At 43.0% G+C, this 72,089-nt stretch overlaps 1 protein-coding gene across 2 annotated transcripts; it reads right to left on the bottom strand.

Moving 5' to 3' along the window:
• Positions 1 to 35,764: 35,764 nt before the first annotated feature.
• On the bottom strand, positions 35,765 to 50,074 carry tmem38b (transmembrane protein 38B). 2 transcript variants are annotated; one of them, XM_084160469.1, is made up of 7 exons: positions 49,676 to 50,024; positions 46,237 to 46,262; positions 43,697 to 43,853; positions 39,106 to 39,290; positions 38,167 to 38,254; positions 37,693 to 37,810; positions 35,765 to 37,089 (listed from the first exon to the last, which is right to left on the bottom strand). In XM_084160469.1, the coding sequence occupies exons 3-7, from the start codon at positions 43,801 to 43,803 to the stop codon at positions 36,775 to 36,777; spliced, it is 813 nt and encodes a 270-aa protein (XP_084016595.1). In that variant the 5' UTR covers positions 43,804 to 43,853; positions 46,237 to 46,262; positions 49,676 to 50,024; the 3' UTR covers positions 35,765 to 36,774. The 2 variants fall into 2 exon arrangements, with proteins under 2 accessions (XP_084016595.1, XP_084016594.1); XM_084160468.1 differs by lacking the exon at positions 46,237 to 46,262 and having other exon boundaries at positions 49,676 to 50,074.
• Between the last annotated feature and the right edge of the window lie 22,015 nt (positions 50,075 to 72,089).

Genomic DNA, 72,089 nt, shown 5'->3' with positions numbered 1-72,089 from the left:
CTGCTTGGAGTTTGGCAAAAGGCACTTGAAGGACTTTCAAACCATGAGAAACAAGATTCTCTGGTCTGAGGAAACCAAGATTGAACTTGTTGGCCTGAATGCCAAGCGTCATGTCTGAAGAAAACCTGGCACCATCCCTACAGTGAAGCATGGTGGTGACAGCATCATGCTTGGTGTATGTTTTTCAGCGGCAGGGACTGGAAGACTAGTCAGGATTGAGGGAAAGATGAACGGAGCAAAGTACAGATACATCCTTGATGAAAACTTGCTCCAGAGCGCTTAGGACCTCAGACTGGGGTGAATGTTCACCTTTCAACAGGACAGCGACCCTAAGCACACAGCCAAGACAACGCAGGAGTGGCTTCGGGACAAGTCTCTGAATGTCCTTGAGTGGCCAGCCAGAGCCCAGACTTGAACCCGATCAAACATCTCTGGAGAGACCTGAAACGCAGGAGTGGCAGATATGTGCAGCGACGCTCCCCATCCAACCTGACAGAGCTTGAGAGGATCTGCAGAGAAGAATGGGAGAAACTCCCAAAATACAGGTGTGCCAAGCTTGTAGCGTCATACCCAAGTAGACTCGACACTGTAATCGCTGACAAAGGTACTTCAACAAAGTACTGAGTAAAGGGTCTGAATATTTATATAAATATGATATTTAAGTTTGTTATTTTAAATACATTTACATAAATAAATAAAAACTGTTTTTGCTTTGTCATTATGGGGTATTGTGTGAAGATTGATTTAATAATTTTTTGAATAAGGCTGTAGCGCAACAAAATGTGTAAAAAGTCAAGAGATCTGAATACTTTCCGAATGCACTGTATGTTGGCTCTAATTCAACCTGTCTTGTTTAATCTCATGAGAGTGTAAACCAGTAGCCAGGAAAAGGTTTTAGATTGAAGTTCATCATCATTATCGAGTAATCAAACAAAATATATACATGTATTTTACAGTTAATGAAGTTCTCAAACAAGGCAGTGCAAAACACATCTCTGCTTTCAAATCGGAATACATAATTAAAGACATTACCTCAGGAGATCTGCTGCGCTGCATCCCAAATGTTACCTTATTCAGGCCCATAGGCCTGTAGGGCTCTGTTCAAAAGTAGTGAACTATATAATCAAATCAAATCAAAGTGTATTGGTTGCATACACAGATCTGCAGATGTTATCACAGGTACAGTGAAATGCTTGTGTTTCTAGCAGTGCAGTAATAGCTAACAATAAAAAAGAACAATACAGAAAAATAAAAAATATCTGTTATATAGGATGAGCCATGACTAGAATACAGTATATACATATAAAGTGGGTGAAACAGTATGTAAAAAGTATTAAAGTGACCAGTGTTCAATGACTCTCTGTACATAGGGCAGCAGTCTCTAACGTGCAGGGTAGAGTACCGGGTGGTAGCCAACTAGTAACAGTGACTAAGGTTCAGGGCAGGGTACTGGGTGGAGGCCAGCTAGTGTTGACTGTTTAACAGTCTGATGGCCTGGAGATAGAAGCTGTTTCTTGGTCCCAGCTTTGATGCACCTGTTCGGTCTCCGCATTCTAGATGGTAGCGGGATGAGCTGGCCGTGGCTCAGGTGCCTTGATGATCTTGTTGGCCTTTCTGTGACACCGGGTGCTGTAGATGTCCTGGAGGGCAGGCAGTGTGCCCCCGGTGATGCGTTGGGCTGACCACACCACCCTATAGAGAATAGGTTGCCATTTGGGAGGTAGCTCGGTTTATGTGCAGCGAGCTTATTACAGCTATGATGATAATGAGCTACATCTTTGAAAGTGTGGGCGGACTCAGTATTTTGTTTTGTTGCCATTTATTTCTGATGGTGATGCATATTACAGAAGTAGTTCAAGACATAGTGATTATGGTCACATCTCTGGTGGGAAGAGAGAGAGTGAGTGAACGGGAGTTTAGTTTTATTTGTGTCCTTTCGCATATTAAATACCGCTCTATCCTAGAAATGAATCCCTGTAGATTTAGATAATCAGGTTAGATTTTTTAATTTAAATGACTTATGATTACATTATTTTTTACATTTTGATACAGTTCCTAGTGTTTGTGTTAGATGCTTGACAGACTTGCTGCCATGGGAATTTGATGGCGTTGTAATACGTATAAAAATGTCTGTGTTACCTCAAGAAGAACCAGATTCAACAAAATTGGAATAATCATCTTAATCGTCAAATTATTCACATCTCACTGTTGTTGACAATAGGTTAAATTTGGGATTTGGTATTCAGTATCTTTTTAACATTGACAGTTTGATATTTATTTGACACTTTCCTTGTAATCACAATGAAATAAGGTTATTACTGCTATTGCAGCAGCCATTTACGTTAAAAAAGACATGTATAGCACATCAAAGAAATTAGGCTTCTCTGAGGCACAGTGTATAAATTCAGTCAGGTCAGAGCACATCCCTCTGAACTCGAGCTCAATACATGCCTACAGATGCTGTATCTTAATATGATTACCCTGTTGTTGCAGGAATTTTCCTGCCCAATAGGAAAAGCTAACTTGTAGTGTTTTCAAAGTTCTAAAAGGCTTCTAAAGTTTATAATTTCCACATTAAAAGTTCAGACTTGATTAACCCTGATGAAAAATGTATTAACCCCTGCAAAAATGCCTGTTAATTATAATCCACATAATAATTCACATTTCCTGCAGTACTATTTTCTAACTGGGTTTATCAGTGACTGTGTTTCCTTAGAACCCAGATGTTACTACAGATGTAAAATGAAGAGAAAAGTCAAAAGCCACTTTACATTTATCTTGTCCGAATTACCAAGGCAATAAAGAATCTTTAACATTAACATCTGGCATGTTACTATTGTGTCTAGGGTCTCTAACACGAGCCAACTGGATTTATCAGTGACTGTGTTTACTTGGAACCCAGATATTACTACAGATGTAAGATTTACATTTGATCACTCTTTTGTTGCTACAAATTTTCCTGCATAGCAGGAAATGCAAATTTGTTGTGTATTTGAGTTATAATAAGGCTTCTAGAGTTTGTAATTTCCACTTTGAAATGTCATACTTGATTTGCTCTAACGAAACATGTATCAACCCCTACAAAAAATGTCCATTAATTATAATCCACATAATAATTCACAGATAGTCAAGCAGATCAGATGTTCAGTGAGGGAAAAAAGTATTTGATCCCCTGCTGATTTTGTACGTTTGCCCACTGACAAAGACATTATCAGTCTATAATTTTAATGGTAGGTTTATTTGAACAGTGAGAGACAGAATAACAACAAAAAAATCCAGAAAAACGCATGTCAAAAATGTTATAAATTGATTTGCATTTTAATGAGGGAAATAAGTATTTGACGTACAATGACTTAGTACTTGGTGGCAAAACCCTTGTTGGCAATCACAGATGTCAGACGTTTCTTGTAGTTGGCCACCAGGTTTGCACACATCTCAGGAGGGATTTTGTTCCACTCCTCTTTGCAGATCTTCTCCAAGTCATTAAGGTTTCGAGGCTGATGTTTGGCAACTCGAACCTTCAGCTCCCTCCACAGATTTTCTATGGGATTAAGGTCTGGAGACTGGCTAGGCCACTCCAGGACCTTAATGTGCTTCTTCTTGTGCCACTCCTTTGTTGCCTTGGCCGTGTGTTTTGGGTCATTGTCATGCTGGAATACCCATCCACGACCCATTTTCAATGCCCTGGCTGAGGGAAGGAGGTTCTCACCCAAGATTTGACGGCCCCGTCCATCGTCCCATAATAATTCACATTTCCTGTTGCTGCAGGATTATTTTCATGCTGTAGCAAACTGGCTCAAATTAAAATCCTACATATGTAGTACATCAAACAACTGATACCGGCCCCTGCTCTTTTGTTGTTAGTAACATCTTGTCTCTGAAGGCGAGAGGACTGAAGCGCATAATTCTGAAGGAGTATTTCAAGAGAGCCACACGTTGCCAATCTTGTTCTAGTGCACTCCCCACTGATTGCATGCAGCAGCGACTTTTTGGCTGCCAACCTAAGAGATAGACCGACAGACACATCCCATCTCAAATATGTCCCTTAGACCTTTTCTATGCTGTCAAATATGTTTTTCACTCAATGGCCTTTATCCCTCAGTAACCTCTTAGGGACGGATAATGTTCTTTTTTACAGAGACAGTCAGTTACCTTTTGGCCTTCTTTTGGTACAAACCAAACATGTAACATATAACATGTGGATAGAGGACTTTAATGTTGTCATGTGGGATGTTCCATGGCCTTGTGAGTTTCCTGGATGTCTTCCTGATGCACCACAGCTTGCTTTGTTGCTTTGTTGCATTGTTTGGATATGAACAATAGAGAAGCTATTTTCTACAGACTTCCATTTGTCATCCAAGAGTGACTGAATTCCTCTCATATGCAATTTGTTCTTCTGTTCATGAACTTTGGTTGGACTGTGAGGTAGCAACAGCATACCGTATGTTTTGCCTTAGCGCTGATATAGCACAGAGACCCAGTCAGGTGGAAGCACACGATTTCCTGTTTCCTGTTTGAGGTCGTGGTTAGGTTGGCCCTGTGATCTTTCAGTTGGTTGGAGGACATGCTGCTAAGCTGTTTAGATAGCAAGCAAGCCTTCTAGCTAAAACCTCCTTAAAAAGCTATGATTAACCCCCCCCCCCCCCCCCCCCCAAGTCACGGATCTAGATGAATCTGTTTTGAACTGAGTAACAGTAAGCATGCCCACCTGGCACTCACCCAAGCAGCTTATTGATGGCCAGATTTAACCCTCATTAATTTCACTGAGATTCCTTTGTCAAGCCAACATGTCACGCACATGTCATTTACATTATACAGCAAGGCTGATTTTAGTTGGTTGATCAAAAGTGTGAAACTGAAAAGCCCAGAAGTCAAGCAGATCAAATGTACTGTAGCTACTTCAAAAGAAGGTGTTTAATGTTTAATTGAGGTGTTAGAAGAATAATGCAAAAATACTAAATAAAATAAGTTAAGTGTTGATATATGGGCATTGCTGTCTCCTTATCAAACTGCTCCCAGAAGGACAGCATAATTTTTGTATAATAAATAATGCCAATATTCATGTGTGGTTTCTCCACTGCTGTCTGCTGTTCTGACAAGTTTGTCACTATTCGCACCTGGGAGACATGATCTGTGTCAGAGTACAGGTCTGTGTGTGTGTGTGTTTGTGTGTGTGTGTGTGTGTGTGTGTATGTGTGTGTGTGTGTGTGTGTGCGTGCGTGCCTGCCTGCCTGCCTGCCTGCCTGCCTGCCTGCCTGCCTGCCTGCCTGCCTGTCCATGTGCGTTCATGCCTGTGTCTGTGTGTGTCACTGCAGACTGCTGTCATCTCTTGTGCCAGAGCTTCTCATGTATCCTCTGGCTCTCTGGCAGACGCACACCACCATGTTACTCATTCCACCTATCACGCCAGGGTGGTTGAGGCCACTCCACGTTTTATCTCAGACCATCTCTCCTCTCTGAACAGAAAAACAACCTCAAGGTCTCCCTATTATTTTACACTACTATCTGTATGGATTCCCCCTTTCTTGTTTGTTCCTCAAAAGGATGAGCTGTTCATCCTCCTCTCCAAAAATCCCCTCTCCTCCCCAGGCCCTCAACAACAACTAATAACCTTGTGACTAGCTTAGTGCCACCCCATAATAACCTTGGTACTTGTGCGTAGCTGCCGCCACATTTCCTTCAGACATCTGCTACCTGGGAATCGTCCTTCTCGCTGCATGTCACTCCTGCATTTCATTATTTTGGGGAGTGCCGAGAGAGAGCGCGAGAGAGAGAGAGAGAGAGAGAGAGAGAGAGAGAGAGAGAGAGAGAGAGAGAGAGAGAGAGAGAGAGAGAGAGAGAGAACATTCCAACGCAAAAAAAGAAAGAGAGGGACAGACTCCCACTGTGATTGTCTTTCTTCTCAAGCAGGAAATGGCATGTCTCACGCTCCTGTCGCATGGAGAAATCAAAATGCAGGAACAAAGGAAGCGTGAAGGTTGAGGAGAGATGCATCAGAGGGACTCAGTAGATTTCCCTCAAGGGGGGAAAACAGAGCATAGATTAATTGAAAAACAAAAACAGGTGATTATAATAGAATTTAGAATTAGATTTTCAGGAGCTGGAGCTGGTCTGTGATGTTACTAGCCAACCACATATCTAATACAGCACAAAGAGGTCTTGTGGTGGCAACAGGAAAATTCTCTGTTCACATTGTTTCTGCCATAAAGCTCCACCTCAAAACAATCAGATTTCACACAAGATGGACAATGTTTTCCATTTAAACTGGATCTCTATGGATGTGGTTGATTTTCCAGCTATTCAGCAACTTGTGTACCTGATACTGTAGGCCTTCAGAGGCAGAGGGAAATACAGTATGTTGTTTGGTTCTTAGACTACAGAACTTCTCACAATTGGTATTCAACAAAGACATCAAATATTATCTGGCCACAATCTGAATAGAGAAAATTAGGGATTCAGAATATGATGCGTTTTGCAGCCTTGGGAAAAAGAGAGTGTCAATCAGCTATCAGTCAACAGATAACAAGGAAGTAGCCTCCAGTTCCTTTAACTGGACACATTAGTAATAGTCTAATAGAGGAGATATGAGAACCAACTGACCAAACATACATAGTTTACAGTCAGAATTATCTCTAAACATTTGATTTATATGGAGCCGTGTAGAGGCGAAGAGAAACAGTGATATTATTTGTATGAGATGTCATTCAAAACCGAAATGGAGTGACACTTCAATTAACTGGCCATCTTCTCAACTAAGAGATTCAAGCCATCACTATTTTCATTTCCATGGCTTAACCAATCATTTTTCCAATCTCGTGCTGTCATAATGCAGCATTCCTGTGGAGGTGGGGAGAGGAGAGACGACTTTCCCTCTCCTTCAGTCCCAGGCCAAAGATGGCTGTAAATGCTTTTTGTTTCCTCAGAACTCTTCTGTAGATTAATTTTTTTATTTTAGTTCTATGTAGGCTACTGTCTGTTTCCTCAATGTTGTTATTTGCCATATGAGGTATAATCATATTTTAGAAGAAAAATCCCCTCCTAATCTTGAAATAATACAGTGCTCTTCACAGAGGATAGTACATACACTGTACTGATGTAGTAGTATAAGAAGCAACCTTTGGGTGGTGTTTCATTAATATTGCATGTTCATCAAAAGATCCATGTCATTCATTTCTAGTGTATGGATCAGCTGAGTAAGAGAGTCCACCATGGTACCAGACAGGATGTCAGAGGAACATCTACCTATCAGAGCGCATAACCCTGATAACCCCATGGCCCTCCTGTCTTCTCACCAACACCTCAGTGGTCCTGTGTAAGTCAGTCTGAGGGAAAAATGATTTGATATTCCATCTGAAATCTGACTACTAATTCCATGGTGTAGGGCACTGTGGAAGATGAATTGATGGGCAGACTGCATGAAAAACAATCATACAGAGTAGCGTTGCTTTGAGTCAATATTACGCAAAGCTTCTGTAACCCAACATCTCTACTGATGTATTATCTTTACTGTCAAAGACAGCCAATCTCAAAGTGACAGTGTAAGGCATCCCATCCCTCCTCCTCTCATCCCCCTCTCCCCTCATCACTCCATCTCATTCAACAACAAACAATCTCCTCTACACCCAGGTAGCTGAGAGTCCCAAGATCAAACACCCCAAACACACAGAGACCCAATCTGCCTTTTTCTTTGTTCATTTAAATGTCAAAGTGTCATTCAACATGTCATGTGCAGACTGTAAGACTCATCCTGTTGAAATGGAGAAAACAAAACGTGCTCCCTCAACGGCCATAGTGTGGTACTGTGGTTCTTATTGTACTGTAGCTATAATCTATTGTTTATCTGTCATGGCCAAATAGTACAATACTGCTGCTGTGTGTGTACATGCATACGTATGTGTGTGAGAATTCAGTTGTAAAAGTGATGGCTATTATCACACAGCAGCTTTATGAACGCTGGGTGGGTGTAATGAATAACAGGTGTGATGTTGAAACTTGCTGTTGGACCTGATCTATTTTGACTGAACTGAAGAGGACAATGGTCTCTAATGCCCTGTCAAGCCCTCAGCAGGCAGTCCCTCCCACTAATTGATGCTGTACAAGTCATTCCCCCTAACTAACGCTGTAGCAATATGAGCCTGACTACACAGTCAGTAGAAGTCAGCTGGCAGTTGACAGTTTGTCGGATGTCTTTTACAGACATTACAGAATGTTCAGATAGAAAAGTGTCTGTAGGACAGATATGATTGTCTGTCAGATAGAACAGGGAATTGTGTCAGCTCTATTCATTCTATTTCTGTCTGCAATGTTCAGAACCCTGTTGTCTTGTCCGTTGTTTTCTTTTCCCCTTTGTTTTCCATCACAGAGGAAGGCACCACCTCACTACACAAGTTGAGATGTATAAAATTCCTTTATTGACTATTAATCCTTATGGAGCTATGAGCTTCATAATGTCCTTGACCTTGTCTTCCTAATGTAATGACCTGTGGCATTATACAGCCCTTTTAGAAGCTCTTAACACCAGGGGAGAAAGATAAACACGGCCCAGTGAACTCCTCCTCCATCATCTCTCTGTAATGCCAGTTACCTTGACGCTGTCAGATGTATCATCATAATGTCAGAAACCTGGCACCGACGAAGATGGCGGCCTCGCGACTAGCTCTTAGGAAACTTTGCGGTATTTTGTTTTTATGTATTATTTTTTACATTATTAGCTCAGAAAATGTTTTGTATCATTACATACAGCCGGGAAAAACGATTGGATATCAGAGCGGCTGTAACTCACCAGAACTACCAGCATTACGACCAGGAATACGACTTTCCCGAAGCAGATCCTTTGTTCGCTCTCACCAGGGCAATTGAACTGATTCCAGAGGCCGACCCAAAACGTCGCCGGTGGAGGAGAGGCACTCGGAGCGACCTGCTTGTTCGACTTAGGAGGCGCGCACACCACCCACCGCTTCCGAGTATATTACTCACAAATGTTCAGTCTTTGGATAACAAAGTTGACGAGCTCAGGGCAAGGGTTTCTTTCCAGAGAGACATCAGGGCCTGGAACATACTTTGTTTCACGGAAACATGGCTTTCTCAAGATATTCTGTCGAAATCGGTCCAGCCAGATGGGTTCTCAGTTCATCGCGCAGACAGAAATAAATATCTCTCCGGGAAGCAGAAGGGCGGAGGTGTGTGTTTCATGATTAACAACTCATGGTGTAATTGTAGTAACATACAGGAACTCAAGTCCTTTTGTTCACACGACCTAGAATACCTCACAATCAAATGCGGACCGTATTATCTCCCAAGATAATTTTCCTCGGTTATAGCCACAACCGTTTATATCCCCCCTCAAGCCGATACAACGACGGCCCTAAAATAACTTCACTGGACTTTATGCAAACTGGAAAACACATATCTTGAGGCTGCATTTATTGTAGGTGGGGATTTTAACAAAGGAAATTTGAGGACTAGGCTGCCGAAGTTCTATCAACATATCGACTGTTGTACTCGCGCGGCTAAAACCCTCGACCATTGCTATTCAAACTTCCGCGATGCTTACAAGGCCCTCCCTCGCGCTCCTTTCGGCAAATCTGACCACGACTCCATTTTGCTCCTCCCTTCCTATAGGCAGAAACTGAAACAGGAAGTACCCGTGCTAATGAATATTCAACGCTGGTCTGACCAATCGGAATCCACGCTTCAAGATTGTTTTGATCACGCGGACTGGGATATGTTCCGGGTAGCTTGCAAAAATAATTTAGACGAATACACTGAAACGGTGACTGAGTTTATCAGGAAGTGTATAGGAGATGCTGTGCCCACTGTGAGTATTAAAACCTACCCTAACCAGAAACCGTGGATAGATGGCAGCATTCACGCAAAACTGAAAGCGTGAACAACCGCATTTAACCATGGCAAGGTGACTGGGAATATGGCAGAATACAAACAGTGTAGCTATTTACTCCGCAAGGCAATCAAAGTGGAGTTGCAATTTAACGGCTCAGACATGATACGTATGTGGCAGGGTCTACAGACAATCACGTACTACAAAAGGAAAACCAGCCACGTCGTCGACACCAACGTCTTGCTTCCGGACAAGCTAAACACCTTCTTTGCCAGCTTTGAGGATAACACAGTGCCACCGACGCGACCCACTAACAAGGACTGTGGGCTCTCCTTCTCCGTGGCCGACGTGAGTAAGACATTTAAGCGTGTTAACCCTCGCAAGGCTGCCGGCCCAGACGGCATCCCTAGTCGCGTCCTCAGAGCATGTGCAGACCAGCTGGCTGGTGTGTTTACAGACATATTCAATCTCTCCCTATCCCAGTCTGCTGTCCCCACATGCTTCAAGATGGCCACCATTGTTCCTGTACTCAAGAAAGCAAAGGTAACTGAACTAAATGACTATCGCCCCGTAGCACTCACCTCTGTCATCATGAAGTGTTTTGAGAGACTAGTCAAGGATCATATCACCTCTACCTTACCTGTCTTCCTAGACCCACTTCAATTTGCTTACCGCCCCAATAGATCCACAAACGATGCAATCGCCATCATACTGCACACTGCCCTATCCCATCTGGACAAGAGGAATACCTATGTAAGAATGCTGTTCATTGACTATAGCTCAGCATTCAACACCATAGTACCCTCCAAGCTCATCATTAAGCTCGAGGCCCTGGGTCTGAACCCCGCCCTGTGCAACTGGGGCCTGGACTTCCTGACGGGCCGCACCCAGGTGGTGAAGGTAGGAAACAACATCTCCACTTCACTGATCCTCAACACTGGGGCCCCAAAAGGGTGCGTGCTCAGCCCACTCACTCCTGTACTCCCTGTTCACCCAAACTCAATCATCAAGTTTTCAGACAACACAACAGTAGTAGGCTTGATTACCAACATTGACGAGACAGCCTACAGGGAGGAGGTGAGGGTTCTGGGAGTGTGGTGTCAGGAAAATAACCTCTCACTCAACATCAACAAAACAATGGAGATGATCGTGGACTTCAGGAAACAGCAGAGGGTGCACCCCCCTATCCACATCGACGGGACCGCAGTGGAGAAGGTGGAAATCTTCAAGTTCCTTGGCGTACACATCACTGACAAACTGAAATGGTCCACCCACACAGACAGTGTGGTGAAGAAGGCGCAACAGAGGCTATTCAACCTCAGGAGGCTGAAGAAATTTGGCTTGGCACCTAAAACCCTCACAACCTTTTACAGATGCACAATTGAGAGTATCCTGTCGGGCTGTATCACTGCCTGTTATGGCAACTGCACTGCCCGCAACCACAGGGCTCTCCAGAGGGTGGTGAGGTCTGCCCAACACATTACCGGGGGCAAACTACCCGCCCTCCAGGACACCTACAGCACCCGATGTCACAGGAACGCCAAAAAGATCATCAAGGACATCAACCACCTGAGCCACTGCCTGTTCACCCCGCTATCATCCAGAAGGCGAGGTCAGTACAGGTGCATCAAAGCTGGGACCGCGAGACTGAAAAACAGCTTCTATCTCAAGGCCATCCGACTGTTAAATAGCTATCACTAGCACATTAGAGGTTGCTGCCTATAGACATAGACTATAAATCACTGGCCACTTTAAGAAATGGAACACTAGTCACTTTAATAATGTTTACATATCTTGCATTACTCATATTGTATTCTATAATATTCTACTGAAATTGTTAGATATTACTTGTTAGATATTACTGCACTGTCGGAGCTAGAAGCACAAGCATTTCGCTACACCCGCAATAACATCGGCTTAACACGTGTATAACACGTGTATGTGACAAATACAATTTTATTTTATTTTATTTTAATCATGAAGGGGATTTAAAGGGGAAGCTAGGGGGGACATACACCTCTCACACAACCCTCTGGTGTAAACAAACACAACGCCCTCTGATAGTGATGAGAATAAACGCCCAATCTGTGAAAAAGGGAGTTTTTTACGAGTACTTAAAAAATGTACAAATGTGACAATTTTATGAATTGTATGAGTAATTTGAGGACGATTATTTGAGAATGACAGTAATTGAGATTCACCGTCAAAGTATACTATGATTTCAAATAAGCAATGTTATTGTATTTTTCTCCTTCGTGTCTGTCAGACAGTGTCCTCAGTGGTTGAGACTCGGCAGCACCTCTCAGGTTCACAGAACAGTAAGATCTCTCTCTGCACCACCACATGTTCTGAGATTGACAGACGTTCTTCTCTCAGCGCTCGCTTCTGTTAGGACACCACGTGTTCTCTGGTCTACAGAGCTCTGAGTTCTCTCCTAGTACTCCTTTACACAGCACATGTTCCCAAGTTTACAGAGCAGTACTAAGATCTCATAGCTCTCCCTTCTGTTAGCACACCACATGTTCTCTGGTCTCTGACCAGTCAGCCCACATCCTTCCTGTTATTCTCTATTTTCTCCGCCAATCATGAATCACCATCTATTTAGTCGTCCTCACACAGTGTCGCTCTACTTAACACACCCTGTCAACATACAGTCTTGACTTACTTGACTGGACTTATTCCTTTTAACTCCTAGTGGAGCAATGGGCTTCTAGATTGAAGATACAGTGTATCCCCATTTTCCCATTGAAAAAACAACAACATTTTGAACAGTTCAAGTTCTCAAAGAGTGGATAGAGCTCTCTTTCTTTCTCTCTTCTCTCTCTCTCTCTCTCTCTCTCTCTCTCTCTCTCTCTCTCTCTCTCTCTCTCTCTCTCTCTCTCTCTCTCTCTCTCTCTCTCTCTCTCGCTCTCTCTCTCTCTCTCTCTCTCTCTCTCTCTCTCTCTCTCTCTCTGTCTCTCTCTGTTTTCTTGGTTTGGTTTTAGTGGGTTGTTCAGTTGGCTGTTTCCTGGTTAATGTATTCTCTACCTACCCTGTAGTGGCCTCTAGCCAGACAGGCTCTTGTGTAGTTCAACAATGGGGAGGAGGTCAATGCCTCTCCATTCTACCCCCTGGGCAGCACTCTCTCTCTCTCGTTTTCCCTCTCTCTTTCTCGCTGCTCTCTTTCTCGCTCTTTCTCCTCCTCTCTCTCTCTGCTCTCTCTCTCTTTCTCTCTATCCCTCTCTCTGTGTCCCTCCCTCCCTCCCCCTCTCCCCCCCCCCCCCCCCCCCCCCCCCCCCCCCCACCCCCCCTCTTTCTCTCCTGAGCAGGAGGGGACTGTGGAATGTTTCAGGTTGCACCCCAGTGAGTTGTGACTTCCTTTTCCTAAGAAACCCACAAATCAGAAACCCACTTCCAGTAGGCTACATTGGCAAATGCCTTGAACAGTAACTGTTGCTGACACCATGTGGAGAGAATCATCATGGGGACCTTATAATTAGATGTTTAGATGTTAAGAAATGTTACAAATATGTTTTCAATATTTGTATATTCTATGAATATGAATGTATGAATATTGTAAAATAGTACGGAAAACAAAAGCCACAAGGAACTCCTCATGTATCATAAATGATGCAATACTACTCCCACTGATTGAGTGTCAGATGCAAAGAAGAGACCAGCCCAGAATCATTTACAACAGTAAGCCGCTGGTTTCTGTTGTTGCGTCACCATGACATCATCAAGAGATATAACCTATCTCTCAAGCAGTGCCTCAATCATTGTATCATTGTATCATTAGATACTACATAGTAGAGTAGGTTTATCGCATTAGCCTATCTCCCTTCCATAGCTTTATCTGAGTATCTCCTCTCCTGTCCTCCTTCCGTTCCTTAGTATCTCTTTCTCTTCCATGTCCTTGTTGCTTTATCTGAGTATCTTCTCTCCTGTCCTTCCTGCTTCCTGGCTCTTCAGAGCCACAAGCTCCTCCACCCCACCCCACCCCACCCCAGGTCCAGTCAGGCCATCTAGTGGCGGTGGAGCTCCCCCTCCCCACCCATACACAGCTGAGGACAGCTACCACCTAGTGGCTGTGGAGCTCCCCCTCCCAGTCCCATGGTTAGCTAACGGCTGTGGCTGTGGAGCTCCCCCTCCCAATCCCATGGTTAGCTAACGGCTGTGGCTGTGGAGCTCCCCCTCCCAGTTCCATAGTTAGCTAACGGCTGTGGCTGTGGAGCTCCCCCTCCCAGTCCCATGGTTAGCTACCACCTAGTGGCTGTGGAGCTCCCCCTCCCAGTCCCATGGTTAGCTAACGGATGTGGAGCTCCCCCTCCCCACCCATACCCAGGCTGAGGACAGCTACCACCTAGTGGCTGTGGAGCTCCCCCTCCCAGTCCCATGGTTAGCTAACGGCTGTGGCTGTGGAGCTCCCCCTCCCAGTCCCATGGTTAGCTAACGGCTGTGGCTGTGGAGCTCCCCCTCCCAGTCCCATGGTTAGCTAACGGCTGTGGCTGTGGAGTCAGCAGAGGATGTGCCATCAGACCGTGATCGACCTCCTTCCACCACAGTGGCCATGATGAATGATTCATTCTCAGCCTTCTGCTGACTCATCCCTCCAAGCCTGTATCTCTTCTCTCCTCCCTTTCCATCTCTCCACCCCTGCATCTCTTTTCTCTCAGCTGCCTCAATATTTTCAAAGCAGCAGGAGCTAAATGGGTTTACCAATGCGGCCTTCCTCCTTCTGCTCTTTCTGTAACTAGAACCACCAACATCTATGCTGAATGAGAAAAGAAGTAAAGAGACCCACCTGCTCCTCTCAAGAAATCAGTAGTTGGTTGTAGTGTTTGAGGTATACACACGCTAGGGGATGCACGCGCACACACACAATGGGGCACGGATATGATTTTCTGTAAAAATGTTCAGGGAGCAGAGAGAACGTTTTAGTTATTGTCGTCCACCAACAGAGAGAAAACTAATGGTCATAGTAGATTAATTTCCTTCTGTATCTTCTTATCCGCAAATGTGTATTAGTATATGTATGTGTGTACGTGTGTGTCCTTCAAATCCAGGACTCCAGTTATTATGGACATTGTAAATTCCGTGCCAGGCTTTAGATTGAGCGGAGGGGATTACTCATCTGCTGCAGATATTGTGTTCCTCAGCGACGTTGGCTTTTCCTCTCTGACTTTAGAGGAAGGCTTTGTTGTTATGAATCTTTCTATTCATAGGAAGAGGAAGGAAAGGTGCTTCTGATTCTGCTAAAGGTACTCACTCTTACCTCTTTTCCACAATCTCTCTCTCTCTCTCTCTCTCTCTCTCTCTCTCTCTCTCTAAAGGTACTTACTCTACCTCTCTCTCTCTCTCAAAGTTCTCTCGCTTTCTAAAGGTACTCTCTCTCTCTTTCGCTTACTCTCTGCCACTGCTCCCCCCCCCCCTCTCTCTCTAACAGTACTCACTCTCTCAAACCGCTTTTCCACAGTGAAAAGGAATGACATCTAATACCTGAGGGCACTTCCTTATCTCCAGACTGTCAAAAACAGACATGCCCATCATTCACTGGAGGCTTTAGTCCACACAGCACAGCACAGCACAGGAAGTATCAGGATGCGTCCCAAATGGCACCCTATTCCCTATATAGTGCATAAATCTCGACCAGTGCAGTGCACTACTTCGGGAATAGGGTGCCATTTGGATCACAACCAAAGTCTCCTCTACCTCAGCCAATGGATAAAAGCCCTTCACTATTTCCCTAAATTGTAACTATGCAACCCCAACCTTTATTATTCAGTTTTTGTAGTTACCCCGTGCCCCAATGTGAGAATACCATTCATTTCAATTTTTTTAAGTAACCCTGAAATGCTTCCCAGTTTGAAAAATGCAACGAGTTCTGAGGGAGCTTTTACTAAGCAGGAAGTGCACAAGAGGACAAACGGTTGGATTATCTAGTGGAAAAATAAGATCATGCTCAGTAGATATGCTTACTGCATGTTTGGATGTCTGTGTAAAGTGTATTGCAGTTTTTTGTTGGTGTTATGTTGTGTATTATCCACGAACACAGTTTGGGGTATGATGCATTTTTCGTAATTACATACTCTTTTCCTCTTCTTCTTTTTTTCAGGACTTGTGATCCTACAAAAGTTGTCCATAAGCATATTTTCAGAAACTTGGTATGGATCATCTTCATTTCATCCAAAATTCAACCTTATCCAATTACTGTATTTCGTCATAACCATTTTCCATGTTTGTTTGTTAGTGTACAGTAAGAATAGCCTAATCCCAGGCACGGATATGTTTGTGTTTGCCGTGACAATGAATTAGCAAAACAGCATAAACATATCTGGGACTAGGCTACAGCACCTGAGAGCTGTAGAGCTCTTGAACGTCTGAAACGTCTGACATGACAAGGCCTTGGTCTGAGCGTCAGTGCTGCTAAACCACGAGGTACATTTGCAAACCCAAATAATCCTTGAGATGTCGCATCAGTGATGAATGGCCAGTGCTCTTTCCAATGCTCTCTTCCCAATGTATAAAGTAAAAAAGGCTGACCATTACAATGTTTCGCATGAACAGTATAATTCAAAATTAGACTATTCATAAGAATAGAACAATGAGTATTCAAAATATATTTCCAGGTGTTCCATAACCATCCACCTCCAGCTGTAATCTTCCTAATTGTCCCTGGTAACAGTGACTCTAGATTGTTCTGAGACAGTGCATTGAGGACCTGAGGTCTCCAGAGCATCATGGCTCAGATCCACTTTCATGACGCTCTGATTGCCTGCTTCATTAATTGTTGAGCTCAAAGACAGATGGATAGGGAATCCATCTCCTTCCCCCGAGACGATAGAAACTAGATCACTGAGAAGAAAAACCATTACTAAACATCTGCACCCCTAGTCATAGTTCGTCTATAAAAAGATAGTGGTTTTATGAGTATAATGAATTTACACGACTATATGACAGATTCATCTTTGAGATTATGGGATATGTTTTATTAGGAATCAATTTTGTCTCACTTCTCCAACTTATTCAATAAGGGGATCCAGACGTTTGTCCAACACAGACCAATCAATGGTCTCACTACCACTTTTCTCAGTTGTGGTTTCAAGCTGTTGCCCCATTATTTCTCCTCCTACTCTCTCCTTGTTCTGAATTCCTGGATTGACTTGACTTGAAGCATTCCAGAGGCGGGCTGGGGCTAAGGCTGAGGCTGGTCTGGTAAGCTGTAAAATGGGTGTAACAGATGGTTGCTGGAGCATGTCTGGTCTCTCTCTCTTACTCCCTCTCTGTCCTTACGCACAATGGATAGATCTGCTGTTCTCATGGTAACACTATCTGCCAAGTCTGAAGAATTAAATATTCTTCAGGACATGTGAGCTGCAGGCAGTGGTCTTTCTCTCTCTCTCTCTGTTCACTCATATTCTTTCTTCCCTCTCTTTAGTAGGCCTAGCTCCTCCACTACTCCCCAATGGCTTTCTTCTATCTCTCTTGTGAATAATTTTGAAGATTCAGGTACTTAAGTCCACAGAGGCAGAGGATTTATCCCAAGCATTTATTTTTAAGTGTTATCTAATCTTGCATCTGCCGTGCCATTGTTCTATCTCTCATTGTTCCCATTGTTACTTCAGAAGCTCATTTGACTTGGCTAAAACACCAGAACATGCTCCCAAGGCTAAACTGAATTGTCTTATCAGAAATGACAGTGATAGTTTCACAACCAAGAACAATATATCTGGGAAGCTGGCACTGAATTGATAGCAACACCACTGAGGATTCTAGCCTGGGTATTCCCAATGCTACACTCCAAGAAACTAGAACCATAGAGGATTCTTCGGCTTGTCCCCATAGAGGAACCCTTTCTCCTCCACAAAGAACCCTTTTTAGGTTAGTTTTCTGCAGGCAGCAGAATTGTGTGTGAGTGTGAGGCTTCTCAAGATTAAACAAAGACTGTGTATTACACACACACACACACACATACACACACACACGCGCACACACACACACACGTAAGATATTAGACTGGAAGACGCTCATGGTGCATCAAAAAACAGTCAGCTGCTGTCCTTTGTGTTGTGCTGCAGACACACATTCTGAATGTACAGACACAGAGTGGACATCTGTGGTTCTTCCAGTGGTAGGAGGAGACCCATTTTGATCTAAATTAAAACATCACACACACTTACGCACGTGCGCACGCAAGCACGTATGCACGCACGCACGCACACACACACACATACACTGACACATGTACAAACACACAAGCACGCACACACACACACACACACACATACACGCACGCACGCACGCACATACACACACACACACACGCACACGCACACGCACACGCACACACACACACACACACACAACCACCCTGCCACTGCCAGTCAAAGGAAATGTAAATGAGCTTTGCAATTTATGGGTGTTAACAAGCAGTCTGTGTCCAGCCCCAGTCCCAGGCTCAGCCTTGTGTATGCATGTGTATATAGTGAAGGTGAGCTCTGCATTGCTCCCTTTCTCTCTCCGTTTCATGTGAAGGCATTGTTGTAAATGGAATGAGTCTGGTTGTATTTCTGTATTACTGCGGGATAAAGTATCAGTGCTGGTAATCTCCTCTTGGATTAATGGCTTCTTCTTTATCTGCTGTGGCTGCTCTGCTCTGATGTCTGGCCCGGGCCTGGGTCTCCTACTGGAATACTAATGACAGATCCTCTACCGCTCCTGTCCCTCCGTCCGAAGGGAGAGGGAGAGAGGGGGAGTGGAGAGAGGGGGAGAGGGGCTGGTGGGACGCACACTGACCCTGTCGCATTAAAGAGAGGGAGAGAGAGAGAGAGAAGAAGAGGGGAGAGGGAGGGACTGGTGGGACGCACCCCAGACCCTGTTGCCTGCCTTTGTGAGGTAGAGAGAAAGAGAGCGGGAGAGAGAGAGGGGAGGAGAGAGACAGAGAAACAGAGATAAAGAGATGAGGGAGAGACGGGGGGGTCGCACAGGTGGGACTCACCCACCTCCCGGACCCTGTCGCTTGCCTTTATGAGGTGGGGAGAGATGCTGTCCCTGTCACCTGCTTTGCATACAGGAGGAGGAAATGAGGGGAAGGGAGGGGTGACTGTGATACGTGTTCCCCCAGGGAGAGAGTGAGAGAGAGTGAGAAAGAGGGAGGGAGGGAGAGAGAGAGAGAGAGAGAGAGAGAGAGAGAGAGAGAGAGAGAGAGAGAGAGAGAGAGAGAGAGAGAGATAGAGAGAGGGGACAAAGGGAAAGACAGACAGACACGGAGAGGGAAATAATCTCAATGTCACTTCTGAGAAGCAGCACAGACAAATCATCTACATAGAAAATACTGCACTGTGCTGTGAACATTTTCCTCAGACATGGTGTTGAATGTTTCCCTCATAGTTCTGCTGCTCCTATAAGGTCCAGTCTAGTCCAGTTTACTTCTACTGTAATGGCTTTGTAGGACTTGATGAAAAGGACATAGAATGAGCGTGTCACATTGGAAAACATCCACCATCTGCTTCCCCAAAGTAAAAGGAGTGGAGAAAGGGGTGAGGAGGGAGGGGGCGGGGGGCAGAGGCACATGGTGTACCTACCAAGTTCATCTGAATAGATCCGATGTGTCCTTCAGACGCTACAGTGAGGGGAAAATGTTTTTGATCCCCTGCTGATTTTGTACGTTTGCCTACTGACAAAGAAATGATCAGTCTATAACTTTAATGGTAGGTTTATTTGAAAAGTGAGAGACAGAATAACAACAAAATAATCCAGAAAAACGCATGTCAAAAATGTTATAAATTGATTTGCATTTTAATGAGGGAAATAAGTATTTGAGCCCTCTGCAAAACATGACTTAGTACTTGAGATCATTGACAAGATCCTCCCGTGTAGTTCTGGGCTGATTCCTCACTGTTCTCATGATCATTGCAACTCCACGAGGTGAGATCTTGCATGGAGCCCCAGGCCGAGGGAGATAGACAGTTCTTTTGTGTTTCTTCCATTTGCGAATAATCACACCAACTGTTGTCACCTTCTCATCAAGCTGCTTGCCGATGGTCTTGTAGCCCATTCCAGCCTTGTGTAGGTCTACAATTTTGTCCCTGACATCCTTGGAGAGCTCTTTGGTCTTGGCCATGGTGGAGAGTTTGGAATCTGATTGATTGCTTCTGTGGACAGGTGTCTTTTATACAGGTAACAAACTGAGATTAGGAGCACTCCCTTTAAGAGTGTGCTCCTAATCTCAGCTCGTTACCTGTATAAAAGACACCTGGGAGTCAGAAATCTTTCTGATTGAGAGGGGGTCAAATACTTATTTCCCTCATTAAAATGCAAAATCAATTTATAACATTTTTGACATTTTTCTGGATTTTTTTGTTGTTATTCTGTCTCTCACTGTTCAAATAAACCTACCATTAAAATTATAGACTGATCATTTCTTTGTCAGTGGGCAAATGTACAAAATCAGCAGGGGATCAAATACTTTTTTCCCTCACTGTACCTGCTATGTCGTGTGTGTACCATGTGATCATAACATAAAGCGAGAGATCTTCAAAGAGACTGATACCTTCAGTTAGCTAGATAAACCAAGTATGGAGGAAATGATTAACCTTACACCAAAGAAGCTCCAAAACACAGTTAGAAACAGCTCAGAACATTTAGTTAGGTCCATGGATGCTGCTGCTTCTGTGATCCTCAATCTAAAATATTTATCTCCCAAATGTAATTACAAGAGTCCCCTGTAGCTCAGTTGGTAGAGCATGGCGCTTGCAACGCCAGGGTTATGGGTTCGTTTCCCACGGGGGCCAGTATGAAAAAATGTATGCACTCACTAACTGTAAGTCGCTCTGGATAAGAGTGTCTGCTAAATGACTAAAATGTAAGAGAACATTTTGTAGTTAGTTGCAGTTGGTACTTGGACCTTGCTTACTCCCCAGTCTAAAGAGCAAGCTCCAAGACCAAGCTCAATTTTTCACATTCTCCTTGCAGCTGTTGCTTCTATACAAGTCCGATCTTGAATAGCCTGGGCTCAGAGCCTCAGACAGCGGGTTGCTTTGGCATTCAGTTCAATGGTGCAGCTCTCTCTCTCTCTCTCTCTCTCTCTCTCTCTCTCTCTCTCTCTCTCTCTCTCTCTCTCTTCTCTTGCTCTCCCTTTCTTTCTCTCTCCCTCTTTCTCTCTCTCAAATTAAAATTAAAATTGCTTTATTGGCACGACAAACAATGCGTAAATATTACCAAAGCACTAATGTATACAATATACAGTGTAATTACAAATATACTGAACAGAAATATAAACGCAACATGTAAAGTGTTGGTCCCATGTTTCATGAGCTGAAATAAAAGATCCCAGAAATGTTCCATATGCACAAAAAGCTTATTTCTCTCATATTTTGTGCAGAAAATTGTTTACATCCCTGTTAGTGAGCATTTCTCCTTTTCCAAGATAATCCATCCACCTGACAGGTGTGGCATATCAAGAAGCTGATTAAACAGCATGATCATTACACAGGTGCACCTTGTGCTGGGGACTATAAAAGGCCACTCTAAAATTTGCAGTTTTGTTGCGCAACACAATGCCACAGTTGCCACAGAATTGAATGTTCATTTCTCTACCATTTCTCATCCAACGTCGTTTTGGAGAATTTGGCAGTACGTCCAACCGGCCTCACAACCACAGACCATGTGCAACCACAACAGCCCAGGACCTCTACTTCCGGCTTCTTTATCTGAAGGATCGTCTGAGACAACCCACCCGGACAGCTGATGAAATTGAGGAGTATTTCTGTCTGTGATAAAGCCCTATTGTGGGGGAAAACGTATTCTGATTGGCTGGGCCTGGCTCCCCAGTGGGTGGGCCTATGCCTTCCCAGGCCCACCCATGGCTGCGCCCCTGCCCAGTCATGTGAAATCCATAGATTAGAGCCAAATACATTTATTTCAATTGACTGATTTCCTTATATGAACTGTCACTCAATAAAATCATTGAAATTGTTGCATGTTGCGTTTATATTTTTGTTCAGTATAAATACAATTAATAATAATAAAATAAATAGTAATAATAACAAAATAATATAAATAACAACAATAGAATGACAACAATGGTTAGTAATAGAAAAATAGGATAAATAATGGGGACAAAATGGAAGTTTGTAATTTCCACTTTGAAATTTCAGACTTGATTTTCCGTACACCGGATAGGTGCAGTGAAATGTATTGTTTTACAAGGTCAGCCATAGCAGTACGCACCCCTGGAGCAAATTAGGGTTAAGTGCCTTGCTCAAGGGCACATCAACAGATTTTCCAACTTATTCGAACCAGCGACTAAACATGAAAAATAACAGGCTACTATTATTACTACTAAATGAATGCTAACACCACTGTTATTTACACCACAACTATCCCTACTATTACCATTACCACTAGCTATCATTTCCAATATTTCTACCTGCTATTACTACAATTATCATCACCACTAAATTAGTGATACCACTATAACCATTAGCATTACTACTACTACTACTACTACCACCACTACCACTATTAAACTACTACCATTACCACTACCCCTACTACCTTTACGACTACCATTTGGAATAATAATCACGGCAATAATAACAATAACGACAATAATAACAATAATAATAACAGCAAGTGTTACTTCTTATTGATACATATTTAGTTACTCAGTGTCCCTCAAGCCATGGCAGGCAAATACATATTTGGCTGCAAGAGGAGCTGTTGCTCCTTCGCCCTTGAGTATTTAAGAATTTTCCTCTGGGTTTAATAATAAAAAATGTGAAATAAATTGAGGAATTTCTTAGAAAAATGACTCTTGCTGAATAATCTTTTTTGCAATAGAGGAGGAAGTGCGTCTCTCTCTACCTCCCCTGTCATGCAGTGACCACATACACGCTCCTCTTTGGCTAACCAATTATTCTCCCTTTTTCTATAGCCAATTGGTGGTCACTAGGACTGACAGAGTACAGATAGTCTGCCAATTTGTATTCTCTTTTTAGTGCCAAATAGCAATTTAGTTTATTCTGTGTTTTTGTTTCATTTTCCCAATTCCTCAAACAGGAGGTTTTAATATAACAATCTGCTTGATTTCCCTGTGTGTTTGGATAATAGGGCTCTTTACAGCTGATATAGTGGACTCTTTTCAGGGTTCAGCTCTTGGGTTTCCAGTGCTTTGAGTTGTAGGGATGCTTTGGGGCTACATTTTAAAATGGTGCCAAAATGTAAGTGTCCTTTTCTTTATATAACAAATTAGAGGGAATCTTTATAGTTCCGCTCTGCACACATCTGGTACTTTCTTTTTTACATTTAGGATAATTCTGCAGAATTCTGTATGCAGATTTTCTATTGGGGTTTTCTCCCAATGCTTATAATCGTAATTGCAGGTTGGACCCCAAACCTCGCTTCCATATAGTGCAATTGGTAAAATTACACTATTGAATATGTTGCACCACAATTGGATTAGAATGTTTATTTGGGAGAATTTTGTTTTTAGAGTAAAATGCTTTACGGCCTTTTCATTTTATTGCGTTCACTGCCAGACCAAAGCTACAGATTTTTTGTCCCAGGTAGTTGTATCATTGGGCTTGTTCAACCATGGTTTTTCCTAATTTGAAGGAGTGTCTGCTGCTCTGATTCCTGTCCTTTTTCTGGAAAATCACAACTTTGGTTTTATGAAAGTTGATGTTGATTGCCAAGTTGGTGCTGTATTCCCATAGAATGGCAGGTTGCTCCTGTAGATCTTGCTCTGTTGGTGACAGCAGGACATGGTCAATTTGACCTCGTCTTTGAGTCCAGGTTCTGCAGATCGGTCTAACATTGAACAGGTTTAGACTTAAACTGCACCCTTGACTCACCCCCCTCCCTTGTTAAACTGTTATTTTGTGTAGTTTAATACTACATTTGCTATTAGAGTAAATGGATTCAATGATGACGTATACTTTACTCCCAACGGCGCTTTGGAGGGTTGTGTAATAATCAATCCAAATGGAATAAAAAGCATTGTTAAAATCAACATAACATGCAAATGCTTTCCCTCTGTGTGGTCTGTTCTGTGTTTGGGTAGAGAGACAAAAACAATTATTTTGCTGAGAGCGTTGTGTGAGGAAGGTCTGTAATCGGTCATTGAGAACACAGTTTTCCCATGTTACTGGCAACAAAAACTCCCCTATAATTATTAGGGTCTAATTTGTCACCTTTTTTATATTGGCGTTATGAGCCACTGGTTCCAAATATCAGGGAAGCAGTCACTCCAAAACCAGGTTAAAGTGTTTTAATAAGGCATCCTGCCGTGCAGGATTACTGTGTTGACACATTTAATTATTGATGCAGTCAGGGCCACATGCCTTTCCAGGTTTAAGGCTTTGTATTTTCTTCAAAAGTGCAGTGTGTAATTTTGTAGTCAATTGGGTTTTGGTCGATTTTTTAATTGTGTGTTGTAGGGAGATGAGTTTTTCTTGGATATTTCTTTGGTTTAAAGTAAGGTCTTTTGATGGTATTATTCCATAGTGATTTAAGATCATTTCCAAATGTTGCCATTTTGAATGGCTAGACCATTCCATTTCTCCCAGAAATGGTTTCCATCAATGGAGTCTTCAATCGCTTTTAGAGAAATTTTCCAAATGCTTTCATTTCTTGTCAAATAATGCAGGTACTAAGGTCCCAGGCCACCACACAGACAAGGTTTTCAAAATGTTGTTTCCTTTATATTTGGTTCAATGAATTCAGGGTGAACACATACATACACAAGAACAGTCCAACAGTTCATCCTGGTAGAAGCCACGTAGTTGCACTGTGTTATTTTGAGTCAATTTGGGGGTTGGCCACTGCCGCACGGTTGCTGGACTCTATTGCACGCCACTCCAGTACAGGCCACATATAGGGGTAAAACAGAGCAGGAGTAAGGAAGGGCTCATTCTCACAAAGCAACTCACTTCGGAAAGTAGTTTTTCCCATATCTGGGAAATAGCGTGCATTGCGTCAGCCGTCATCTGAGCATTGTAGCGCCATCGGTTCGGCTCCAGTCCACCCACTTGGACCAGAAAGTAGCAACAGTGGCAGTAGTCGTAACGGCAGTCGAAACATTGACGGTATTCGTAAAATCAGAAGCAGTGGCAGCAGTCTGTCCCCAGTAGTAGCAGTCCCAGAAATGAGCTCTGAGCTCTCCTTTTGAGCAGTGTAGTGGCTCGTTAGGGTGAATCAATACAGGTGTGCCAGTTCAGGGAAACGTCCAACTCCAAGGAGACCAGCTAAGGGGGCGGGGACTAAATTAATAAATAAAGTGAAACACACAAAGGGAGAGAGGGGTGGACTCAAAGCCCGGTGAGATGGCGGAAGCAGAAGTGTCATTTGAAGCTGAAACCACGTCGAGTACAGTTAGTGAGAAAGATGAGTGGACAACAGTGATGTCCAAGAATGGAACAAAAAGGGCTAAAATTGTTGTGGAAAATGAGTCTGATGAATCGTTGCTTGATGGAGTACGTTTTTGGGATAAGGATGTTTATTTGGGAAACCCTTTTGAAGTCACGAGGATGGTTAAGAAGGCATTGGGAAAAGTGGATGCAGTCAAGGAGTGGTATGGGGTTGATATCGTGTGTATCTAAAGAACAGAAAGAGCGTGCATTGTGGCCCGCGAAATCATCGACACACGAAGTGGACGGCTTTGAGTTTCGAAGCACGGCGCCAGTAAAAGGTGTTTACTCTGGCATCCCGTTGGACATTGATAATCAATATCTTAGGCAAAAAATTCCAGGAGTAATTAATGCACGTCGCTTGACCCGTATGGAGAATGGGGAAAAATAAGCAATGTTTATCTGTATTATTGATGTTTGAGTATTTACCACCCTATGTAATGTTGGGATATATAAGATACACCGTAAGAGCGTTCGTGCAAAACCTGATGCAATGCAAGAAGTGTAAAAAGGTTGGCCATGTGTCAAGTGTTTGCAGACGGAAGGAATATGTTATTGAAGCAACTGTGGTGGGGATCATCTTTCCGAATTCCCTGAGTGCCCTGTTAGGGTGAAAGAGGTTGAGGTGTCAAGGATCAGGGCTGTACAGCAAATCTCCTATGTGGAGGCGGTGAAGAGAGTTGAAGGGGCAAGAGGCCACAGTTCTGAAGAAGATATGGCGGTGGATGCACCACAACCAGATGCAAATGTTATACGTCAATCAAGTGATTGTGAAGAAGGTGGATTTTGTAGTATTTATAGCCACAGTTATTAATTGTACTGCACATGTGTCCAAGAAGCTGGACATCATTATATCTGCAGCCGAGAAGTTTTTGGGACTCAAAGACTAAACGGCAGAAGCAGTGCAAGGACTACTGTCGCCAGGAAATGTCCCGCCATCATAGGATCCTTCTGAGCCTGTGTAGGGACCTGATTAAAACAAAAAAGCAGGCTGGTTTAGTTTAATTGTTGTTTTTTACCCCCCTTTATTATCCACCTGTACAGTAGGTGGCAGAATGCACATATAATTGTTGTGAACACCATTATACCAAAGAAGAAGAAGAAGAAGAAGGGAGAGAGGAACAGCAAACCAACAAAAACATGCACAGGCAAGCATAAAGCACACAGTTAATAAATAAACACCTATTCACTAAATAAGGGCTGGTTCTCTAAAAAGCGAATAATAGCTAACTGGCACTTCCATCTTACGTTTTGTTTGTGTTCTTTCAAAGTGTCACAATATTAATTGCCAAACGTCTGTATCTTGTGGCTGGTAATGTTTTAATATATATATATATATATATATATATATATATATATATATATATATATATATATATATATATATTTTAAGAGTTTACATTCGGCATTAAACAATTTCTCTTTTTGAGGTTTCCAATTAGAATTGTTGTTTCTTTTGCATATATTTGCCTTTGTGGCTGCCTTATGATAGATCTCATGTATTTCTTTCACTGACACATTTTTCTCAGGGAGGTTTGGGCTAAATGTACTCGAAAGGAAGTCATTTATACAGGTTGTAATTCCTGGGGAGTGCAATGCTGTGTTGAAGTGTGTTGCGCTGTCAGGGGCCCATCTGTGTGTTTTATTTAGGTTAATCAGTGTACAGGGCTCTGTTTGTGTGGTTTGCGCTCTCTCTCTCTCTCTCTCTCTCTCTCTCTCTCTCTCTCTCTCTCTGAAAAAAGGCAGTGTGCATCACTGCTGCTCTGTCATGATGGCCTGATGTGACACCACTGCGCTGAAAGCCTTGAACCCTGTCTTCTCTCTCTCTCTGGCTCATTGTCACGCTCTCTCTCACTCTACCAACCCATATTGTTAGTATGGATCTGGCTACAGCTTGGTAACATCAACCATGTTGGTGCTTTCTATTCCTTTTGAGCCTGACAGAAGATGAACATGGGAATATCTCTCTCTCTCCCCCCACATCTTTCTACTTGTGCTCTTTGTCCTGTATATCATGTATTGTACTGCTTAAGGGGCTTGGTTACTGGACTGTAGATTTAGACAGGGTCTTTATGCTCACGTCTTCTGTAGGTTTACGGACAGAAGAGAAAAGCTCCTCCGTATGATCACTACTAAGCCTTTCACTGTCCGCTGTCAGGCCAGCTGATGGATGACAATCACAATGTAAGGAACACCACCATACCATACAAGAGTTTTCACAGGTGCAGAAACAGCATACAGCATTTGCCAGAGACCATCCATTTGTGATACAAATCTTGGATTCCATTTATGTCCTTCACTTTTGAAAAAAACAACATCTTAGCTCAAGATTAAATAAAGATGTGGTGGATCTATGTACAGTAACAGTGTACGTGTGTAGCCTCTGTCTGGAGAAGGAGAAACACAGAATCTGGATCTTTGTCTGACCCTGGCTGCATAGCTGGTCGCTGGTTGTTGGTGGGGGCGTGTGTGTGTGTGTGTGTGTGTGTGTGTGTGTGTGTGCGTGGCTGAAGGCTCTTTGTGTTGTTTTGATGGACTCTGCCTGCCTTTGTTAGGGACGTGCCGCTCTGTGGCTGTGCTGTGGGCAGCTACCATTCCCTCTGAGGGAGAGGCTGGGGTCCCCAGCCGTCTAGCCCCCAGCCACTTTGTTCCCCTCCCCTAAAGGCCTGCAGCTGCCTCTCTGCTTGCCTGTCTGCTCTCCTCTCCTCCAGCCAGATAAGGATGGACACCCTACACCCCCCTGTGGACGATACCTGTACCTGCACACCCTTCTATGATGATGGTTTGTTTACTGAGGACACTAAATCAAATTAAGTCAAATCAAATTGTATTTGTCTCATACACGTGTTTAGCAGATGTTATTGAGGGTGTAACGAAATGCTTGTGCTTCTAGCTCCGAGAGTGCAGTAATATCTAACAAGTAATATCTAACAATTTCACAATATATACCCAATACACACAAATCTAAGTAAGGAATGGAAATAAGAATATATACATATATGGACGAGCAATGACAGAGCGGCATGGACTAAGATACAGAAGAATTGTATAGAATACAGTATATATACAGTACCAGTCAAGTTTGGACACACCTACTCATTCAAGGGTTTTTCTTTATTTTTACTATTTTCTACATTGTAGAATAATAGTGAAGACATCAAAACTATGAAATAACACATATGGAATCATGTAGTAACCCAAAAAGTGTTAAACAAATCAAAATATATTTTATATTTGAGATTCTTCAAATAGCCACCCTTTGCCTTGATGACAGCTTTTCACACTCTTGGCATTCTCTCAACCTGCTTCACCTGGAATGCTTTTCCAACAGTCTTGAAGGAGTTCCCACATATGCTGAGCACTTGGCTGCTTTTCCTTCACTCTGCCGTCCGACTCATCCCAAACCATCTCAATTGGGTTGAGGTCGGGGGATTGTGGAGGCCAGGTCATCTGATGCAGCACTCCATCATTCTCCTTCTTGGTCAAATAGCCCTTACACAGCCTGGAGGTGTGTTGGGTCATTGTCCTGCTGAAAAACAAATGATAGTCCCATTAAGCCCAAACCAGATGGGATGGCGTATCCATGCAGAATGCTGTGGTAGCCATGCTGGTTAAGTGTGCCTTGAATTCTAAATAAATCACAGACAGTGTCACCAGCAAAGCACCCCCACACCATAACACCTCCTCCTCCATGCTTTACGGTGGGAACTACACACGTGGAGATAATCCGTTCACCCACACCGCGTCTCACAAAGACACAGCGGTTGGAACCAAAAATCTCCAATTTGGACTCCAAACCAAAGGACATATTTCCACCGGTCTAATGTCCATTGCTCGTGTTTCTTGGCCCAAGCAGGTCTAGTGGTGGTTTCTTTGCAGCAATTCGACCATGAAGGCCTGATTCACACAGTCCCCTCTGAACAGTTGATGTTGAGATCTGTCTGTGACTTGAACTCTGTGAAGCATTTATTTGGGCTGCAATTTCTGAGCCTGGGAACTCTAATGAACTTATCCTCTGCAGCAGAGGTAACTCTGGGTCTTCCATTCCTGTGGTAGTCCTCATGAGAGCCAGTTTCATCATAGCGCTTGATGGTTTTTGCAACTGCTCTTGAAGAAACGTTCAAAGTTCTTGAAATGTTCCGTATTGACTGACCTTCATGTCTTAAAGTAATGATGGACGGTCGTTTCTCTTTGCTTATTTGAGCTGTTCTTGCCATAATATGGACTTGGTCTTTTACCAAATAGGGCTATCTTCTGTATACCCCCCCTACCTTGTCACAACACAACTGATTGGCTCAAATTGGCCACAAACTAACTTTTAAGAAGGCACACCTGTTAATTTAAATGCATTCCAGGTGACTACCTCATGAAGCTGGTTGAGAGAATGCCAAGAGTGTGCAAAGCTGTCATCAAGGCAAAGGGTGGCTATTGTATATGAGATGAGTATTGCAAGATATGTAAACATTATTAAAGTGACTAGTGTTCCGTTTCTTAAAGTGGCCAGAAATTTCTAGTCTTTGTCTATAGGCAGCAGCCTCTAATGTGCAAGTGATGGCTATTTAACAGTCTGATGGCCTTGAGATAGAAGCTGTTTTTCAGTCTCTCGGTCCCAGCTTTGATGCACCTGTACGGACCTCGCCTTCTGGATGATAGCGGGGTGAACAGGCAGTGGCTCGGGTGGTTGATATTCTTGATGATCTTTTTGGCCTTCCTGTGACATCGGGTGTTGTAGGTGACCTGGAGGGTGGGTAGTTTGCCCCCGGTAATGCGTTGGGATGACCGCACCACCCTCTGGAGAGCCCTCCGATTGCGGGTGGTGCAGTTGCCGTACCAGGCGCTGATACATCCCGACAGGATGCTCTCAATTGTGCATCTGTAAAAGTTTGTGAGGGTTTTAGGTGCCAAGCCACTAGTGGTGGTGATAGTGTCTCTCCAGTCTGAGGCATCTTATTCCCTAAATAGTGAAATACTTTTGACCAGCGAAATTGCACTCTATTCCCACTATCATGCATTGCTTTTGACCAGAGCTCTAGTGAAAAGGAGTGCGCTATGTTAGGTTGCCATTTTCGATGCATTCTACTGATTGTCTGTTACAGTCGGTTGGGATTTGAATGTGAATCATTCAGTGTGGATTTCCAAGTGGGTTAGAATACATTAGAATATGCATCCAGTCTGCACTGCCCACATTAAAAAGAATATAGTATACTATGGTATAAATACTGTAGTATTACTATATTTATATACTCTAGTATTCACTGTGGTGTTTTTGCTGACTTTACTGTAGTATTTACTGTAGTGTTTATGTGGACATTACTGTAGTATTTACTATAGTGTTTTTGTGACCATTACTGTAGTATCTACTACAGTGTTTGTTATCTTTGACATAGAAGTGGGGGCTTTCTCCTTGAGAGAATCTACGGGAGAAATATTGAAAGAGCACATTTTCTATAATTTGTAAGTAAGTAGGACTGGGGTCTAAAGTATTGGTACAGAGATGATACTTTCTCTAATCTGTATGGAACATAATGGTCTATACTTGTCATGTAGGTTTCTCATTCATGGTTGGCAAGAATGTGGATATGGGGGAGGGGAATGGGCGGAGTATATGCAAATTTTATTTTATTTATTAGCATATCCATACAGTGTGTAGTATACTATACTACAGTGTACTGCAGTTTACTACAGAGTACTACATAATTCTATAGTAAGTACTGTCGTTTTCTATAGTAAATTATAATATTTTACACCATTGGGGATACTACAGTGTGTAATATAGTATTTTAAAGTATACTACACAATTCTATAGTAAGCAGTACACGATCGAGGGATACTACAGTGTGTAGTATAGTATTCTACAGTATACTACAAAATTCTATAGTAAGCACTACACGATCAAGGGATAATACAGTGTTCTCCTTGCCTCAAATATACAGTATGTACTTATTTAAATACTGATTTAATTAAAAAGTCATTTCAGATTGCATACACTGAACAAAAATATAAACGCAACATGCAACAATTTCAAAGATTTTACTGTTACAGTTCATATAAGGAAATCAGTCAATTGAAATAAATTCATTAGGCCCTAATCTATGGATTTCACATGACTGGGAATACAGATATGCATCTGTTGGTCACAGATACCTTAAAAAAGGTAGGGGCGTAGATCAGAAAACAAGTTAGTATCTGGTGTGACCACCATTTGCCTCATGCAGCGCGACACTTCTCCTTTGCATGGAGTTGAGCAGGCTGTTGATTGTGGCCTGTGGAATGTTGTCCCACTCTTCAATGGCTGTGCGAAGTTGCTGGATATTGGCGGGAACTGGAACACGCTATCGTAAACGTCGTTCCAGAGTATCCCAAACATGCTTAATGGGTGACATGTCTGGTGAGTATACAGGCCAGGGAAGAACTGGGACATTTTCAGCTTCCAGGAATTGTGTGCAGATCCTTGTGACATGGGGCCGTGCATTATCATGCTGAAACATGAGGTGATGGCGTGGATGAATGGCAAGACAATTGGCCTCAGAATCTCCTCACGGTATCTCTGTGCATTCAAATTGCCATCGATAAAATGCAATTGTCTTCGTTGTCTGTAGTTTATGCCTGCCCATACCATAACCCCACCGCCACCATGGGGCACTCTGTTCACAACGTTGACATCAGCAAACCGTTCGCCCACATGACGCCATACACGCTGTCTGCCATCTGCCCGGTACAGTTGAAACGTACAGTGGAAACTGGGATTCATCCGTGAAGATCACACTTCTCCATCATGCTAGTGACCATCGAAGGTGAGCATTTGTCCACTGAAGTCGGTTACAACGCCGAACTGCAGTCAGGTCAAATGCCTGGTAAAGAGGACTAGCATGCAGATGAGCTTCCCTGAGACGGTTTCTGACAGTTTGTGCAGAAATTATTTGGTTGTGCAAACCCAGAGTTTTATCAGCCTTTGACCGCTGCGCCAATTGGGAGGCTGCGTTTATATTTTTGTTAAATATATTTATCTAGTTTTTTCAGTAATCACGGGCCTGATTCAATATGTATTGCTGAAATTCAGCATTACACCGTAAACTCTGCATATGTCGGCTCAATTGGAAATTATCTTTAAATTGTTACCACCTAATCTGTAATGCTTCTGCAATACAGATTGAATAGAGCCCCTCACCACTCAAAAACAGACAAGCAGAAGCAGTAGCTGTTGACATGGTGTTGCGATACAGTAAGTCGATTTAACCCTATAGAAATAACCTCCAGGTAATTGCTGGTGTCAATATATCATATTCCCTGATAGCTAAACCCTCCTCTCCCTGACCCTGGTTGCATCCCAAAGAGCACCCTATTCCCTACATAGTGCACTACTTTTGACCAGAGCCGTATGGGGAATAGTGTGCCATTTGGGACACAATCCCTGTATTTAACTTTGCTGCCATTCCAGCCTAATCTCCTCTCTCCTGTGTGTTTGACACAGAGAGACAACCTGACAGTCCTAACGCACAACATGCCATGTCCTTTGCTTATCCCATGCCCCCTGCCCGGCCCTCTCGCTGGGGGCCACGCAACCGGAGTGTGTTTGTGTGCCATTAAAGGCCCTCATTAAGGAATTGTCTGGAAGCCTTCGCTTTGCTAGGAGTGGAGCTGTCATCCACTTGCATCATACTAGAGAGAGAGAGATACAGAGAGAGAGAGGGAAATGTGACTTTGACTTCCCAGGACTCAGAGTTCACCCTGAGAGTCACATACACACTGAGCATGAACGCAAGCACTAGCAGAAGTGGTCATAAACACACACACACACACACACTGAGAGATGGCACTCTAATTGACATGCAGAGGTGGTGGCACCTCTGTGGACCGTGAGCATTACATACAGATATCTGCTATCTGCTACAAGACTCCTTTACGACTAGAGTTTGAACACCACCTCTGTTCGTAATTTGTATTCCTGTGGGACTCCTTTCCAAACTCTTAGAGGTTATTTTGTGAACTTGAAGGATTTCAGGATTTCAGGATTTATTTTCCTAAGGTTGTGAAAGTGGGTGAGGTTCAATCAAGTTCTGATGCTACAATGATGCAATGTTTCACTCTTTGTCTTACGGATAGAAGAAAGGTTACATCTGTGAGTTCCATTAGGGCAAATACAACCAATAGACAGAGACACATATAAGGGCAGCATTATTGCACACTGCTTAAAGATCCACTCTCAAAGTTTGGTATAATTTCAGCCAGTAGTTTTGAAAGTGGTGCTCATGAGCCAAAAGTGGTCCCTGTTTTTTGTGTGCCACGTCACCAAATTGTGTACTACATAATCAATTTCGTATGATATGTTACATCCTGCAACAACAAAACAATACATACAGTACCAGTCAGAAGTTTGGACACACCTACTCATTCAAGGGTTTTTCTAAAATGTTTTACTGTTTTCTACATTGTAGAATAATAGTGAAGACATCAAAACTATGAAATAACACATATGGAATCATGTAGTAACCAAAAAAGTGTTAAACAAATGAAAATATATTTTATATTTGAGATTCTTCAAATAGACACCCTTTTCCTTGATGACAGCTTTGCATACTCTTGGCATTCTCTCAACCAGCTTCATGAGGTAGTCACCTGGAATGCATTTCAAATAACAGGTGTTTCTTCTTAAAAGTTAATTTGTGGAATTTATTTCCTTCTTAATGTGTTTGAGCCAGTTGTGTTGTGACAAGGTAGGGGGGGGGTATACAGAAGATAGCCCTATTTGGTAAAAGACCAAGTCCAAATTATGGCAAGAACAGCTCAAATAAGCAAAGAGAAACAAGAGTATGTCATTACTTTAAGACATGAAGGTCAGTCAATACTGAACATTTCAAGAACTTTGAAAGTTTCTTCAAGTGAAGTCGCAAAAACCATAAAGTGCTATGATGAAACTGGCTCTCATGGAATGGAAGACCCAGAGTTACCTCTGCTGCAGAGGATAAGTTCATTAGAGTTACCAGCCTCAGAAATTGCAGCCCAAATAGATGCTTCACAGAGTTCAAGTAACAGACACATCTCAACATCAACTGTTCAGAGGACTGTGTGAATCAGGCCTTCGTGGTCGAATTGCTGCAAAGAAACCACTTCTAAAGGACACCAATAATAAGAAGAGACCTGTTTGGGCCAAGAAACACGAGCAATGGACGTTAGACCGGTGGAAATTTGTCCTTTTGTCTGGAGTCCAAATTGGAGATTTGCATCTCAGTGCTAGAGGCGTCACTACAGACCCTGTTTCGATTTCAGGCTGTATCACAATCTGGCCGTGATTGGGAGTCCCATAAGGCAGCGCACAATTGGCCCAGCGTTGTCCGTGTTTGGCTGGGGTAGGCTGTCATTGTAAATAAGAATTTGTTCTTAACTGGTTTGCTGAGGTTAAAAAAAAGGTTAAATATAAAAAAAAAAGTAACAAATATCTGCATGTGTAGTTCCCACCGTAAAGCATGGAGGAGATGGTGTGGGGATGCTTTGCTAGTGACACTGTCTGTGATTTATTTAGAATTCAAGGCACACTTAACCAGCATGGCTACCACAGTATTCTGCAGCGATACGCCATACCATCTAGTTTGCGCTTAGTGGGACTATCATTTGTTTTTCAACAGGACAATGACCTAACACACCTCCAGGCTGTGTAAGGGCTATTTTACCAAGAATTAGAGTGATGGAGTGCTGCATCAGATGACCTGGCCTCCACAATCCCCCGACCTCAACCCAATTGAGATGGTTTGGGATGAGTCAGACGGTAGAGTGAAGGAAAAGCAGCCAACAAGTGCTCAGCATATGTGGGAACTCCTTCAAGATTGTTGGAAAAGCATTCCAGGTGAAGCTGGTTGAGAGAATGCCAACAGTGTGCAAAGCTGTCATCAAGACAAAAGGGTGGCTATTTGAAGAATCTCAAATATATTTTGATTTGTTTAACACTTTGTTTACTACATCATTCCATATGTGTTATTTCATAGTGTTGATGTCTTCACTATTATTCCACAATGTAAAAAACTGTAAAAATAAAGAAAAACCCTTGAATGAGTAGGTGTGTCAAAACTTTTGTCTGGTACTGTATATTTCATTTTTTTGCTATTCTTATATGTTATGAATTTGTTGTGCTAAAGATCCTGGAGTGCATCTTAAATTAAAAGAAATACACCTCATTTCCATTGTGAAATAAAAGCAGGCTGAGATATTGATGTGTGTATTTCTTCAGCTAAATCTGACCTTTCCTTTGCCTTGTGTAATGTATCTTGCCCTGGACATGACCACAGCTAACAATAATAAGAGAAATAGACCCATTGTTACAGGTGAGAACATAATTGAAGAAATACATTACCGGTATGTCAAATAGAACTCATAACTGACTCAACAGAGCATGGAGACGCTGTATCTGAAAACATTTCTCCAATCTGAACATCTTTGTATGAACTTAAAGGTTATGAACTAAAGGTTTTATCATACAAATGTTTTCAAATGTCCAAGTGTTTGCATTTCGGTTGTTACTGTATAAGGATTACAAGGACTCAGATTAAAGTGCATGTGATCATTTACTATTGAAGCATTCAATAGACTTTAAAGCATTCACAAAAGAGTAAGTGTAGCAAAAAGTATTCCATTTAGAAATGTGTAATTCAAGTGCATTTCCTTGAGTATAAATAGAGTAGAACATCTGAGTAATAATTATATAAACTCTCTGTATGTAAAATCTTAAAACATTTCATAGTAGGAAATACAGGTCAATAAAACAGAATATTTGTGGCTGACAGTCATGGATCAGCATCATGGACAGTATTCTTCACCAAAATCCCTTAGCAAAAGATTCATCAACGCATAATTAGAAAAGGATTATCAAGTTTCAATATAAATAGTAAAATATAGATACATTTACTGTATAATATATTAAAATCAGCATAGATTATATTTGCACTCATTCAGCCGGTCCCCAATTTCCTCCCACTTGGCCATAACTTGAGTTGCAACATTTTTGGAACGTTCAATAATTTCCCTGGCTTTTCAGAAATCCTGGTTGGAGGAGTCCAGATTTCCTGCTTATTCCTTGATTCCAGGAATCCTCCAACCGGGATTTCGGGAAAACCAGGGAATTTATTGAAAGTTGCAGGAATTTTGCAACCCTAGCCATAACCCTTTGATGTTTGAAGATCTGAAGGATCTGGATGTGTATATAAGTAGTGGTGAAGCTTTCACCATATTGCTTACACCTTACAGATGTACACACATCAAAGGGTTAGGACCAAGGGGGTGAGGTAGTGAGCAAATTGGAACCTATCACAGGATGACAGTGTCACGGGATAAGGAGGGTTGATTGTCCAAGCCAGGATAAGGAGGGCATTACGTCATAGAAATATAATTTATAGAATGGACATCCCCATTCAAGTCAATGTACTAACAATGGGTGGACTGGCGGCCATATTAAGTGTACCCATGAATTAACCAGTCAAATTGCAGTGTGCTACGTGGCTGTCCGTTCTATAGATTATATTTCTATACAGTACAGTACAGTATAAGGGCTATCAGTCTCTAGTCACTCTTCTTATTGCTCTCTGTTTCAGTGCTTTCCGGCTGCTCTTTGGCCTTCTTCGGGGAGCCCTTTCCCCTGTTGTGTGCAGCAGTCTTGGATGGGGAGCCTGGGGCTGCTACTTTCAGGCTCTCACATGCCTCTTTGATGCTCTTCTTTGTGGCTGTGGAGCTATCTGTGGACGGCTTTTTCACTACAAGGGTCTTGGTCTCGGTGGTATATGAGGATGGTGATGGCCCGGCGAAGAATGTGCTGTATACGACAGACTCGATTGGAGCGAAGGGTGAGGAAGAGGAGCCGGTCAGCATCATCCTTGTCTGAAAAGAAAGAGAGGGATGGAAGGATTTAGAGGAAAGGAGAGACAGGGTGGAGTGATGAGAATCCACTGACTACTACAGAATGACTAATGAGGAGGTAAACAGATGATTTATCAGATTACTTATCAGATGACTAATCAGATTAAATGCAACTTTAGTGAGTTGACCGGTAAACTCAAAATTAAACATTTGAGAGAGTTCTGAAAACCTGTGGTTAGATTTATTGAAGTCAAGAGCAGGAGACCTCAGTGTGAGAGGATTGAGAAAGAATGATGCAACAAGATGAAAATGAAACAAAAATCTCCTGCTGGGGCAACACTAAGACTAATGTTGAGTCATAGCTAATGATGAGGTAGGTCATTCAAATAACATGACGAACACTACTATTTAATGCTGTGAGAATGTTGCTTGACTTCCGTAAACATTATGTATTGGCTGTTTTCTCAGACCCAGATGAATAAGCATATTCCTGTGTTTAAAAAACACTTTCAGTGGAGATTGTCTATTGAGTATGCTTTTTGTAGTCCGTGTCTAGGCTTGATCTGGGTCCGATAAACATATGAGTCCTATAGGTTTAGGGTCAGGGTTAGGTCAGTGACTGACCTTGTTGACGACGGTGAAGACAGTGTAGAGCAGCATGAGGTGGTGTTTCTGGACAGGAAGGTACTGGTTCTGCTGCATGGCAAACAGCACCGCTCCAATCAGGGTGACCTTAGTGGGGCTGCACAAACACAAAGGTCAGCGGTCAACTTTGATGTCATGACAAGAAAGGAGAGTAACTTCACCATTGAGGTTCTGAACAGATTGTGAGTCACAGCAGGTAGGCATTCAGGATCTCTTTCTCTACCTCTCCCTCTTTTTCTCTCTCTCCTGCTATTTTTCTCTCCCTCTCTCTCCCTCTTCCGTGTCAGAATAGGGAGACACCACCAGACAGACTTATCACACAACAGATCAAAGTCAACACAGTCAGCCAGCCAGCGACAGATGTGTCACTCAGTGAGTCTCCAATTACATCACTCGGTTTCTGTGCACAACATCATACAGAGCCAAGTACGAGCACTGGTAGAGGAGACTTACTAGGTCATCTTGAGAAGCTCGTTGGTCTCTGGCTTCCAGACTCCTCGTACCAGCTGCTCAAAGTTACTGATCAGACCTCCTCCAGCACCTGAAGAGAAAGAGAGATGTAATTGTCCTGGGCTGCAATAGTAGCCTGTATAGCCTGATCCCAGATCTGTTTGTGCAATCTTGCCAGCTCCAGTGGTCTGTTTGGCATGACAACAACCATATGAGTTTGCTATACAGCACAAACAGATCTGGGACCAGGCTAGTAGCCTTATATTCTTTAGGTCCAGTAATTAGTCTAAAAGGTTTGTGGCTAAATAAATACTAAGAATGTAATGTGTGTAAAGGCATCTGGGCTGCTTGTTATTTACAGCTACACTATCATTTTCAGGATCATAATTAGTGTCAAGCTAACCTTTTGTAAAGACCAAAGCTCAGGACATTAACAACGACAATAGTAATGGGTTTGATATCCATTACATTCCTCAAACCTGTCTTATGAATGACTACCAACAAGGCTTTACTTTCCAAATTGATTTGCACACAACCTACCTCTGGGCAAAAACTGGTTGAATCAACGTTCTTTCGTTTGACAACTGAACCAAACGTAAATCAAAACTAGATGTTGAGTATACTTTATGAATGTGAGAGAGAGCGTTTTATGTATCTGTGTGTGTATATGGGCATATTTCACATGCTTGTCTGTATACACAAACAGTGGTACCTTAGCATAGTGTATGGTGGCCAGAGGTTGTCAGAATCTGTATGGTTATCAGACTGTATGCTTGTGTGGATTGCATTTACAATAGATGCTTGTCAGTATACAGTATATTATAAACAGTGGTAGCCTACTGTACCTTTAACCCATCCTATAGCGATCATCAACAGCAGTCCATTCTTGTACTTGTTGTTGTTGTGTGTGTGCGTGCATGTATGTGTGTACTGTAGGCCTACCTTTAGCCCATCCTATAGCGATCATCACCAGCAGGCCATCCTTGTACTTGCTGTGTGCCTGAGCCACACCCCCCAGGACCTTCCATGTGCGGGTCATCTCCTTCATGCCCGTCAGCACCAGACGCAAGGGGAAGAGGGCGGTACAGGAGTACACCACGTCCTGGGGGCAGTAGAACACCAGGTACCTAGAATACACACACACAGGGAAGGCAGGCAGGCACACACACGCACATATGCATCCAAGCCAGGACTCAAACAGAAATGTATGCACACACGCACACACACAGACCGGTAGACATTTGAGAATGAGCTCTGTTTACATTCAGTTTACTGTAGTAAATCCCAAGCTATACTGTCTGTTAACAGCAATCTTCTATTTGGACAGCAGAGGGCGGTATTTTACTCAATTCTTCCCACAACCACAACCCTGCAAATATACATTCAGGAAGTAGTGAACAGCAAAACGCCTTGTTCCTCCAATCCACATCCTTATAACGGAGATAAAAAATAAAAAGCTTTTCATCGAACACTTATGAAATCGTCTGTAGGGTATAATTTAGTCTGTAGGGTATGTGTTTGTTTTCTCAATGATGACATAAATAACAGTTTGACTTGAGTGTATTTGAATGATTACACATTCTAGCCTGGTCCCAGATCAGTTTGTGCCGTCTTGCCAAATCCCATGGTCAACATTGTCATGGTAAACATATACAGCACAAACAGATCTGGGACCAGAATTAACATGTTCTGCGACCCAGTTATACAGTAATTAATCTTCTCAGGCTGGAGCATGGCTAATGGTCTGACTAATTGGCTAATTGTCCATTCCTGTGTGGTGATTTACCAATTTATTTGCATATTCTGTTACACTAGCCCAAGTGTATGTCATCAGAACACCACTAGGCCTACTGAAATCCACAAGGTAACTGAAATTGAATAAGAAAATATAATAATCCAATCTGGATTTCGTGCCCACCACAGCACAGACAGCCTTAGTTAAAATGGTAAATGATCTTAGAGCCAACACAGATGCCAAACAGCTCTCTGTCTTTGTACTCTTAGATTTAAGTGCTACATTCGACACTGTTGACCATGATGTCCTTCTGGACAGGTGTGTTGGCCCTCTCCGGTCCAGTTCTAAATTGGTTTTATTTAACTGGTCGAGAGTTTGTCACCCTTGGGGAACATAACTCAGAGAAAATACATATCACATGTGGCGTTCCACAAGGTTTGATTTTGGGTCCAGTACTGTTCAGTTTATATACACTGCTCAAAAAAATAAAGGGAACACTTAAACAACACAATGTAACTCCAAGTCAATCACACTTCTGTGAAATCAAACTGTCCACTTAGGAAGCAACACTGATTGACAATACATTTCACATGCTGTTGTGCAAATGGAATAGACAACAGGTGGAAATTATAGGCAATTAGCAAGACACCCCCAATAAAAGGACTGGTTTTGCAGGTGGTGACCACAGACCACTTCTCAGTTCCTATGCTTCCTGGCTGATGTTTTGGTCACTTTTGAATGCTGGCGGTGCTTTCACTCTAGTGGTAGCATGAGACGGAGTCTACAACCCACACAAGTGGCTCAGGTAGTGCAGCTCATCCAGGATGGCACATCAATGCGAGCTGTGGCAAGAAGGTTTGCTGTGTCTGTCAGCGTAGTGTCCAGAGCATGGAGGCGCTACCAGGAGACAGGCCAGTACATCAGGAGACGTGGAGGAGGCCAACAACCCAGCAGCAAAACTGCTACCTCTGCCTTTGTGCAAGGAGGAGCACTGCCAGAGCCCTGCAAAATTACCTCCAGCAGGCCACAAATGTGCATGTGTCTGCTCAAATGGTCAGAAACAGACTCCATGAGGGTGGTATGAGGGCCCGACGTCCACAGGTGGGGGTTGTGCTTACAGCCCAACACCGTGCAGGACGTTTGGCATTTGCCAGAGAACACCAAGATTGGCAAATTTGCCACTGGCGCCCTGTGCTCTTCACAGATGAAAGCAGGTTAACACTGAGCACGTGACAGAGTCTGGAGATGCCGTGGAGAACATTCTGCTGCCTGCAACATCCTCCAGCATGACCGGTTTGGCGGTGGGTCAGTCATGGTGTGGGGTGGCATTTCTTTGGGGGGGCCGCACAGCCCTCCATGTGCTCGCCAGAGGTAGCCTGACTGCCATTAGGTACCGAGATGAGATCCTCAGACCCCTTGTGAGACCATATGCTGGTGCGGTTGGCCCTGGGTTCCTCCTAATGCAAGACAATGCTAGACCTCATGTGGCTGGAGTGTGTCAGCAGTTCCTGCAAGAGGAAGGCATTGATGCTATGGACTGGCACGCCCATTCCCCAGACCTGAATCCAATTGAGCACATCTGGGACATCATGACTCGCTCCATTCACCAACGCCACGTTGCACCACAGACTGTCCAGGAGTTGGCGGATGCTTTAGTCCAGGTCTGGGAGGAGATCCCTTAGGAGACCATCCGCCACCTCATCAGGAGCATGCCCAGGCGTTGTAGGGAGGTCATACAGGCACGTGGAGGCCACACACACTACTGAGCCTAATTTTGACTTGTTTTAAGGACATTACATCAAAGTTGGATCAGCCTGTAGTGTGGTTTTCCACTTTAATTTTGAGGGTGACTCCAAATCCAGACCTCCATGGGTTGATAAATTTGATTTCCATTGATAATTTGTGTGATTTTGTTGTCAGCACATTCAACTATGTAAAGAAAAAAGTATTTAATAAGATTATTTCATTCATTCAGATCTAGGATGTGTTATTTTAGTGTTCCCTTTATTTTTTTGAGCAGTGTATGTTACCCCTTGGCAGCATTATCAGAAAGCACAGCATTGATTTTCACTTCTATGCAGACGATACACAACTTTAAATTTCTGTGTCACCAGAGGATTTTAGCTCCACGGATAAATTATTAGACTGTATTAGTAATTTAAATACTTGGATGGCTCACAACCTCCTCCAGCTAAATCAAGACAAGACCGAGGTACTTATTGTTGGAGCCAAAGCACAGAGAGAGAATATAGCTGCACATTTTAATTCATGGGCAAAAAAGATAAAACACCAGGTAAAAAAACGTAGGTGTTATTTTAGATTCTGAACTAAATTTCAAATCACACATTAGGAATGTGAACAAAATAGCTTTTTACCACCTGAGGAACATTGCCAAGGTGTGGCCGTTTCTCTCTCAGGCTGATACAGAGAGACTCATCCATGCTTTTACTACAAGCAGGCTTGACTACTGTAATGATCTCCTGTCTGGTCTACCCAAGAAAGCCATTGGTCAACTGCAAAACATACAGAATGCTGCAGCACGGGTACTGACCAAGACCAGACGGAGAGCACACATTACACCGGTTTTCAGGTCTCTGCACTGGCTGCCTGTGAGTTTTATAATTCATTTTAAGATTCTTCAGTTGGTTTTTAAATCAATTCACGATTGTGCACCCCAATACATGTCAGACATGCTTTTAAGTTATGTACCCAGTAGGTCCCTCAGGTCCTCTGGCACTGACCTTTTAACTATCTCAAAGCCTAGGACCAAGAGGCATGGAGAGGCAGCCTTCAGTTGTTATGCCCCCAGCCTCTGGAATAGCCTGCCAGAGAACCTGAGGGGAGCCGAAACTGTGGACATATTTAAAAGAGATCTTAAAACACATATGTTTTGCTTTGCTTTTCCTTAGGGTGCTTTTTAGTTGTTCAGTTTGTGTCACTATTTAGTTTTTTTATCTTATGCTTGTTGTGTAGTAAATATTTCAGCTTTTATTTTCATAGTTTATTTCCTGTAAAACACATTGCGTTGCATTCCATGTCTGAAATGTGCTGTATAAATAAAGCTTGATTTGATTTGACAAAGACAGGTTCTTAAATGTCCATGTTTAAATAATGTATAGCACAGCTCAACAGTCAGTAAGCAAATGTTGGATATGCATGTTGGGTTCCCCCCAGCAGAGGGCACTAAAACACTACGGTATTGAAACGGAAGCATTGTGGATGTTTTTTAGTTTTTTAAATCTGGGAGTTTAATGGATGCTATTTTATTCAGTCTCACACCAGTTGCTCTGATTCATCAGACATCCCCATATTACCGGGCCAAAAATAGCACAATCATTAACATGAGTAGTTTCCAATGACCAACACGAATATGACTTCATCGGCCCTTTCGCCTGCTGTGTTGTGTATCCAGACTGAGAGCCTCATAGAGAATCTATGGTCCATTGGTTCAGGGTCCACTGACTGCAATCTACACTGTATTCTAGTGTGTATTCTAATGTCTTTCCCAGAGACACTGCATGTTGGGCTATGTTGTCCTGTGATTCCTCGCTCTCTCTCTCTCCCCCCCCCCATCTCTCTCTCCATATCTCTTCTATCCCACACTCCATCTCTCTCCTTGCCTCCCTCCTTCTCTCTCTCTCTCTCTCTCCCCCCCCTCCTCCACACACCAGATGACCGAGGCCATGAGGACATTGGTGCTGTTCGACAGAGGGGCTATGGGGGCCTCCCTCTCTTTCTCTGTCCCCTACCTCCCTTTCTCTCTCTCTCTCTCGCTCGGAAAGCTAATAGAGGACTCACCATATGACCGAGGCCATGAGAACGCTGGTGCTGTTGGACAGGAAGGCTATGGGGGCCTCAGCCATCATGAGACCAGAGAGAATGCCCCCTCCGAAGCAGTACAGCATGGAACTGAACCAGCAGGCAAACGGGCTCCTCCGCGCCACCTCCAGGGCTCCTGAAACCCAGCCACCAGCGGTTAGTTTAGTTGATCTAAAACTAAGTAAAGTAAAGTACAACATAGTATATAACACAATGTGTCCAGGGCAGTTTAAATATTAACTTCAGAAGATATAGAACTGAGAACCAGGTCAGCCCCAGGACTAGGATATGTGCTCATCTCGCCTACACACATTTTTCTACAGATATGAAAATCAGTTTTCTAGGACTTCAGAGTAAAGTGCAGAGTTAAGAGCTCAAACGTCGTTTGTTGGTTAGTGCTGGTATCTGCTCAATTAAGATAAGTGTATTGTCACCCCATATCCCAAGCCTTTCAGCATTGTGTTCCTTCACTCTCAGTCAGACTATAGACACTGCCTCAAAGGAAGTACTTCTAGATCAACTAGGATCAAGTATTAAGAAAGACTTCTATGTATTAGGGACAGACACAGGCAGTTGGGTCACTCAGGTCAGCCAAAAGGTCATTACACCACAAACAGTGTGGCAAGCAAGCTAATAAACCCAACCTATTCTGACAAATAAATGTTATGATCAATGGCTAAATATAGTATGCTCACATGGTGAAATGTTACTAGTCAAGTACAAGATCAAGTTGCTACCACTTGATCACCAAAGATGGAGCGGGTAAAAAAGTAAATGGCTTGAGTGGAGGGAGGTGGTGATTAACGATGGTGATGGAGTCTGCTGATGTGCAGGATCAAGTTCCTACCACTCCAGTCCACCATGTGAGCATAGGACATACACAGCTGAGGCCCTTCTCAGAGCCAAATATAGCACTAAGGCTCTGGCCCTTCCTCGTCTTCATTTGCCAGTTCCCAAGTAGTCTACTTCCTGGTCTCAAGGTTAGCCCCACGCTAACCAAATCCTGTAGTGCCAGCCTGGTTAATCTGAGGGATTAAAGACAGATTAAAGACTCCTGGAGAGGCAGGCAAGGAAGCCTCCTGTCCTGAGCACAACTAGGAAGCCATGTTATTTAGAGTTCTATCTCCTGAACACAACTAAGGCTTCCTTTATAAGACTGCAGAGTAGGCCTATGGTAACTACATATGCTCTTCCCATTGTTTCAATAATTAAACGACAGTAGTGTTTATCCTGTTGTGTTTTCTCAAATAAATAATCTTTTTTTTCCGTATTTTGAGGGTTTTATTGACAGGATAAATTGGAAACAGTGGAGAGAGAGATCAAATCCATGCAGATCTTCTGTGGCAATGTGTGGTCTGGAGTTGGTAGCAACAATGCTACGCTACCCCTAGACAAAACTCCAACAGACAACCACACATCCAACAGTGGTTAGGGGAGAGAGGTTTTACATGAGGAACTACAACAGTATCTGCAGTGTAATTATTAATCACAGGGCATCTGGCGCACTCTGTATACATAACATCAATAAACATCACATGACATAGATCCACCAATACGGATTAGTGATTACCTGTTTCCAAGAGAGGGTGAGCTACAGTACACAGTTGACACACACACATACACACAAAGAAATACACACAAAGAAACACCAAATACACGTAAATAAACAACACACATACACACAAAACAAACACCAATGGTTCCTCACAACTCCAAATCTCAGGCGTCACCAAACAACCATTTGCACAACCATTCAGTAGCTGATGAAAATGTATTTTGTGCAACACAGTTCACTACAAATGGGTACTGTTGCGCAAAGCTGGCTGTCCATCTGAACACATACATACATCAGAACTGACAGCCTACATGGTCGCCAGTGTTTGCCGTTGGAGAAAGGTAGTTTATGTTGCAACTGAAGTCGTGGTTACAGCACATCAACAACGTCACTAATCAAAAGAACTGCCATCATGCAAACCATCAATTGAAAGCAGGTCGTAGTCAATTGACGGAAGGCTATAACAGTCTTAGTAACCTCTTAACAAGCTTAGTAAACAGTTATATCACTGTGATAGCAGGAGGAGAAGAGGTATAACCATGGCTCCTCCAGATCACTGACACAACAAAGCTTACCAGGTTGTTATGGTTAAATATTTCACCTACCTGGTTAAATATAGCCTGGTCCCAGATCTGTTTGTGCTCTCTTACCAACTCCTATGAGAGTTGTCACACCAAACAGTTGGCAAGTCCACACAAACAGATCTGGGACTAGGCTAGGTTAAATAAAGGTCATAAATAAATTAACAAAAACGCAGTAGCCATGCATCAGATCTGGGACAAAGCCTTCTGGATAGAAGATTTGTATCAACAGTGGATCCCTGAAGATGAGTTTACTCAGAGCCATATACTGTATACAGTCTATACATACTGTATGACTCTGGATGGATTACTATAGCAGGTGGATGGGATGGTTATGGTAATGACATGTAGTAATAAGTTGTACTTATGAAGTAATAACATACCTGTCTACTGGAAAACATACTGTAACCTGTAACATAACCAAAGGCACAACATTCATGAATATGCCTATACAAAGACTTCAATGATAATAGTACAGATAGTTAGTTTAATGACATGTATGTAAATGTGTACACAACATCTACTGCAGGTGTTAAAATGTAGCAGTGTTTAGAGAGAGGATTTCTTTCTTTTATGAGAACTGATCAGACAGCAGAGAAACAGAGTTGGTTATTTTGTCACAAAGGTCTGCAGCAGTGTGTTTTGCCACATACAGCAGCAGTGTGTGAAATTAGCTGTGATGAGCTTCCTGTAGTTTAAAAGCAGTTCATGCCTTGAGTGCTATAAAAGCAGCACAGACTAACAGCCAGCCAAGCAACAGAAATGAAGGAAGGCTGCTGCCACCCATTCAGCATAAGCAAACAAGAGAGGTTTTGTCAACTAATACGTTCCACTGCATATCTGTAATTATTGAAGCTTGAGAATGGGTGAACTGGTTATGCTAGGGATATTCATTGAGTGGGTTGTTGCTACTTTGCTGAGAGCCTAAAAGAATGTGTCCAAGATTTTGTTTTTGCTTCAAGAGTCCCCAGAGAAAACCTTAAATGTTTGAATTACGTCATGTAAAGTGTTGTGCTTCTCCTTGCATGAATCACAGTATTTGCCTGTTGAATATACAGTCCCAATAAAAGATAGGAAGTGTTTATAATGTTTCCCTTGTGACATTTTTGGGAACTCTTTACTTCTGCATTTGGACAGGTACAGTGTGACAAATTACACCCAAAAAAGGAATGCTTGCTAGAATCCAATCTCTCATCGCGCACTCAGTCATGACACCAGCCGAAACAGTAACCCTGCAGATAGGTTTAGCTTTTTAGGTTGTGCAGGTGACACTGTACACTTCACCATGACCACCATGCCTCGAGAGACCTTGGTTACTAGCAGATTTTGCATTCAGAGGGCATTTACAAGTCAAATCTGACCTCACTGTCAGGCTGCAGGCTGGCCTCCTTGGATAGTTATGTGTAAAGTAAAGACGAGAGAAACTGCACAGCTCTGCAGTCTGCCTTCTGGTGTTGTGCTGCTATGTAGTTAGTTGTGGTGAGTAGAGTTGGCCCCAGTCTGTGATATTTCACATGCTCTCTCTCCAAACAGGAAGGAACAGAGTGTGGTGTAATCCCTGTCTCTGAAGTGTGTTTGGACACTGCTTGAGATAACTCTGCTGTATAAATACAAGTGCTCATGAAAAATACTTACTTTTTTATAACTCTATAATAAACACTAAAGGGTAGAGGCCTAACTACCTATCAGTGGTGCTTTTCAAGAGGCTCTAAGTATACAATGTTCTAGTTATTTCCATTAAAACGTCTGAGTGCTTTGTGGGAATCATGACAAGATCCAGTGCTGTCTAAAAATAAAGGCCAGCCAGAACAGGATGGAAGACAGAGGGGAAAATAACAGGTTATTTTGGAACATTCCTTTCCTTTCTGGGGGAAAGATGAGTTGGAACTTGGAATCTAATAAGCTCCAGTGTTGTCTGTGGCTTGAGTTCTAGAATGGATCCCTGATATGGCTGTAGATTCCATTACTATGGCTTTCTGTGTTGTAGAAGCCATAATAATAGAGGCAAGGCTATGACCATATCGTGTCAAACACACACACACACACACATTCTCCACACACCCAGAGGAGGGGTTATATGAGGACCTTGGTATGTGTTGGGTGACCCTGTGATATTTTGGGAGGTTGACAGCAGAGGGAAACTGCATGAGGGCAACCCCCTCCATTACTCAATCCACCAATCACTCACACCCAGGAAGCCTGTTGGGGATATAGACTGTACCCCAATTGGCACCCTATTCCAAATTTAGTGCACTACATTTGACCAGAGCCCTATGGGCCCTGGTCAAAAGTAGTGCACTATATAGGGAATACGGTGCCATTTGGGATGCAGCCCATAGGCTATAGGATCAGCAGAGGCTGAGGTATTGACAGGCCAGAGGGAATGAGATGCCACAGAAGTCAGTGAAACCACACTGCTCTAACCCTGCTGTTTGTTTCAGACCTGGGTTCAAGTACTATTTGATATCATTTCAAATTCTTTATCTGGGCTTGATTGAGCTTGCCTGCCGCATTGGAACCAATAGAATAGTCACAAAAATACAACTATGCATCTGGCACTCCAGACAGACTACAGTAAATGCTTAAAATATTTTAAAAATATTTTGAATAGTATTTGAACTCAGGTCTGGTTTGTTTGGGGAAAAGGTCAACATTGAAGCTGTAAAAGTCCACCTGTCTCTAGACTGAGCCACTATAAGAGTGACATATAAACATAAAAGGTATTGGCATAGTATCAGGTAACCCGAAGTACAGTAGGCCTGTACTGTTGCTACTACCTATATCACAATGGATAGTGCCAGTGATAATGTGATGTTCTAAATGTTAAGATAATATCTCTATGACGTCAATACAGCCATGCCATTGACTAGTTTACTTTCATTGACCTTTAAGCTTATCGTAAACAACATTATCGTGATTCATGAAGAATACGCTACAGTAGTTGTTTGTGTTCTCTAAATTGCACATTCTGTGTTATTATCTACATTTGGTTCATGTTTTTCATCAGTGAGTCTTGAGGCAGTCTTGATGCCCAAACAGAACCAGAGAGGAGGCCCATTCAATTATTGATGGGTCTCTCTCGCCTCCCATCTCAAGCACTGAGTATCAAAATTCTTATAGCTGCAAGTCTCCTGTTACATACAGTTCAGGCTACAGTTTTTATCTTAAGTAATTAGTCCGCACGCCCTGATACAGCACAATACACTATCTCACTATGTTTGTGGGAGTGGGATTGTGTGTGTGTGTAACATTTATTTTGTCCACTATATGAACTTCCAGAGGCATGTTTAAAAACTTCAAGGGTGCAAAAGTGGTGTGACTTGACCTTATTAATTTCAACTGGGCAAATAGATCAACCATAAATAGATTTCGCTAGGACTGAAGCATAAATCTGTCACTTTGTAATATGAGGGATCTCAATTCTCAAACTAATCCCACATCGTTCAGCAGTAATCCATTCCCTAAGATTATTATGCCATCCAGCTGTGGCTATTTAGAAAAAGAAAACATGATGGTAGACTAAGTCAACATTCAACGTGGCCAAAAATGTAGAATTGTGTGGAATGTTCTCTCAAGTTTCACGTTCTCGCACGTTTAATCGAACGCGTACAGGATATACGTCCGGTGTCAAGGCTGAATTCTGTCATAAGGAAGCAAAAAGTGTAGCCTTCAAGCCTTGCCTTATTGTCATTAAAATATGGAAAGTAACGAAGCAAAACATGCAATAGGCTAGTAGATTAAGCTTTATAACAGTTTTAACTAGCCTACTGTAGTGAGCTAGACCTGTCAAATTCAACCAGCTACTGAATGTTCTTTGCTTACCTGGCTGTTCTCGCAGCGCCATCACTGAGACAATGTAGTGCGCCGTGTCAAAGTATGGAAACATGGACAGACCAGCCAGTCCATGGGACAGTTCGTCCAAATTCAGAACCCCAAACAAATTCATATTTCTGTTACTCTGGAATTCCTCGCTTTGAGTGTTCTCTAGTTCTAATCTTCGAGGTGTTTAAATAAGTGGCAGTCGTCCAACTCCGACCATCAGAGCGGTCGATTAGTGGTTTATCCCCAGTCTGTCGTGTCTGTCTTGCCTTCAGAGTTCAGAATAAAACAGCTGGATCTGACGAGCGCAAAATTGACAACAGCTGGTTGCCGGTCAGCAACAGCTCCCTATGGGCAAGGAATAGGCAATGCAATCCCATTGACATCAGGATGCGGAATTCCGGCTACGTCGGTGCGTCATTCATATGATGTGGCGGGTGGAGCGAGCGGAGCTCTCTGATTGGCAAGGAGTGGAAGGATAAACCAATCAGAGGTGTGTGTGTGGCTCGCGGGGTGATGCTATAGGACAGGTTCTCCCAGTACACTTATGCACGCGCGTGGACACACACAACACACATGCACACAGAGAGTTGCAACTATTTACATAATGGTAAATACATGAGCAGCAGGTAAGGTTATGCACAGGTTATTATCGTTGCAACTCTTTAGATTGTGCATAGGTAGCGTGTAACAACTGTGTAGCTGCACTTTGCATCAGTCATTACAGTATAAAATGTAACAATTTGTGTAGGTTACCTACTGTAGGCTAGCCTACCTGTATGTTTTATGTGTAGGTTTTATGTGTAGGCTTAGTTTGATGGAACAGTTCATGAACATGAACAAGAACATGCCTACTGTAGATCAAGTTGGGGGCTCAACCATAGACTTAGATAGACATCGCATCTTTGTATCTGTGAGAGCATGGGCAGCGCCATGGAGGCCATCTCCATTTTCAATAAATGTTATTCTGCTTCTACTACATCTATAAGTTGGCAAACCAACTGAAAGGGTGCATACTGCCACCTGGAGCGTGTTGTTGTTGAACAGGTATAAAGCCAAGGTTGGCGATCTGCTGCCACATGCAGTTATGGAATGTTTGCTCAGAAGTATAATTAATTGGCTGCAGGAAGAAGTTCAGGGGTGGGGGTACTGCTATGTTTATTTTTTTAAACATTTTCTGCCGCTACAGACGGCTATATCGTCTGTAGCGGCAGGTAGCTTAGTGGGTAAGAGCGTTGTGCCAGTAACCGAAAGGTCGCTGGTTCTAATCCCCGAGCCGACTAGGTGAAAAATCTGTCGATGTGCCCTTAAGCAAGGCACTTAACCCTAATTGCTCCTGTAAGTCGCTCTGGATAAGAGCGTCTGCTAAATGACTATAATGTAATGTAATGTAATCATTTAATACAGGACTAGTAAAGGCCCAGTGCACTACTTTTTTAAAAACGTTTAAAAAAAAAAAAAGATTTTTCAGGGGGTGCAGAAAGACGCATCAATCTCAGATAAAGCATCCGAGCGAGCGAAACAGCGCCCCTCTGTCTCAGTATATGTAGACCATGTATCTGATGCTGTCTGGACAGATACATGGACTAGATATAGTAAAACAGAGGGGCGCTGTTTCGCTCGCTCGGATGCTTTATCCTGTGAGATAGTTTCAGCAGAGAGGAAGAAGCGAAGCGAGGGGGCACCAATTTGTAAGTTGCTTTGGATAAGAGTGTCTGCTAAATGATGAAAATGTAAAATGTAAATATATTTTCTTTGGGGTGCTCCACGTGAGCAATGAACATGTGTCTGGTTTCTCTGTCCTGATAATGTTAAGGGAGCGTGTGTCTGGTTTCTCTGTCCTGATAATGTTGAGGGAGCGCGCACGCCTAAGTGCACATAGAAGTAGCCTACCTGGCCGGCTGCGCGCAAATATCCCCAAATGGGCACTTTCTATATCTGATTTCTGATTGTCTTAACTCACCACGTCCACCACTAATAAGTTGAGCTTCTCAGTCATTTATTCTTCACCTCACACAGCAAGTCAACGAAGTCTGTTTTTTTAACATTCATGGACGTATGTTTTTTTAACATCCATGTCGAATGATTATAGTTCCTCAAAGTATTTGAAAAATCTTTCCAACACTCTCCCGGTCTCGATAATCACGAAGCCTGATCTGATGATCCCATAGCCTATATCCAGTGTACACTTAATAAAATACCTGAACACTTTTCCCTTGCACAAAAACAGCTGTCTGTCCTGAGCTCACTGGCATTAGAAACACTGAGGGCCCGGAAAATGGCTAGATGATACAATGTTGCAAGTTCCCTAGTGACAGCTTTGGGTTGGACCCAGTTGATTGATTTGATACACTAGCTAGGTTTCCATCCAATTGGCAACAGATTTTAATGCCAATATTCTAGAATCTGCATAAAGAAAATATGCGCATTTTCCCACCAGAGGCGCAACTTTGGTTTGGGGGTAAAAAATCAGTGCGTAATGACATAGTGCACATACTGTAAAATTTACTTTTTCGAGTAAAAAATCTAAAGTTCAATGTGTTTCCATTATATTTTCAACTCTACCATAGTTTTGTCACAAAAACTGTTGCGTTAAATAGCAAATGTGCCTACTCTGGTCTTGGCACATGCGCTTTAGCCAACAGCTCACAGATACAGTGCGGGTAGGCTATCTACATGATGAGATTATTATGGATAAGAGTGAGACATTTTTTTTTTGTCAAATGGCAGTCAAGCATCGATCATCATGTCACCAGAATAAGACCCTCAATATTTATTGGAAAGCAGCATCAAACTCATCACCGTGCACTTACACCACCCTGTGAGGTTTATCATAACTTATTTCATCTGTAGCCTAATAAACTGCATGGTTTCCCGAGTCGTAGTCGGAGAACCACACACCATATCATTGCGTGACTCCAAATACTTTGATATGATGTTTATTATATACATATTTGCGAATAAAGGTGTTTCCACCGCCATTTCCTGCATAATTAATTTTACGAACACAAAAAGATCCCACCATGTCTAACAAACAAATTATCTGTCGGCATTTATAAAATGACACCGAGACTTCCTGTTTCCATCACAGCTGTCCTGATTTCTTTTTATACAATATGACTACTCGCATAAAAACTGTGGATGGAAACGTGGTTAATGTCGCACTTCACTAGCGATAGCTGAAAACAGATACTGTAGAAAAGGGGGCAGACAGGCGGAATAGAAATATGAATTCATTGAAAGAACCTGTCCTGAATTTTCATCAGGTTTTTATTTGTCAGCTTTAGGCCTATGTATTTTACGTAGTTGATGATGGAAGTTATAGGCTGTCATTATTGAAATGAAACTGTTCCCCAAAAAAATCATAACTGGCGTGCAGATCGGTAGGATAAATTGTAAGCTTCCCCAAACTTGAAACTCACGCATGCCGCCTACATCTTAGTCATTTAGCAGACGCTCTTATCCAGAACAATTAGGGTTGAATGCCTTGCTCAAGGGAACATCGAAAGATTTTTCACATAGTCGGCTCAGAGATTCGAACCAGCAACCTTTCCGTTATTGGCCCAACACTCTTAACCGCTAGGCTACCTGCCACCCTATGGTTTTATAATTACACCCATGAAAATAATTTGTGCACGATCAAGCGCATGCACACATAGGAGGTTCCATGAAAAAAACGTGCTCCCCAATGGAAATCAAATGCCTGTCCAACTGATTTGTTCTGGCGCGAGCCCTGGCGCTGCGCATGCTAAAACAGGCTTTTGTGCACTATAGTCATCTATTTCTATGGGCTCAACAAACCGAAATAATTGCCTCCAGAGGTCAGCATTGTATAGTTATGATTTATCTGTTCGTCAGTAAGTGGGAACGCCTGTGGGAACGATCCTGCCCAGTACCCACTGACTGTAATGCACAATAAAGACCAGTAGATGGAGACAACAGACCAGGTACTGGAGATTTCACAAGTCCATAAGGTAGTGGTGGCATTGGTGTTGACTTTATTTGACCAGAAACCTGATAAGTAGGCAGGATAATGTCATTTTCAATGTTTCCTTCGATAAACATACATGTACAGTCATTGTTACCGAAAGTGAAAGTGAAAAACATTTCACAAAGGATTATTTATAGGCCTATTAGAAGTTCTTGTCAGAACTCTAAGCAAATGTGCTTATTTTTACATGGTGGAAAGTCCTCTTATGGGTGATGCCACAGCACCGAAACTGTGAAGAATGTCTAATAAAGCCTTGAGGGCATAGGTTGGTAGTGCTGAGCCTGTACACAGTAAGATAAGAGTACAGTAACATTATGGAACATAGCCAGGTGATGAAGTGAGTCCTACAGTATAGCAATCACAGATCAGGTTACTGTGACAACAACCGTCTTTATGCTGGTTGTGAGAGAAGACTGAAAGATTCAAACCCCATCATCACACTGTAATAGTAACCCCCCTGTCCCCCAGTCCTGTGGCCCCCACACCATAGCTCCCCTGTTCCCACCCACCAGCTATCCTCACTATCACCCCTGTCTCTCAGCCCCCATGTGACTCTCCAGCCCCTCTCACTGTCACCCCTCAGTCCCCCCACCCAGCCCCCCTCCCCTGGACCCGGCTGTGATTCCCCAGTCTCATCAGTCCCTCGTGCCCCCACCCCTCTAGCCTCGTCCATTGCTGCTGTTTTTATCTTGATACCAAATCATTTCCGGGTAACAATTAATTACCTTACTGTATTGTCAAAAATAAACAAAAATAGCTTCTTAGCAAAGAGCAATTTCTCAAGCAAGAATTTTGCTAGGACTTTCTAGGAGTGGTCTTAGTGGGGAGGGAAAAACTGAAAACTAGCTGTTATTGTCAGAGGTTTGGAACTTTCTTTCTTATTGGTCTATGAACTAATGTCACCAGGCAGGCTAAAACACCATCCCACCAAAACAGGCTGACATTTCAGGCAGTCTTTTCAAACAGCTCTTACACTAAAAGGGCATTAACATAATTTTCACAATTTCAGAGTATTATTACAACCTCATAGTGTGGAAATACTGTATATATAAAACACAGGACAATCACGTTTTTGACTGCACTAGGCCTTTAAGTTTGCAAGATCAGGATGGTTCATGAAAGGCTACCACCCCTCCTCCAGCCCAGTCCCCCCATACCGTAGCTCCCCTGTTCCCACCCTATCCCTCTTCACTGTCACGCCTGTCACTGCTGTCCCTCAGTTCCCACCCCTCCAAACTGCCCGGACTCCCCTGGTCCTCCTCAGCCTCATCAATATTCTCCTCCTGGCCCATAGGGCTCTGGTCAAAAGTAGCACTACCCTGGTCAAAAGTAGTGCACTATGTAGTGAATAGGGTGCCATTTGGGATGTAGCCATGGCCTTTCATTCCTGGGATTTCCCGTCTCACAAAGGGCACAGAACTGCCTGGAATGTGTGTACCATTATGTCTGTGACTGTGAACCATGTCGCTGCTATGCAAATCCATTCAAACCTGCTTCCTGTTGTGAATATGGGGACGTATCAAGTTTATAATTAGTAGTGACAGCTTGGTCGCAGATCAGTTTTTCTCAATCAATGTTTGGCATGACAAAGACCATAGGAGTCTGCACAAACAGCTTTGGGACCTGGCTAGTAATGATAGTGGTAGAGGAGATAGAGTTTTGCATTACCCCCACAAAGATTTTGGTTTGTACCAAGGAAACTTCTCCCCGGAGTGAATTACTCAATGATCACCTCTAAGTCTGGCCATGAGCTGAGGAATGTATGTGCCTATATCCCTTACTGATGGACACCACAAAATGACAGTGCTCTGCTTTCTAAGTGTTGGATGTCAAGAACTCAGTGTTGGTGGTGCTCTCTCTAGTGTCTGTCATCCTCTCAAATCAAATAACATTTTATTTGTCACATGCTTCGTAAACAACAGGTGTGGACTAACAGTGAAACGCTTACTTACGGGTCCTTTTCGGCAATGCAGAGTTAAAGATAAAAAAAGATAAAATAGAAATACTGACATCAGGAATAAATACACAGTGAATAATGAATAACAATAATGAGTAAAAATAACACGGCTATATACAGGGAGTGCCAGTACGAGTCGATGTGCAGGGGTACAAGAAAATGTAGGTAGCTATGTACATGTAGGTACGGGTAAAGTGACTAGGCAACAGGATAGATAATAGACTGAGCAGTAGCAGCAGCGTATGTGGTGAGTGTGAAAGTTGTATGTGTGTGTGGGCGTATGTAGTGTGTGTGGGTGTGTGTGTGTGTGTGTGTGTGTGTGTTGGGGTGTCAGTGCAAGTACACTATATACAGTGCAATCGGAAAGTATTCAGACCCCTTGACCTTTTCCACATTTTGTTACGTTACAGCCTTAATCTAAAATGGATTAAATAGTTTTTTCCCCCCTCATCAATCTACACACAATACCCCATAATGACAAAGCAAAAACAGGTTTTTAGAAATGTTTGCAAATGTATTAAAAATACAAAACTGAAAAATAACATTTACATAAGTATTCAGACCCTTCACTCAGTACTTTGTTGAAGCACCTTTGGCAGCGATCACAGCGTCGAGTCTTCTTGGGTATGACGCTACAAGCTTGGCACACCTTTATTTGGGGAGTTTCTCCCATTCTTCTCTGCAGATCCTCTCAAGCTCTGTCAGGTTAGATGGGGAGCGTTGCTGCACAGCTATTTTCAGGTCTCTCCAGAGATGTTAGATCGGGTTCAAGTCCGGGCTCTGGCTGGGCCACTCAAGGACATACAGAGACTTGTCCCAAAGCCACTCCTGCGTTGTCTTGGCTGTGTGCTTAGGGTCGTTGTCCTGATGGAAGGTGAACCTTCGCCCCAGTCTGAGGTCCTGAGAGCTCTGGAGCAGGTTTTCATCAAGGATCTCTCTGTACTTTGCTCCGTTCATCTTTACCTCGATCCTGACTAGGATCCAAGTCTCTGGCGCTGAAAAACATCCCCACAACATGATGCTGCCACCACCATGCTGCATCATAGGGATGGTGGCAGGTTTCCTCCAGACATGACGCTTGACATTCAGGCCAAAGAGTTCAATCTTGGTTTCATCAGACCAGAGAATCTTGTTTCTCATGGTCTGAGAGTCCTTTAGGTGCCTTTTGGCAAACACCAAGCGGGCTGTCATGTGCCTTTTACTGAGGAGTGGCTTCCGTCTGGCCACTCTACCATAAAGACTTGATTGGTGGAGTGCTGCAGAGATGGTTGTCCTTCTGGAAGGCTCTCCCATCTCCACAGAGGAACTCTGGAGCTCTGTCAGAGTGACCATCGGGTTCTTGGTCACCTCCCTAACCAAGGCCCTTCTCCTCCGATTGCTCAGTTATACCGGGCGGCCAGCTCTAGGAAGAGTCTTGGTGGTTCCAAACTTTTTCCATTTAAGAATGATGGAGGCCACTGTGTTCTTGGGGACCTTCAATCCTGCAGAAATGTTTTGGTACCTTTCCCCAGATCTGTGCCTCGACACAATCCTGTCTCGGAGCTCTACGGACAATTCCTTGGACCTCATGGCTTGGTTTTTGCTCTGACATGCACTGTCAACTGTGGGACCTTATATAGACAGGTGTGTGCCTTTCCAAATCATGTACAATCAATTGAATTTACCACAGGTGGACTCCAATCAAGTTGTAGAAACATCTCAAGGATGATTAGCAGAAACAGGATGCAACTGAGCTCAATTTCGAGTCTCATAGCAAAGGGTCTGAATACTTATGTAAATAAAGTATTTCTGTTTTTTATTTTTAATACATTTGTAAAAACCTGTCTTTGTTTTGTCATTATGGGGTATTGTGTGTAGATTGATGAAAAATAATAATATTTCATCAATTTTAGAATAAGACTGTAACGTAACAAAATGTGGAAAAAGTTAAGGGGTGTGAATACTTTCCGAATGCAATGTATACAAAAGTATGTGAACACACCTTCAAATTAGTGGATTCGGCTATTTCATCCACACAGCCATGCATTTGAGCACACAGCCATGCAATCTCCATAGACACACATTGGCAGTAGAATGGCCCATACTGAAGAGCTCAGTGACTTTCAACCTGGCATCGTCATAGGATGCCACCTTTCCAACAAGTCAGGTGGTCAAATTTCTGCCCTGCTAGAGCAGCCCCGGTCAACTGTAAGTGCTGTTATTATGAAGTGGAAACATCTAGAAGCAACAACGGCTTAGCTGCGAAGTGGTAGGCCACACAAGCTCACAGAACGGGACCGCCGAGTGCTGAAGCGCGTAGCGCGTAAACATCGTCTGTCCTCGTTTGCAACACTCACTACCGAGTAAGTCAAGGTTAGTGATCACTGTTCTGATGTCCAGAAGCTGTTTTCGGTTATGTACAAAAAAGTTACGATCAGCATAAAAAACACACAAAATAGCAGTATTGGTCAGGTGTCCGTAAGACGGCTGCTATCCACTGCAGTGCCATCTTTACCGAGATGTGTTGCGGGACAATAAATAGTTAGCAGAATGCTGTTGGGTCTTCCAAACACTCCAGGATCTGAAATTAGAGAGGGAAACTGGAGATTTCTCTCTCTCAGTCTTCTCTCTCTCTCTCAAACCCCCTGAGTAGAAGAGAGAGTAAAGAGTGTCAGTCAGTTGTTAACCGTCAGTTCTTTACGGGAACTAAGGACAAAACATACATTCCTACACATACACAAAAGCCATAAACTCCTGAGTGACTGTTTTCCTCTGGATGTTTGTGGTATTAGCTGGATTGACCTCCATGGGCAGCAGCTGTGTCTGTTCCATCTTCCCATTCTCTTCCTCTGTGAGAACACTGTGTGAGTCAGGTCTGGTGATTCAGTGGCTGATCCCGCCACACCAGCAACCCCCTCCCCTCCTCTAAGAGTTACAATAGAGCAGTTATCATCACTGACACACACACACACACACACACACTCTTCGCTTATATTTCTCTGTCCATCTCCCCATATCTCTCTCTCTCTCTCTCTCTCTCTCTCTCTCTCTCTCTCTCTCTCTCTCTCTCTCTCTCTCTCTCTCTCTCTCTCTCTCTCTCTCTCTCTCTCTCTCTCTCTCTCTCTCTCTCTCTCTCTCTCTCTCTCTCTCTCTCTCTCTCTCTCTCTCTCTCTCTCTCTCTCTCTCTCTCTCTCTCTCTCTCTCTCTCTCTCTCTCTCTCTCTCTCTCAATTCAATTCAATTGAATTCAATTTGCTTTATTGACATGATGTAACAATGTACATATTGCCAAAGCTTACTTTGGATATTTACACTATTAACATAATTAAAATAATAATAATCAATATTGTCAACGGGACAACAGTAACAACAATAACCAAGGGTCAAAATAACCATTGAACAATAACAATGTAGAGGACATGGGCAGGTTGGTTGGTCTGTCAGACACTGTCCCTCATCTTATGGCAGTGTAGTGCGCTGCCAACCCACAGCTCTCTCTATCTCTATCTCTATCTCTCTCTCTCTCTCTCTCTCTCTCTCTCTCTCTCTCTCTCTCTCATTCTCGCTCTCTCTCTCGTCCTCTCTCTCTACCTCTCTCTCTCTCTCTTTCTCTCTCTCTCTCGCCCTCTCTCTCTCTCTCTCTCTCTCTCTCTCTCTCTATCGCTCTCTCTCTCTCTCTTGCGCTCTCTCAATTTTCAATTTAAGGACTTTATTGGCATGGGAAACGTATGTTAACATTGCCAAAGCAAGTGAAGTAGATAGTAAACAAAAGTGAAATAAACAATAAACATTAACAGTAAACATTACACTCAGAAGTTCCAAAATAATAAAGACATTTCAAATGTCATATTATGTATATATATAGTGTTGTAACAATGTGCAAATAGTTAAAGTACAAATGGGAAAATAAATAAACATAAATATGGGTTGTATTTACAATGGTGTTTGTTCTTCACTGGTTGCCCTTTTCTTGTGGCAACAGGTCACAAATCTTGCTGCTGTGATGGCACACTGTGGTATTTCACCCAGTAGATAAGGGAGTTGATCAAGATTGGGTTTGTTTTCAAATTCTTTGTTGATCTCTGTAATCTGAGGGAAATATGTGTCTCTAATATGGTTTTACATTTGGCAGGAGGTTAGGAAGTGAAGCTCAGTTTCCACCTCATTTTGTGGACAGTGTGCACATAGCCTGTCTTCTCTTGAGAGCTAGGTCTGCCTACGGCGGCCTTTCTCAATAGCAAGGCTATGCTCACTGAGTCTGTACATAGTCAAAGCTTTCCTTAAGTTTGAGTCAGTCACAGTGGTCAGGTATTCTTCCACTGTGTACTCTCTGTTTAGGGCCAAATAGCATTCTAGTTTGCTCTGTTCTTTTGTTAATTCTTTCCAATGTGTCAAGTAATTCTCTTTTTGTTTTCTCATGATTTGGTTTGGTCTAATTGTGTTGTTGTTGTTGTCCTGGGGCTCTGTGGGGTCTGTGTGTTTGAACAGAGCCCCAGGACCAGCTTGCTTAGGGGACTCTTCTCCAAGTTCATCTCTCTGTAGGTGATGGCTTTGTTATGGAAGGTTTGGGAATCGCTTCCTTTATGAGATCAATGCCATAGCTTCTCCATTTGCACAGTCAGAGGGCCTGTCCTCCGTTTGTTCCTGTCCTCCGTTTGTCTCTCTGTTGCATTTTATAGAGGGGTTTGAGCTTTCCTCTTCATCATGGGAAGGGAAGTGTTGTTATGTATGGTTGCATCTCAAATGGTACCCTATTCCAGAGCGTTATGGGCCCTGGTCAAAAGTAGTACACTATATAGGGAATAGGGTGCCATTTGGGATGCAACCTATGTTTCAGACACTCCTGTGTGTGTGTGTGTGCATGTGTACATGTGGAGGGGACGCAACTCAATATTAGGAAGGTGTTCCTAATGTTTAGTATATTCAGTGTATATTTCAGTGTATATTATTTTTTAAACACTTTTAACATAGGCGAGGCCCTGTTGTTACCTCATATACAAGTGATAATTCCTTGCATTACGCCTGGGAAGAAAACACTTACATTTGCTCAACTTGTCATTAGCTCAACCATTGGCTGAACTTACCCCAAGGGAAACATTTTGACTTTTAGCCCACACAGATGCACTTTCATGCAAGGTTTAGGACCTCATATTGAATCTTATAGAGACCCCAACTGATGTATAGAACAATCTTAAAATTTGGTTTAGATACAAGCATCATGAAACTTCTAACACAATAAATTAATTTGACTCTGTGAAAATCCGTTTCTTGGCCTTAACTAGCTTACGACTTTTTCCATGTGTTTTCTTCCTTCACAGACTCCATGAAATGATGTCCTCTTCTTAAATATTTTGTGTATGGTTTCCTAGAAACAAGGGTGGCTCAATTTACCCCTTTGGCTCAACTTACCCCACTCTCCCCTACAGCTCTCAATATTTCAGAAATATGTCTGTCTCGCTTGCAGTCTCAGCGCATGCTGCTTTCTCTGCCCAAAAATGGTCTCACAACTGTCTGCCATCGATAGACTATGTCTGTAAAGAATGCCTATGCTTAGTTTGCACTTCATAAAGCATCAATCTTATTTACATTTTAGCAGACGCTCTTATCCAGAGCGACATACAGGAGCAATTACGGTTAAGTGCCTTGCTCAAGAGCACATTGACAGATTTTTCACCTAGTCAGCTCGGGGATTAGAACCAGCAACCTTTCAGTTACTGGCACAACGCTCTTAACCACTAAGCTACCTGCCGCCCCATATGCCGCCTTATGCCCTTCCTATGGATGGGCTGGACTTGTCTAAAGGCTTTGGTTGATGTCATCACTGTGTGGATATCATATGAAATGTTGTGAAAAGCCGACATTGAGATGTCTATAATTACAGTATAGCTCCCAACACCATAATTTTGAAATACAATTTTGGCCACTTTATATTTTTTAAACCAATTTAAACTTCTAAAGGAGCTGGTCAGAGGAGCTGGTCAGATGTTTGACAAAAGCAGACTCTATAAAGCAATTACTGCACATCACAACATAAAGCACATGTTTTATAACTTGACATCTAAAGCCGTTTGCTGGAAGCGACTTTGAATAAGTGTATTAATTGTGAGCCAATGGTCACAAAACTCTTCCATTACAATTTTCAAATAAAATCCAATAACATTTTATTTGCCACATGCGCCGAATACAACAGGTATTACAGTGAAATGCGTCGATTAGAATGGGGGCGTGCTCAGTCCTCTTTTTTTCCTGTAGTCCACAATCATCTCCTTTGTCTTGATCATGTTGAGGGAGAGGTTGTTATCCTGGCACCACACGGCCAGGTCTCTGACCTCCTCCCTATAGGCTGTCTCATCGTTGTCGGTGATCAGGCCTACCACTGTTGTGTCGTCGGAAAACTTAATTATGATGTTGGAGTTGTGCCTGGCCATGCAGTCATGGGTGAACAGGGAGTACAGGAGGGGACTGAGCACGCACCCCTGAGGGGCCCCCATGTTGAGGATCAGCGTGGCAGATGTGTTGTTACCTACCCTTACCACCTGGGGGCGGCCTGTCAGGAAGTCCAGGATCCAGTTGCAGAGGGAGGTGTTTAGTCCCAGGATCCTTAGCTTAGTGAGGAGCTTTTAGGGCACTATGGTGTTGAATGCTGAGCTGTAGTAAATGAACAGCATTCTCACATAGGTGTTCCTTTTGTCCAGGTGGGAAAGGGCAGTGTGGAGTGCAATAGAGATTGCATCATCTGTGGATCTGTTGGGGCGGTATTCAAATTGGAGTGGGTCTAGGGTTTCTGGGATAATGGTGTTGATGTGAGCCATGACCAGCCTTTCAAAGCACTTCATGGCTACAGACGGGAGTGCTACGGGTCGGTAGTCATTTAGGCAGATTATTTTAGTGTCCTTGGGCACAGGGACTATGGTGGTCTGCTTGGTGAAAATGTCAGTGAAGACACTTGCCAGTTTGTCAGCACATGCTCGGAGTACACGTCCTGGTAATCCATCTGGCCCTGCGGCCTTGTGAATGTTGACCTGCTTAAAAGTCTTACTCACATCGGCTACGGAGAGCGTGATCACATAGTCATCCAGAACAGCTGATGCTCTCATGCATGCTTCAGTGTTACTTGCCTCGAAGCGAGCAAAGAAGTGATTTAGCTCGTCTGGTAGGTTTTGTCACTAGGCAGCTCGCGGCTGTGCTTCCCTTTGTAGTCTGTAATAGTTTTCAAGCCCTGCCACATCTGACGAGTGTCAGAGCCGGTGTAGTACGATTCAATCTTAGTCCTGTATTGACTCTTTGACTGTTTGATGGTTCGTCGGAGGGCATAGCGGGATTTCTCATAAGTGTCCGGGTTAGAGACCGCTCCTTGAAAGCGGCAGCTCTACCCTTTAGCTCAGTGCGGATGTTGCCTGTAATCCATGGCTTCTGGTTGGGGTATGTACGTACGGTCACTGTGGGGACGACGTCGTCAATGCACTTATTGATGAATCCAGTGACTGATGTGTTGTACTCCTCAATGCTATCTGAAGAATCCCGGAACATATTCCAGTCTGTGATAGCAAAACAAATGTTGTGCATTTGCTATCCATACTTTTCTACTAGATTAAAAAGAAATGCAGATAAATCACCTGTGCACTGCTATTGGCTGGTGTATACAGAGAACATGCAGCAACATTTCCTTTAAAAGTCTATGTATAGCTCCATACAGGTTGCTAATATGCATTGGATTGAATCCTGTCCAGTGAATGTCCTCCCCTCCATGTAGCATTCCCCCGTGAGAGCAGAGCTAACACACATCAGCATGCTGTTTACTTTACCCCATCAGCCTGCATGGTAACTCACACACATATTGTCATACAGACTCACTCTCCACACTAATCCATACAAAGAGCCGAGGTAAAAGGAGCCTGACCTCAACATATCTGAGACCATTTTGTGGCCAAGAGACCAAATATGACAAGCCATACTGGAGGTTAGGTTATAGTGATGGCACATTACTCATTGAGGCTATGAATAGCCTATCGTCACGCTGCTTTAACCATAGCTATGCAGAGGACTCATACAAAGGCCCCTTAGTTTCATTGTTAAATCTCTGTTTATATAAAAACACTACCCTTGTCCCTAATGATAAGGAGGTTGGGGGAGTTCAGGCTTGGCTAACCCTGTATGCCTCAACCAACCGGCACACACGCACACACACGCACACACACACACACACATACACACTCTTCCTCCCCCCAAAGAGCTGATTAATAATTAATCCTTGTTATTCCCAGCCATGTTCCTCTCATCTGATGAACTTGAATCGAATGGAAATTAGGACAATTGGTCTCAATCAGGCATTCAGCCAGCAGGTTCATTTGGTGTAGCAGCTTCCTACATTCCTAATGTAGAACTACTTAGAAGATGCAGTGCACACATTTGTATTATGTGTAGGTGATTTCTACAGGAACTGAACCCAAAACCTTTGCATGGCTAGTGTCTATATACTGCAGCATACGTTGAAGAGAGAAAGTTAGTACATCCTGCTGCTGTCATGACTGAGAGCCTGGCTGGGTTAGAGGGGATGTGTAGGTCACTCTATGACTCAGCATTGTTCCTCCACAGGAATGTCAGACTGTGGATGTCGGGGCTCGGGGCTGAGCCTCTGCGCTCTGATGAAAAAGCAGTCAACCCTTGTGACCTCGCCGCAGTCCTTCCATGCATGCATCCCGCCACCTAACTACACATGGATGTGTGTTTCACTCTCTCTGTGGTAACTCTCTCCTCCCCGGCCTCACACACTCCGACTAAGCCAAACCACACAGCTACGCATGGAGCACTTCAACTGATGTCAGATTAGGCCCTGCCATGGCAATTTTATTGTATTTAACTAGACAAGTTAGTTAAGAACAAACTCTTATTTACAATGACGACCTACCCCGATGACGCTGGGCCAATTGTGCGCCGCCCTATGGGACTCCCAATCACGCCTGGTTGTGATACAGGCTGAAATCGAACCAGGGTCTGTAGTGACGCCTGTAACACTGAGATGCAGTGCCTTAGACCGCTGCGCAACTCGGGGGCCACAAATGCGAGAGGATGCGTAAAAATAATAATTGACTGCATATTTATTTAACCTTTATTTAACCAGGAAGTCCACAATTCAAAATGGATTACATACATCTTGATAGCTGAGCTCCACTATACAGCACCAATAATTATTCTTGAAATCTCCTTGTAATTGCAATATTATATATATTTTTTATGTAAAATTAACGGGAATAACATGATAGGTAGCTAGCTCCAAAATACCCTACCAACAGCTATCCTTATATTCTTGTAATTGCAATGGTCAAAGCCATTACATGTAACGGTTGCTGGGAAGTGGGAGACATCTAGCTGGCGTGATTGTTGCTGTGATGTTGGAAGGAGATGTTTCCTTCTCCGGATGCAGAGGCTGTTTTCCGAGCGGAAGAGGGAAAGCTAGGAATGTTGCTGAGTGTTCCTGTGTGTCACCCCAAGGCTGCTGGGTAATTGTTGGCTCCAACCTTACTCTCGCGCACTCGCTTCCTCTCGCTCTGACTGTCCTTGTCTCACCATCTTGTCTCTCTCTCTCTCTCTCTCTCTCTCTCTCCCATTTCTCACTCTTTTTGTCAGACATATACTCACCCTCTCTAACCATCTTCTATTATTTTGGTAAACACCATGGAGCCAGTGGGGAGGCCTGGAAACGTCTCCAGGTCAAAGTGTAGTCTTTTCTGGTGCAGGCAGACCAGACCACAGGGGAGCGATGGAGGGCTGTTTGAGGGCTGACTCCTAATCACTCCCAGGCTCACTGCCTCCCAGCTAGGCCAGCTTAATAACACCACCACCCTGAGTCCTGGAGGTGACTGCTGTATAATAACTGGAGGGTGGGGAGGCTGTGAAAGCACTTCTTGGTAAGGCCATAAAATAACCACTAAGTCTATGTCGCCACCAGGTATGACAATGGTGTGTGAATAAAGAAGGGATGTCCTATATTATTGATGCTTACTGTATCTCATGCATAACATATCTCAACAAAGTTTGGTGACAGGAATGTTATTGCAGCATTCCCATGTACCATGTCTCCACCATGTGTGATAGTAGCCCATTAGGTATGACACTTTGTGGGGCTGATGCCCTCTCATTGTTCAGTCTCTACGTCACAAATGTTTATGACGGTATATGTAATTCTGTCAACATGGTTGGAGATCATATATGTGATGGCCATTGATCAGGGCTGGATTACCAAACGGGCACGCAGGGCACGTGCCCCGGGGCCCCCGACCTCCTGGGGGGCCCCAACCCAATTATTTTGGGTTGTGGACCCCCTGGACGTCTAGGGCCCCCCGGATAGCATATGATAGCAAAATGTGTAGAATTGCAGGAAATTAGCCTGTAAAAATGACAAAATTCTCTCTCAGCCTCATGGCCAAATGTGTAGAATTGCAAGAAATTAGCTATAAAACTACAACATTTTCTCATAGCCTCATGACAAAATTTGTAGAATAGCATTATAAAACTGGAGGGCCTCCTGGAGGTCGGTGCACCTGGGCCCCAAATGCAGTAGTCCAGCCCTGCCATTGACGAATGTACACTGAGTGTACAAACCATTAAGAGCACCTTCCTAATATTGAGTTGCAACCCCCCCTCCCCCCGGCCATCAGAACAGCCTCAATTCGTTGGGTCATGGACTCTACAAGGTGTCGAAAGCGTTCCACAGGGATGCTGGCCCATTTTGACTCCAATGCTTCCCACAGCTGTGTCAATTTGGCTGGATGTCCTTTGGATGGTGGACCATTCTTGATACACACAGGAAACTGTTGAGTGTGAAAAACCCAGCAGCATTACAGTTCTTGACACAAACCGGTGCACCTGGCACCTACTACCATATCCCATTCAAAAACACTTCAATCTTTTGTTTTGCCCATTCACCCTCTGAAAGGCATACATACACAATCCATGTCTCAAAATAAAATAAAAGACATGTCTCCTCCCCTTCATCTACACTGATTGAAGTGGATTTACAAGTGACATCAATAAGCGATCATAGCTTTCACCTGGATTCACCTGGTCAGTCTGTGTCATGGAAAGAGCAGGTGTCCTTAATGTTTTGTACACTCAGTGTATTTTATTATTACATTAAACAAAGGTTAGTGTCAGGAAGACTATCACACTATGCACACGGTGGTTAGCTGTTATCATCTTGGGTCAGAAGCCCTAAAGCACATCCTGTTTTTGTTTCTCTCTTCCTATTAATCCTCTTCCTCTCACTTCCTTTTACATAATTACCTTGAAGATAAACCCCCACTTTGGACTTGAAGGACTGAGGGGTTGAAAGGAGGAGGAATAGGGGAGGGGAGGGGAGGACAGACAGACAGAGTTTAAGCACACTGAAGCGCCAAAGGGTCAATGCTTCTTTGACCTTTCACTTGTAGGTCATTAGAAAGAGAAGGTGGACCATAATATCCCTCCCCCCTACGAAAAGACAGGGGGTGTTGACCATCCATGCCCCTCACTGACTGAGCACAAATATCCCATGTGAGTCTAAATTATTAACCCTTACTTTACCAGGTAAAATGACTGAGAACACATTCTCTTTTATAGCAAAGACCCTGGGAAGAGTTGCAAGGGAGAGAAGATGAATGAGCCAATTGAAAGATGTCTGTCAGTAATCTATCTTTCTATCTACCCCCATGTTTTTAATGCACTGGTTTTCATTTTCTTGTGGAAGACGTTATAGGCCCTGAATTGGCTGTCATTTGTTTTGGGCCAATCAATCACCTGATGGTAATACCACCATTGGCTTTGAATACATTTTATGTCACTCTGTTGGTGTTTATAGTAGGTTTTGTTGCTGGGTGTGTGTAGACAATGTCATTAGTAGACAATTATGAAATAATTGCAAGGTGAAGTCTGTCTTGTTTGATGTTTGCCGTTATATATTTGTTATTACTGTTTTATGTTTATGATTTTTAAATAGATACTGTAGGCCTCTAAGGGAAGTTGTAAAGATGTGTTATATCTGATTTGGATCAGTTTTAATACATGTTAACATATTTTTCTACAACCATTTTATTTGGTTTTAGACTTAGAGCCTCACAAATCCTAACACTGCTGTATTTCCCTCACAAACCATTTGATTAAATGAGAGGCCCAGTGGTGGATTTTTATTTATGAATTCCTCTTGAAGAAATCCCAGGATTTGCAGTGCTTGTGCAGGGTTGAAAGGATCGGGTTGGAAGAAATTGCTTTGAGAATCAGATAAAACCTGTCCATGTGAATGTGTTCCTTTGAAAGTCCCTGGGCCACCAGGCTACACAGTGGAGAGGCCATACCAACCACATTCTTTTCACTCCTAGCTTGCGTCCCAAATTGCACCCTATTCCCTATTTAGTGCACTACGTTTGATGAGAGCCCATAGGGTTCTGGTCAAAAGTAGCACATTATATAGGGAATAGGGTGCAATTTGGGACAAAGCCCTATGGGTTGTGTTTCCACTATCTCTTTCTCGCTATATTTTTTCCTTCATTCACTCTCTTTCTCTCTTTCACTTTTCCTTCAGGGACTGTTTTGGACCCGAGTCCCATGTTTGCTTCCTTTAGCTCCCTTTTCTCTTCCCTGGAATTGCAAAGAGGCAGCGGACCAAGGGCCAATTGAAACATCCAAAGGCACTAGGAGCTTGCCAGAGATTTGACCCATTATCTTGGCCAGATCTAAGCTGGGAGACCTTGACCACCACAGGGAAAGAGAAGAGGGTGGTGGGAAAAACTAGGAGGTTTTTGTGCCTACTGAAAAGACTTTGGCCCCTCCCTGTTTAAAACCATGAGGGATAACTGATGCATACATCCGCCATCCTATAGCTCACAGTGGAAGGAGAAACTGAATTGGTTTGTCAGTCTGAGAAATGCCTAAAGGTGTGAATGTGTATTGCAATGCAAATAGACATCATACATGTAATTCATTAGATAGCACAGACATCATATAGTTTATTATACATTCCAAATCATTCCTCACATGATTTCCCTGTGGTTCCTATTGTTGGTTTTGATAACGACAGGAGAACAAATACTATAGAGAACAAACTAGCACATGTCCTCTCCATCATGTGATGTGATGATCATTATTCAGTTCAATATATTGACTTAAGCAGTGTTGTGTCCTGCTGTGGTGGAATGTTCATCTTGATTTATATGTGTTTGAGGATAATTGCCCGATTACACACTCACTGGGAGTGAGTTCACTGACAGGGAACACTGAGAGCACACAAAGAGACACTTATTGGGCTTACACAAGCACGCACACACACATGCATGAACGCAGGCACCCACACACACACGCCCACGTATAGGCATACACGTACACACACATATATACACACACAAACACCTCTGTAAGAAACCTCTGTTAAGCCCTGGTGTCCGGACATGTCTGGACCTGTCTGTAGGGGAATGTGTGAATGTGTAGTATGAAGAGAGAGAGAGAGAGAGCTCCTCCTCTGTCTCTTCCAACAGACCTGAGGCCCCATCACATCAGCATGGGAAACAACAGCCCAGAGACTGTTCAGGGGGAGACAAGTAGCCCAAATAAACATCCCTGGAGCTGCAGTCACATCACCACGGCCCTATGTGTTGGGGCAGATGAGGAATGGGGTTTTTGTGTGTGTGTGTGTATCTACAAATCTCAAATTCCTCTTGTCAAACAGATCCAAACTTCCACTCATTCCAATCAGTGAAATGAAACACCACATAACATTATATACATCAGGGATCATCAACTAGATTCAGCTGCGTTTTTTTCTTGAGCGGATGGTCGGGGGGCAGTAACATACTTACAATGAATTTGTAGACTGCAAATTGACCGCAAGAAGCCCAAACAGATATAATTTTTGACTGAAACATAATCATTTCAAACCTTGCTTACATTTGTATACGATCACGTGTCGCTCTATTATGCGTGGGAATAATTGGGAACAGATTTCTTACATTAAAATCACTTCGAACTGATTTCCTGGTGTTTTTACAGTTTTTCATGTCCAACAATCAACATTTAAAAAGATAACAAATACATCTATTTTTTGTAAAGAAAATTGCTCCGAAAACTTGGGGGGCCAAATAAAACCACACTCGGTCCAAATTCAGCACGCCTGTTGGGAAACCCTGATATACACTGAACAAAAATATAAATGCAACATGCAACAATTTCAAACATTTTACTGAGTTACAGTTCATATAAGGAAATCAGTCAATTGAAATTCATTAGACCCTAATCTATGGATTTTACATGACTGGGAATACACATATGCATCTGTTGGTAACCCTAACCCTAACCCTTTTATTGTCCCCAGCACAAGGTGCACTTGTGTAATGATCATGCTGTTTAATCAGCTTCTTGATATGCCACACCTGTCAGGTGGATGGATTATCTTGGCAAAGGAGAAATGCTCACTAACAGTGGTAAACAAATTTGTGCACAAAATTGGAGAGAAATAAGCTTTTTGTGCGTATTAAACATTTCTGGGATCTTTTATTTCAGCTCATGAAACATTGGACCAACACATGTTGCTTTTTTGTTTTGTTCAGTATAAATAGCAGAATACTGAAGCTCAAGCCCACTGGGCATACCACATCATTTCAACGTGGATAATTGGGTAATATTTGGTTGAGACGTTGATCAATGAGATAACAACCTACAGTGGCTTGCGAAGGAGTATTCACCCCCCCCCCCCTTGACATTTTTCCTATTTTGTTGCCTTACAACCTGGAATTAAAATGGATTTTGGGGGGGTTTGTATCATTTGATTTAAACAACATGCATACCACTTTGAAGATGCAAAATATGTTTTATTGTGAAACAAACAAGAAATAAGACAAAAAAACAGAAAACTTGAGCGTGCGTAACTATTCAGCCCCCCCCCCCAAAGTCAATACTTTGTAGAGCCAGCTTTTGCCGCAATTACAGCTGCAAGTCTCTTGGGGTATGTCTCTATAAGCTTTGCGCCAGACATAGCGTTTTCCTTGATGGCCAAAAAGCTAAATTTTTGTCTCATATGACCAGAGTACCTTCTTCCATGTGTTTGGGGAGTCTCGCACATGCCTTTTGGCGAACAGCTCCTTCAGGGTTATCTTTGGTCTCTTTGTTGCCTCTCTGATTAATGCCCTCCTTGCCTGGTCCGTGAGTTTTGGTGGGCGGCCCTCTCTTGTTAGGTTTGTTGTGGTGCCATATTCTTTCAATTTTTTAATAATGGATTTAATGGTGCTCCGTGGGATGTTCAAAGTTTCGAATATTTTTTTAGAACCAAACCCTGATCTGTACTTCTCCACAACTTTGTCCCTGACCTGTTTGAAGAGCTCCTTGGTCTTCATGGTGCCGCTTGCTTAGTGGTTCCCCTTGCTTAGTGGTGTTGCAGACTCTGGGGCCTTTCAGAACAGGTGTATATATACTGAGATCATATGACACTTAGATTGCACACAGGTGGACTTTATTTAACTAATTATGTGACTTCTGAAGGTAATTGGTTGCACCAGATCTTATTTAGGGGCTTCATAGCAAAGGGGGTGTATACATATGCATGCACCACTTTTCCGTTATTTATTTTTTAGAATTCTTTGAAACAAGTTATTGTTTCATTTCACTTCAACAATTTGGACTATTTTGTGTATGTCCATTACATGAAATCCAAATAAAAATCCATTTAATTTACAGGTTGTAATGCAACAAAATAGGAAAAACGCCAAGGGGGATGAATACTTTTGCAAGGCACTGTATATTCACCCACTCAAAAAGACAGCCAACATTCAACATTCAACATATTTTATACAAGGTTTGTCTATGTTGAAATTTGGTTACCATGATGACATAATCCTGTGGTTAAGATTTTACCATCAACACAACAGTTTACATGGATGACTTTTTCAAATCCAATGTATTTTCTACGTAGAGTCCACCAAATTACGTTGAAACAACGTTGATTCAACCAGTCTGTTCCCAGTGGGAGGAGTCTTGACAGGTTTAAGAGGAGGATAGCAACAGACAAACTGAAAAATAACCTAGATAATCCCTGTACTATTACAGATGTGACATACTTATTGCCCTCCAGGGTTGTCTCCCAAATGGCACCCTATACTGTATGGGCGCTCATCAAAAGTAGTGCACTAAATAGGGAATAGAGTGTCATTTGGGATGCAGCACAGGACTCCTGAATAGATTTTATCTTGCTACTTCTAGCTCCGCTAGCTAAGAGACAGCGGTCAATCCACTGTCTATTTCGGATCTGCTGCCACTCTGGATCGGGGATTCTCCACTCAATCACTCATTCAGACACATCCATCACTCATACCTGGGTTCAAATAGTATGTGTTTTCTTTCAAAATACTTAGCTGAGCGTGATTAGCCCGTATAACACTATGAACCAACTGAATAGTCCCAAAAGTGCAGACCGACGCCCTTCTGGCACTCCAGGCAGGGTCAATCAAACTGCTCAACATATTCAAGAAAAAA

This window comes from Coregonus lavaretus (assembly GCF_964263955.1).
Source record: "Coregonus lavaretus genome assembly, chromosome: 4".
NCBI lineage: Eukaryota > Metazoa > Chordata > Actinopteri > Salmoniformes > Salmonidae > Coregonus > Coregonus lavaretus.
The sequence above is the reverse complement of the archived record's forward strand: the minus strand, read 5'-3'. Positions and strand labels throughout refer to the sequence as shown.

Bases quoted from the DNA above. Each gene is read 5' to 3' on its own strand.
- tmem38b (XM_084160468.1), bottom strand. From the start codon at position 49,799: ATGAATTTGTTTGGGGTTCTGAATTTGGACGAACTGTCCCATGGACTG. The intron at 38,255-39,105 runs GTAGGCCTACAG...CTTTCTCTTCAG, and splicing joins CGCTATAGGATGGGCTAAAG to GTGCTGGAGGAGGTCTGATC. The intron at 37,090-37,692 runs GTCAGTCACTGA...CTTTCTTTTCAG, and splicing joins TCTTCACCGTCGTCAACAAG to ACAAGGATGATGCTGACCGG.